Genomic DNA, 60948 nt, shown 5'->3' with positions numbered 1-60948 from the left:
TGACAGATATGTCAAAATCCACCAATAACGCAGCATTTGGACCTCGCGTCTACTTATTGCCATCTGGCGGATTTTTCAATCGCGAAAACCCTCATTGTCAACTGTGTTTGTCATAGAGCAAAATATAGTGGTTGCCCATTTTTGCCACTTGACGTAGCAGAATCGTGGGACTTCACGGTATTTAAATAAAAATTAAAGTGGTTGCGTTTAGAAACGCCACAAATATTTGAGCCTTTGGAAACAAGTTCGTTACTTGTATATTAAAATATAATTTTGTTTTACCTAGCTTTTTCTTATTAATAAAATATAGGTTATTAGGTACTCAATACACAAATCAGCCGGCTCCTAGTCTAAAATTCTTATAATCGAAATTAAATGATTTAAACTACAAATAAAAATGATTCAAACGCTACTAGTTTTTAGGTTCAAATTCGACTGCTCTAGTGGACGCACGGAACGGCAACGTCGCAGTCGACCCACATTATTTGAATTATTTGGCGGGAAAATAGTTTTTGGCTTTTAATTCTGAAACTAAGAGGCCTAGAGATTTGAAATTATGTCTCGTGTGTACTTTAATTATAACGAATTATTTGATCTTTAAAACGCAACTCTAACTTATACGGTTTTAATAATCCACCGTGTGTTACGTGTCACCAGCTTACACATACATATCGGTTCGTAGTTCGAAAACGGTTCGAGATAAAGCTTTGAAAGATTTGAAGTCGGGTTTTTTTATTCGACTTTAATTTATGAGATATAAAACATTGATGTAGCTTAAATATTTACGAAGATACAGATGTGTAAGCTGGAGACACGGTACTCCAGCTCGCACATAGTTTTTTGATCGTGGTTTTAACAGTATTTGAGCTAAAGTCTTGAAAATTGGAAAGCCTACTATTTGGATTCGACTGTAATTTTTGAGGTATAATACATTATCGTAGCATAAATATTTACGAAGATACAGATGTGTCAGCTGGGGACACGTGTCCTCAGCTTACACACAGAAAACAACTCATAGTTATGAAGTTCTAATGGCTCTAATTGAATGACTGAGAGGTTTGATGACTCTAATTAGGCTTTTATTGATGGTATACTTGGAATTGCTCTAGCGCCAATGAGGAAGTTGGAGACATTCAGGTCAAAAAATTGCCTATATTGCGGCAATGTTCCTTTCCTAAATCGTGTATTTACCGAACACGTTTATCTTAAAGTTAAACCCGGTCCATAGTTTAAGCGTCAATGCTCGTTCCGTTCACTCAAACTCTATGCGTTCACTCATCGGTTCATTCTGTGTCAACTGTCAAAACATACACTTGTTTGTTTTTGTGACTATCATCATTCATCACTAATAAATTCTCATATCTTTATTAAATAGGCACCAAAAATGTCGGATTCTGATGATTCAGATATTTATCAACACCGTGCATTTCGCGAAATCCATAGGGCTATCAGGAATTATAAAAAAGATCCGAAAACAGCGGGGATGTTTGTGTCAGGCTGGGACGATGCTGACGAGGGTGTAGATGAAGTGGAAAACCCTGAAGGCAAGTTACTTTTTTGTAATACCTCCTAATTACACCCATCGTCATTTTGGTCTTCACTGCAGGAGCGCCGTTTCTATTTGCTATGCAAGATTTCTAGCAGAGCAGTATAATTTTGTATGGAAGTCATCATAAATAATAATAAATAAATCTTTGGACACTTTTCACACAACGCCAGCTAGCCCCAAAGTAAGCAACCTAATGCTTGTGTTATGGGTGCTAGCTTAACGGATATACTACTTATATACTTTTTTTTTTAAATACATACTTATACATAGTAACACGTAGATCCGTCACAGAAATTAAAATTCATCATTTCAATTTCTGCCCGGCCGGGAATCGAACCTGGGACCTCTCGGCATAGTAGTCCGTTCTGAACTACTACACCAAACGGCCGCTCATTCATCTCATGATAATTTGCTATTTAATACTTTGCTACTGTAATTTTTATAATAAGTATCACTTGTTTTTGTAGCCAAGTTCACCAAGTAGTGTTATTAATAAACTGGTATATTTCAGACAATCCAACTGATCATATACTATGGGCTGCTGAAAAAGGCGATGTGAATACTATCAAAGAGTTACTGACAAAACAACCAGACTTAGTACATGTGCAAGATCCAGATGGATATACACCATTGCATCGTGCTGCATATGGAAATCATGCAGTTGCTATATCATACTTACTCAGTGGTGGAGCAAATATACACGCTGAAACAGAAGTAGGATGGACACCACTCCATTCAGCTTGCAACTGGAATAATTATAATGCAGTAGCAAGGTTACTAGCAGCAGGTGCTGATCCAAATGCTATGTCTGCAGGAGGTAAGACTTGTCTTGGTCTATTTTCGTCTAAAAACATTTTTATTTTGTGGAATGGACAGTATGTTTGTTTCAGATATTTTCCCAAGTTACATGTATTGAAAAGTAATAACCACATTCGCTATAAAAATGTTTTTTCTTTACAGGGCAAACACCAATGCATTTAGCTGCAGCAATTAGCCACAGTAAATCTACATTGGTGTTGTTGTTTCTTAGAGATGATGTGGTTCAGGCGGCCGAAAAAAAAAACATTTCTGGAGAGACACCCAAGCAATTAGCACTTCGTCATGGAATCTATGCTCCTTTGTTTGAAATGGTTATGCCTGCTATGTCTTATATACATTCTGATGCATTTACGTTTAATCCCTTTATTCAGAGGCAGGTCATGATTGATAAATCTTAAATCATAAACTAATCATAATCATAAATAACTTTATTGAATTACCAATATTACAATGATTACAATTTCTCTTATAATATTTACTCTCTAGTTACTAATTTCTGTAATAAAATAAATTAATACTAAAAATGCTTTGCAATCTAATCATTTCTAGATACTCTCTAAACATGATGATGAAAGAAAATGTAGATTGTGTTTTGTGGTTTTATGTTGTAAATAAAGTAATTTAAACTGCTTAGTTTTTTTAGTTACATATTGATTTTTTTTATGTTACAGAGTTACATCTCAAACTAAATTATTAATATTAACTTAAAAAAATGTAATTGCCATTTGCCAAAAATAAGACTTAAAATATTTTACATTTCTTATAAAATAAGTTTATCTTTGTTGACCTTTAAATGACATATTTTCTATTACATACATAGCACTTGAGACAAGATAAGTCTCAGCATGCAAGTTCTTCAAACTAGCAATCAAGTTTCTCTTATCAATTCTTTGTAACTCAGATAGTGACGACCTCGTTTTAGAAGTCATATATGGTAAAACTAAACATCCTATACCAACACATTTACATCTTAAACAATTCTTCCAAATTTCTAATAAATCTTCATCTTTAATTATAGGACAAACAGGTAGTAAATTAATAGCAGTAAGGCAGTGAATTTTTTGGCGTTCCGTTATAGGATAATCAGCACGCTGGAATGGAGATACTATAACTGCGCGCCATGCTGCACAAATAACTTCATTAGGAGGCGAAGAAGCTCTTAGCAGTAGTGGTGTCATGACTTCATATAAACCAGCACGTAGTAGCAAAGGTATGAGTTCTCGAATAATTTGTATGTTGCCATATCTTCGTGCCAATTCAGCAGCAACTTTCAATCCTTCGACATTTGTACCAGCTTGAAGCAACTGTTCAATGGCACGTATTTTGTCTTGCATAAATGTGGAAACCACCCATGGCAAGTCCTCGTTTTCCAAATTTACAACGCATAGTAGCTCCAAAAGGAACTTCCATAAATCTTCACGTCCACGATTTGTAACCTTCACAGCAGTGTCAGCTTCTATAACACTCATCAAACACTGAAGAGCCCGCAATTTCTTACATTTGTTGAAATCGCTTTCATCGTCAAATACGATTCGCGACAGATAAATTGCTCCCATTTTGGGACATGTTGCCTTTAATATGTACTTTGCAGTTAACAGATCTTTTCTGTTTAATCCTGAATTTTTCTTATTTTTGTTTTCTTCGTACGTTTTATCGAGAATATTCTCCAAAATTTGAAACCTAATAGAGCTTATGTTTATTCCGTTTTTATCAGCAATTTCAGTAGCAGCACGATTGATATCATGTCTAGACATTTTCTCAACAAACGAAGGATGAAGATACAATGCGCGAATAAGTTGAGCAGGCTCGGTAGAAAGGCGAACGAACTCTTCACAAACCCATTCAATTTTATGTAAAGCATGTCGCGTAGCAAGTGTTAAATGCAAACGTTCCATTTGTCGGACAGCTCGATTACCAGGCTGAACAGCGGCCCACCGCTGTGCGAACTGATAACACAATTGTGCTGCAGCGACTTGATCAGCACCACGGGCACAACCTTGAAGTACATAGAATAAACATGCACCGGCCCATTCCATATTTGCAATATGTCGCACACATCGATGCGCAGAACGAAGCAAAGGTTCTTCTCGTGTCGTTAATCGCCAGGGTTCATTTTCCGATGCCTCTATATTACAACCATCTGAATTCTTCCGTGAAGTCATTGTTTGTTTCAATGCGTTACTACAAATCATATCTCTGGCAGTTTGTAGATCAGCATCTAAAGAGAGCAAGGCAACGACAGGTATCCACCGTTCATATGTTTCTAGAGTAATTTCTGATTTTAAATTAGACCACATGTCATCACGCATAAATAGAGGAAACGGTAAACGATAATACCCAACTTCAGGAAACATACCCTTAACGGAAAATAGCTCAAATTCGTATTGTTTAGGAGGGCTTTTTCTTCGGTAATCTTTCAAAAAGTTAAGCAAAAAATATTCTTTCATGTCCCTTAAATCCGTAGATTTCCCAAATAATAAATTAAATATGCACAGATATACTTCATAGTAGTAAGGATTTATAGAGATTGTCCGACCATGTAAACAGACTTCACCATTTTTCCAAAAATCATTCAATATGTCCTTTATTAAATCTTTATCATCAATATTCTCCCAGATAATTAAACATTGAGACATTAACTCTTTTTCCGTATTTCCAAAAGATATTTGTCGACAGTTCAAGTTATCATTGAACAATTTATAGTTAAGCTCCCAAGACGATAGTAATGATACCAACTGTAAAGATAATCCATCATTTACTGAAATATTTAATGTGCGGCAAATCTGTACCAGTTTATCAAAAGAAGTATTGGGATATTGTTTTAAAACACAAAATAGGATCACTTTAACGTCCCAAGTCTCTTCAGTGTTTTCAGGAAGAGCTATATCTGCTAAATTGATGTTAAATTTTACCTTGAGTAAATGTTGTGGTTGGTAAGGAACTGTATTTCCAAAACTATCTTCCAGTGCAAATGTACGACGAATTACAGGCGAAGAAAGGAAGCGAACAAAAGCAGGTGATAAAGTTTCCCCTTGACCTTTTAATGTGTCTATTAACCACATCGAGTCGTTTACTTCTTCAAATTTACTCAAAATGAGTAATAGATTTGTTAGTAATACTTCATCAAGGTCTTGGGATAGTACTGCTTTAGTCAATACTTTTCGAGTTATTTTGTCACGCATTGCGTATAACTCTTCCGTGAATATTTGTCCAGTAATAATTAAATCTTGAATAATGTAAGAAACCATTCGAAATGGAATAAAATCATGACCATCCAAAATGTGATAAGCATCAACCATTAAAATATTTTGAGAAATATACTTTTCAATGAAATCAATAAATTCATTCATGCTTTTGATAGACGACATTGGTAAATAAATGTATTGAAATTTCCATGCTACTGACAAATTCTTTAACTTAGTGTCCGCATTCAGTAACGCATTTAATATAGACAAGTATTTTATCAAATAGTGCATATAACTCTCTTCGCATTTGATGAGGAGTTCAACTAGAATCCTGAATGAATTCATTAATAATAACGAATTTTTGCCATTTTTGAAACTATTCAAAGCTGATATTGCATCATCACTTGATTGGCTATACAATATATTCTCCAGTAATTTTCTAACATCATGGTTAGTCGAAGTCCGCCGTAAAAGATTTGATAAAATAGAATCGCGGGACTTTTCTGTGCGTGTGAGTTGTGAAACGCATCCTCCTTGAGCAGAGCTGGCTGTATGTCCATCTTTACGCATCCAGATGGATGTGATTCCAGATATAGCTTCTTCAATGTATAAGTTATTAAGAGTTACTGTAATATCATAAGAGTTTTTCAGATAGTATAGGTTTTCAATAGTAGTTATTTGGATTTCATTCAAAAGTTGTGTACCTTTGAGGAAATCTAAATAATTCTTTTCCAGAGTTAAATTGCAAGTATCTCCACTTACAATTTGCTCATATTTATTCATGACTGTTTTAATCAGAATAGTTTTTTCTTTATTTGTTAAGTTATTGAAGTAATCTAATGCGTTTCTTGTTTCACAGCTATGAAGGCATTTGTCTATAAACAAAATGTTCCCATAATTTTTAAAATTTGTCATGACTCCAGTAATTATTTTTAAGTCATTTAAGTCAACTGGTGTTGTTCTCATTATCTTATTCAACACTAACATGTAATCAGTGCATGTTAGAGGAAAATTATACTTTTTCAATACAACTTTCACATTGGCATAGTTAAGTTCTTTCTGCACTTCCTGTGCTAATGTTCGATCAATATCAGTGACAGTAAAATCTTTAGTTGCAGAGGCAGCAGCAGCAACAGCCAATTCAAGGACGTTCGAGTCCCATGGAACATGTAACACTTTCAATACTTGCAGCAAGCATTCTAGTTTTGAAGTTGTTGAACGAAAGGCACTCAATACTACTTTTAAACGAAAACTATCAACTCCACCACCGCTAAGAGCAGCTTCACTTTCTATAAATGCCCTCAGTGTATCATCTAGTTCAAACAAATGTCGAGCAGCATAAGATGGTAAATAATCACGCAAAAATATTTCTAGATCTTCATTATAACATCTTCGTAACATTATAAGAGCAACTTCATTAGGGCTTTGAGAGCTTAACTCACTTAATAACATGTTAATTTTATATTTCTCCTTTAACTCTAATATATAGTTTATGCGATCTTTCAGTATATCCAAGTCATCCATAGACACAGGACGAACAGCGATCATTTTTAATGACAACTCCAAAACATTGATGATGTCTTCAATAAATTTTAAGCCTATTTTGGGCCAATACCCAGATTGCTCCAATTTAAGAATTCTTTCCATAGTCCATTTAACAAAAAGATCTATGAAAAATGGATTCTCATCTAAAAGCAAAGGCACGAAATTTTTAAGCCAAATTAAAAGAGAACCCATTTTTATATTGTGTGGTATTGAATATAATATTTCGAGGACATCTTCCGAATTTATAGTTAACTTGACTTCATTGTATTTCAACCAACATATAGAAGCTAAATCTAAATCATGATTTGAAATAAACATTATACAAAGTTCTGTCACATCCTTATCAAATAAATTGCTATTCTGATAATTCTTGTTATCTTTAAAACAAATATATTCCAATAAATCAACTTTTATAACAAGATCAGCCAGTTTAGTAACTAAATCAGTATTTCCTGCAGCATACACTTTATTCTGAAGTGAGTATAAAATGGATTTATATGTAAGATTATGCTGACAAAGCTTATAAGCTACATCAATGAGGAAATTATAATCTTCTATATTATCAAAATATGACTGTAGTTGTGTTACCTGTATAGGGTTCTTTTCAGTGATGATATCTTCAGTAATTGCCGTAAGCTGTATTTTGAGTTTTTCTTGAGAAGAAATTTTGGCTATACTTCTGTCCAATACTTCATCAGCTAAATTCCTCAATGGTGACATAGATGTATTCCTTGCACAGCATATTTGGATCTGGAATAATAAATTGAAAATATCAAATAAAGGAAATTTTATTTTTCATTTGATTCTTAGTAAAAAATAAGTAAATAAAAATATTAAATATTTTTACTGTTCAATTTAATTATTTACTAAAATTTCAGGTGTAATTAAATTAATTAGGGTGTAAATTAAGAATTGAACATTATATTACCTCTGTAGCCTTGTAAGTGATATAGTAGAGAGTGTAATCATGAATTGACACTGGATAACATTTAAAGCCATTGTTTGGGAAAGTAAATAAAGATTCCCCATTTTTCAAATCAGCGACCCACATATTTTGATCATGGGCTAAAACAATTGCCTCATCCCATGGCACCAAGTGATGTATTGGCATGTTAACAGAAATAGTTGCAGATAATTTGGTAATTGGACATTTCACAACAATATTGTTTTCATTTGTGAATTCTAGACCTAGTTGTGGATTTATTAAGATTGTATTGTATTGATTGTATTTGATTGCATTATGTTGTACTGGTGCTTTTTCTAAGACAGCTATTTCTTCTGTTGAACCAGCCTTCAATTTTAAACTCAGTTCTTGATCCTTGTAGGGCAAATTCAGACATTCACCACTTTCACTAATTAAAAATACTGTCTCGGATGTTTTTAGAAAGTGGCTTAATTTATGACTATCAACATAAACAGTAGATATAAATCCATTATCAACATCCATAACCACAATTTTATTGGTCCTCAATAATAGCCATACGTGATTGTTATGAAAAACTTTGTCGATTATCTCGTCACCAACAAAGGAATATTCGGATTTGTCAGGATCTTTCACATTTTTGGTCAGTAAATCCAATACATGCACAACATTTTTGTTTTCGAATAGGATTAGTTTGGGGTAAAACAGCACAGCTTCCAAGTTCACCAGATTTCGGGATAACGTAATTTCTTGTAATGGTGATGTTATTATAGACATGTTGAAGCAGCTAAAACAAAATTTTCTCACAACACAATAATTTGATCTAAGCAGCTAGCCACACAGCTAGCATCACTGCGGCAAAATGCGAATCATCAGTTTCAAGTTTCAAATCCTTCCAACGAACTTTAACTTTTTGTCCGCCATCGTCCTAAACGTCAATTGAAATTTTTAAATAAACCGACGGCACGACGAATCCACCAATCGTCCAATTCTAACCCAAAGAGTTTATAAGCGTTAATAGAGAGAGTAATTTTTAAAGCCTACATCCATTCGGGTTATACCGTCAAGAGCTACACAACTTTTTATTTGGCATAACCATGGGCACCAATGGGCACTGACTAGACTGAAGTGGACAGCCTTTCCATTTACGTCAGTTTTCATACTCTAATTTGGTAGAACGTGAGTAATTAACAATTACGAAAATAATAAATAAGGCAAACTGGCAAACACAATGACAACCTAATGGAAGGCATTATTTAGCATCGCATGAAAAAGAGCGTTCATTTTTTTTACTTCTGGCTACACTGCAACTCGGCCATGTTTGGAATTTAGAAATAATTTCAACATGGCGCCCGGTGGTTCGCAGTGTGTGTGTGTGTGAAAGTGCAGTGAAATTATGTTATTATCTAATGTTTTTAGTGATAATTTTAGTGTTTAGGTGAAAATAGTGTGCATTAATGCAGCGGTTTTTCTATCATGGCATTGGATTTACGCCTGCATTCTCCGGCAGGCGCGGAACCTATTGTTTATACATGGCCCCTCACTTCAGGTCATGGTTCGGTAAGGAAATCGTATTTATCGTTTTAGGTTGTTAAATCTCACGTTGACAGTGGCGTATTTTGTATCTATTTCGTTATGTGGTCTTGGTGAAATGATAGATAAAAATAGTTCCTTACGATTTATCTGTACTTTAGCTCTAAAAGTCATTATCGTGCCTACACAGTAAGTTTAGAAGGAATCTAATTATTTTTACAAAATTGATAAAATGCGTTGTTTATCCTACACCTATCTATCATTTCTGATTATGAAAGTAGTCTCAATAAAATTGGTGTCAATGAATTATGCTATTCTTCATATCACATGGATCTTGTAGCAGAGTGTATTGACCTCGTGTTTTGTCAAGGTGTCGTCGGCTTTTTTTAGATATGTACACACTGTTGCGTAGTTTTCACTAATCTAAACAATCTTCGGTCCTAATAATAATAATAATATCAGCGCCTACAAAACAACTTGGTTGTTTGTTTACACAACTTTAAACAATTTTAATGTATATTCTGCTTATAAAAAAGATGCACACAAGCAGTACTTTTAAATTAAGTACAACACAATGAAATTTTAATTTATTTAATGTATACTTTTGTTCAAGTTTTATCAAGCTGGAGTAGAATGAAAATAAAAATCACTTAATAATCTTATGACTCTTGATCATAGTGTTATTGACCTTAATAATTAGTAATGCATAATAAGAAGGGATCAAAATAATCTTGCCAACAGTCGACCTTGTAGTAGCAGATCAAGGATAGTAAATTATAGCCGAAGCCAGTCAAATAAATGGTCAACATACTTTATAATAAACATAATTAATATTTTCACTCGTATCAAAACAAGCCCTTGCCCTACCTGTCATTGATTTTATATTATCATACACAGTCATCCCTCTTACCATCATATTTGTATAGGTCAGTTGGGTATTCATGGAGATTTCGGACATGACCCATATTTATAAAACACAATACCAATTTTATTACTACGTTGGTTATTAAACCAAGTAAATTAAAGACATGGTAACAGTGACATAATCCTACTTCCTACTAATAATATTATAAATGTGAAAGTTTGGATGTCTGGATGTTTGTTACTCTTTCACGCAAAAACTACTGAACGGATTTTGGTGAAACTTTACAGTATTATTGTTTATAACCCAGAATAACATATAGGCTATAATTTATGACGATTTGTGACAAACGAAATTTCACCACTAGCTTTGCACATGGTTCACTGGTGATATAATGCTAGTTTTGCTTATGCAAAATTTTCATATTTATTTTTTATTTGAATTACCTAATTGTAAATGAGGATCAGTACTGTTGTAGAAAATTCAATAAAACTAGTATCTACGTTAATCTTTAAGACATAAGAAAGATATATCTTTTTGAATTATCCAAATCGGACCATTACTTACGAAGATATTAAGTAATAAACATAGGCCGTTTTTGCCGCTAAAAGTCAACGTACGCAGGGCCGCGTGACGTCATTATATCCGAATCGAGCGCAGCCGGCGTACTATTGCGATGGAAAATATTTTTTTCCTGCTAAACTATCAGTTTTAGAAAAAAACTTTTAATAACATTTATTCATCAAAATAAAGTAACCTATCGACCAGTAATTTTTAAAAATAAAAATTGTGAAAAATAAGTATCGCTATGTCCAAAAACCACATTTTCATAGGATTCGATGCAATGCGGAGACGCGGTTGGGGGTGAGTGTAACTTAATGATTGTTTGTATTGAACATAATAATACATAATATGATGCTAATACCCAGTTTCTGGCCTGGGGGGGGGGGGGGATAACTCATACCCAGCTTATAGCCTGGGGGGAGGGGCAAGCCTTACCCAGCTTCTGGCCTTGGTGGGAGGGGGGAGAGGCAAGTCATACCCAGTTTCTGGCCTAGGGGGGAGGGGGGGGGGTCAAGTCATACCCAGTTTCTGGCCTGGGGGGGGGTCAAGTCATACACAGTTTCTGGCATTTCTGGCATGGGGGGGGGTCATACCCAGTTTCTGGCATGGGGGGGGGGGGGTCATCTTCCTTCACCTTCTGGCCGAAGGGGAGTCATATCCAGCTTATGCTTATGGCCTGGGGGGAGGTGCAAGCCTTACCCAGCTTCTGGCCTGGGGGGAGGGGGAGGGGTCAAGTCATACCCAGTTTCGGGCCTGGAGAGGGGTAAATCATACCCAACTTCTGGCCGAGGGGGAAGTCATGCCCAGCTTATAGGCTAAGATTAAATAGATTTCCAGGAGGGAGCAGCTGTCCTTTCCTGCAGCAGCTGGCCCGCCCATGGGAACGGCGAATAGATAGGTAGGTACGTAGGTTTAACTCAGAAAAACTAAATAACAGGTAGGTATTGCGTGTACCTACATCGAAATGATCTTCATAGCAATGTCTTGTAGCCAGAGTGTATCTGCCTCAGCTATACCTTATTGTTAGAAGTAAATAAATTAATACTTATACATTTTTATATTTTACTTGGAAGAAGATATTATGACTCTAACAACACTTATGAACACTTTATTTGAATAAATCGCCAAATATACCACCGCGCGGAGACCCCAATCGCGTCTCTGCGTTCCATTGAATCGTATGAGCGTATGGATTTTTTGCGGTATTTTTCACAATTTCTATTTCTTAAAATTACCTATCGATAGCTTACTTTATTCTGATGAATAAATGTCATTACAAGTTTTTCTCTAAAACTGATAGTTTGGCTAGAAAAAAATATTTTCTATCCACGCAGTACGCCGGCAGCGTTCGGATCGGATATAATGACGTCATCGTCCCCGCGCCGGGCGGTCAGTGAACTTTTTTAGTAATTTGGCCATAACTTCGTCAATTTTTGTCGTAGAACAAAAATTTTTGGACTGTGTATTAAGGATTTCTTAGCCCTATAAATCTGCATTCACAGCTAAAAATCGAAATGATCCTCATTAATAAAGTTTTTAATTGGCTATTGTGTTGTTTGGAATGTTAAAAATGTTCATAGTAGTGCTAGACGAAAGGCCTTTAAAAAATTGTTAGCCATTATTACTTTTGAAGACTAGAAGAAAGAAGAAAATTTAGGCTTTTAGAAAAAGTATGAGCTAAGGTTTCCCCACAGTGATTCAGTTAGGGGAAAAAATACACAATTTTTTTTTTAATCTTTTACAAATTTCACCTTGCCTACAGCCTTGATGGACTCAAATAGTCTTGGTGGGCTGGGTAATGATTTTCGCAGTTACATAGGTACATGATACCTGGGTCTAAGGTATCAATAATAATTATTATGAATAATATTAAAATTGAAAATCACACAACACTACAATAAAACAAAAAATATTTAAAAGCTATCCCTAAGGACACATAAATAACATTATCTGGAGATTTAAATAGGTATTTAGATGTATTGTTTCTAAATAAATGTACCTACTTTAACCTAATTAGTTAAGCCTCTAGTACCAAAAAAATGTTGAGTTGATGTAAAAAAAATATAAACTTAGTTATCAGTTGTGTGTGTAATTCCCCATAAATATTTTGATGATGATGATGATGATGATTTCTAGAGGTGAATTTTATTATGCATCACTGAAATGGAATTTCAGTAAAACCACTTGACATAATTAGAAGTTTAAATAGGCATGTATCATAGTAGCATTTACAACACGTTGCATTTAGTGTTAACACAAACCTGATATTTTTTCATAATTTAATTTATATGTCATCCTTTAATGACATACAAAAGGCCACAGTTACAGATACAGACTGTAGTGTATTGTTGAGCATTAGAGTATTAAACAAGCATTTCCATGAAATAATAAATTAATTAAAAATTCTCTCTAGCATTTTTAGAACCTTGGCAGTTGAAAAATTCATTCAGTTGTTATGAAAATAATATTTTACTCTTAACTTTATCTTATTCACTTGAATGTGTCATCCCTGAAAAAATGTTGAATGACCTAGCGCCCTAATAGTTGCGCGGAAGTAGGTTAACAGAGTCAGTAAAAGAAGGGTCATAATAGTTTCTTAAATTGTGAGCATAATCAGAAATTTCACTTATGAAACACGATTTGATTTCATTTTCTGGAGAAAGCCGCCTGAACTCTCAGCTATATGCTCAGTTTTATGTTTAATGGACCTTAAAATGGTGAATGAATTGTGACGTGTTTGGCCCACTAATGTCCTGCGTCACATCACATTATGCCGCCCTTTTTATGTCCCCATATAAGTACAGCTAGGGCTTCAACCTCGTCGTTTGGGTATTCCGAGTTCGGTGCGTGGTGAACATGACATGACCTTGAGCGAATGTTCCGAGTACAAGTTACGACAGTTCGAATCACTGTCGATGGTCACCAGATTGTTTGTTACTGAGAAATTGCAGACTATGATAAACCTAACACCTTCCTTGTGGGATGGGGCTATGGGGCTTGTTATTCTCGCCATGCTTGGCAGATCAATCCTTGATTCCATTTCGACCACGCGTCGAGGCTATCTTCACGATGCACGTGTAGCGACTAAAATAATGTCTGAAATAAGTACCGAACACCGTAGCAGCGGCGGTTGCACCTGCAACGACTGCGTGCACCCAATCGTATTGGAACTACTGGTTGTAAGTTACGTATTTGTACGAAACAGTGGACAGCAGCTGCACACGCAACCTGTAGTTGCGGTCTGCCACGTGGTTCGGAACGGCACCTCATCACGAGTTAGGGACTTAGTGTGACTGTGATGAGATCTCTCAATATGATATCAATTTGGTTTGGAAGCAGACGTAGAATTGAAATCGAGATAAGTGAAGTTCAAGGTGTAAAATTTTGGTACAAACTTTTTCAGATTTATAAAATATCATTTTTCCTTTGTGTAACTGTAAAATAACACCAAATCACGCTAAAATTAATGGGTTGTAACTCGCACGCAAGATAATCATCGCAGGACAGTTTCAATACCTACAAGTGGTCAGTGACGCGTTTCAGCAACACTAATGTGTTTAATAAAAACACTGTCTACTTACTTATTTAAAAAAATACCAACTGAATTGAGAACCTCCTTCTTGTTAAAGTCTGCTAAAAACCTTGTGACTCTTTCAATTTAATTGATGAATGAATGAATTTATGGGTTTAAATGTGACTTGTAAGTAAATAACTACAGTTTGTCAATATTTTTATTTGTTTTATTTGCTTGTTACAGGAAAAACACGATGGGGCCTTGGAGATAGTAGAAACAATAAAGTATGTAAATTTTATTTGAAACATCTTTTTATTGCATAAGTTTAACACCGTGTTTTCAATCGTAAGGTTACTTTGGACGTAAGAATTAAATATTTTCACTTAGAACTTCAAAACTGGTGTCAAACCTAATACTGATGATAACTAAACTAAGTAACAAAGTGTTTTAAATTACCTGTCGATTGAAAATGCGGCCTTTTTTGCAATTTCTGATAACTAATGCACATAAAAATTAACTAAGTAAATTTTTATTTTTTTAAGAAATTACTAGATCTAGATTCTAGATATAACAAAACCATAATATACATGAACACCTTACCAACCTATTGTACAAAGCCTGCATGAGAAATTTTAATTAGCTACTATTTGGTGTGGTAATACTGGTAATAATAGATGACTATACCTACATACAGTAGGTAGGTACAGTAGAAACATCTGAAATTGTGCTAAATAATAATACTTGTAATCATGAACACTTGCAATAGTCGGTACATCTAGAAATCATGTGATATAATCTTATATAATATAAAAATTAATCGCAAAATGTGTTGGTAAGCGCATAACTCAACAATGCATGGACCAATTTTACCAATTCTTTTTTTTTAGTAAAGAAGAAAAAAAAAATTCGAATAATTTCCAGGAAAACCCTAAAAACAGCCCTTTTTTCACGCAGGCGAAGCCGCGGGCGGAAAGCAAGTTACGCTATAAAAATAAACGGAACCCTCGGAATAGGACGCGGGTATTGTGACCAAGTTCGTCACAAATGACCGCGGGAATATCCGGCTCATCAATTTTAACATAATGCTAATGAAACTGTTGGTTTTGTAGTAAATATCGCGGGATCTAATTTTGATTAAAAAACGAATTATCGATACATTCTACATGTTTGTTGAGTGAAGGACGCGAGAGCAACGACCGGAACAATTTCGCGCGCACTGTCGAGTAATCACAACGTCGCCCTACTGCCCGACCTGCGCAAATTAAGTTCCTCCTACCCGGTTGATGACTTGAAGTGCAATAATAACACAACTTTTACGGCTTATCTGACGTCAAAAAGAAGGACAAGACAACTTTTTACACTCGGATGAATCGAGTTTTTAACTTTTTATACTATTTCATAGGTATTTATTAGCTGTGTACCAACCATTTCCTTGTTGCGATTTTGGTGACGTATAGCTATATAAGTAAGATATATATCTTGGGTCCTAACTTAGGCATAAATCATCAAAGAAAATGATACGACGGGCGAGTGTACTATTAGAACCATATTTTAATTTAATCTAAACACAGCATGCCACTTATCGATACATGTGGCAGGGCGTGACATTACATTTTATGTGAAACAAGTAGATTAGTAGACTAATTAATGGCGTTGTATTTATTAACGCATGCAAGTTTTGATATTATTCTACTATGTAGAGACGACATTACAACTGCGAACGTGTTGTTCATTAATTTGTTACCACTCAAAAGTACATAATTTTATTTAAATAAAGTTAATAGGATGTGTAAATAATCCTGTTTAAAGAAATAATAGAATACAATACACCTCCTGCGGTCTCACCTGTTCCCACAAGTCGGAAATAAATCCGGAACCGGTTTGACGAGTACAGGGGATTCTTGATTCGGCCGTCCCCGAACGGTTGGGATTGGGGTCGCAGGAGAACTAAACGTCTCCAGTCGACCTTACGCCGTCCGGACGTTTGTTCACGCTACCTTGATGACCTTGATAAATCGTCCTTGATGGTAATTAGGGTGTCTAAAACAAGTTCTTGAGAAAATGATAAAGACAACATCAACTAAAAGATTTTTCGTATTGCTAGAATAATTTTTTGAAGAAAATTTTATTTATTTTCTATGCAAAAAACTGACTATGTCCAAAACTAGGAGAATGTCTGATGATTGAAAGCTTTACCATTTGAGAGGTTATTGTCTATTTCCTTCATTCCATGACATTATTATATTACAGTAATAAATTATGTAAATCTAGAGTAGGTTCAGTCAATCATGTTCTGTAATGATAAAAGTAACAAGAACCGAATACTTTTTCGATTTTTTTTATTATTATTATTCCCATTAACGCCTCGAGCTAAGCTTAACATAATTATGCTTTTGTTACAAGTTGGTTTACATTGATGATCAACTTTCTCGATTGTCCAGATGGGTGTGCGACGATCTGCCGGAGATGAAGGCGGCGCTGGAGAACAACATCCTGTGCGACTTCGACACCCACTCGTACGAGAGCATGAGAGCTCTCTGCGACCGATTCAACCGCGCCATAGATTCCGTTGTCGCTTTGGTGAGTAGTTACAAACTTATTACCAGGTTTAAGATGAGATTACAGTACAAAGCTCAAAATTCCATTCAGTTTCAAGCTTTTATTTACCAATCACAAGACAAAACCTTGATTTAATTGAGTTTTGAACGTCGTTCTGTAATACGAATCAAAATGTTTATTTTGGACTACTTTCCAAAAATCGTGCTTCATGTAGGATGAATTCCTTACATTTCCATAAGACATCCCTAAAACGGTAAAAAACCCATCTAACTAGGTGTTCACAACATTATTTACCATTGACATTGCTAGCTAGAGAGCCAAAGTTCCTAGAATGTCAAAAACAGTTTATTTTTTTGTAAAACTAGCCCTGAATTTAAGTGGTGAGTTACATACCTAGTTATCAAATATTTATAAACTTTATCCAAAGCATGGTATTAAAGGCGCATTGATAACACGGAGCAAAACGTGACACAATTAGGTAGACGACCGTGAATAGCGTGCGTCATTCGCGCCCTGACCTCCACGCGCAGTAGTTTACACACACTGGTCTGGTGACTAGCACTGCACTGGATCACTTCCCGCTTCATCAAAGCCGCTTTAAGTAGCAAACTCGGCATTCATTTAATTAACAAAATAGTAATTTTGTTAATTAAATGAATGCCGAGTTTGCTACTAATATCTCTTTCAGGCTAATAATTATGATGTTGATGAGTACATCAACATCATAATTATTAGCCTGAAAGAGATATTCATTTAGGTCACTTCACAGGCAGGCATTATACGATTTACGTCTGTAACTGGCACTCATCAGTCTGTAGTTAAAAAACTGCTATTTTAGTAGGTACATTGGAAATAAATATTACTAATGTATGACTTCCGTAAAGTATTGAATGAAGGAAGATTATTATATTGCTACGTTGTGTGTCATTAATGCAAGCAACATTGAATCGAACTTCATATTCGTAAAGCACAAATCATTATGAAATTACACGAATATAACTTGTAACACATTGTTTAGTTTTTGTAGATATCCATTCGAAAGTATTATTGCAGTTATGCATTTGAGTCTAGTTGTAAATTCTGCTGAAGCTGTTATTCAAGTGCAGACCGCGAGGGGGTAGCATAGCAACCAACGAAAGTGAAAAAGCATCAAATAGGGCGGGAGTTAAAACGGGGCGCAACGCAGGGCTTGACCTGAATCTGTCGCCGCTCGTGTTGATCTGTTTCCCTAACCTACATAATTTCACGTTCACTACCTACCACGTTTTTAATGTTTTATTTTTAAATTATTTAAATTATTAATTGTAAATAAATGGATAAATTGAAGATGTTTAAACAGAAAATTTCTAAAAGAGAATTTTGTATATTTATTATGCAATTAAATTAAGTCTACGATCGGCAAAATCTTGCAATTTATTATTGTATTATCGTCACTCGTCACGATCATCATCATAAGGTACCGGTTCTCATTAGTAAACGCTAACTAACTTGAACTAATTAACCAAGACCGAGTGGCAGGTATGATTTACAATTAAGTTAAAATAAGTGAGTGTAATGGGTAGATGAGAGTCATACGTCACAACGTCACAGCAGGGGCAACGTCGAGGGCTACGCCCCCGTTGCGCGATCAATATTGTGTGTACTATTAAAAGCCGAGGTGGCGGGCGGTCGGCCGGTGCACCGCGCCGCAACGGGCGCGGGCGGCTCGGGTGCGTCGACCAACAATACCACCCAGCCGACCCTAGCCACCCTTTCTTGTGTAGTGTTTACCTTATTATAAAACAGGTTCATCGATCGTCGCTTTAGCCTTCATTCACAATTTAATTCGGATTCAATTACAAATTAATTGAAATCAGTCGTAGTTACTAGGTTGTCTTGTTAAGCTACTTAGACTTGGACGGATTAACGGGACACTACAGTCTGTAGTTTTCGTCTAATCTTTTGTCACGCATCAAGACCTTTGGCACAGTTAATCATTTCGCATTATCATTATAAATTGAGTTGTCAGAATTAATTACCGCCTAATATTGACGATCCATTGCACCTTTTTGTCGTGTTAAAACTAGATATTTATCTTTTTCCATTTATGGTTTTGACTTTTAGGAGTTATGAATGGACTCAATTAAAAAATACTAGTACGCCTACAATGCGATGAAGAATATTTTATGTATTTAGTCGAATTGTTCATCACATAATTGTCATTAATGAGAGATTGCCATTATCGATGCAATGATATCGATACGCATGAATGAAAGAGGTAATTAATTATGGACTTACTGATTTCACAAAATATATTATTCTCTACTTATTACTTTATTTTATTTACCACATCAATCTATAAATGAAAACAAGATAATCCGTCTGTTTCAAAAATCAAAACCTTTAATTTCTATGAATACCTGCCTAAATAGAAATCATCTGTTTGATAAGGGATGGGACCAGTCCATCTTTCTTTATTTACCTATTAACTAATTTATTATTGTTATAAAACTACAATATTTCCATAACGTTAATATTTACATTTGATTATTGCCATTTGCATTTGAGTTTCATAATTATTATGTACTTAGCCTTTGCCCACGGCTTCACCCGCGTGAAATTTCGTTTGTCACAGATTGTCATAAATTATAGCCTATATGTTAATCTGGGTTATAAACAATAATACTGCAAAGTTTCAACAAAATCCGTTCAGTAGTTTTTGCGTGAAAGAGTAACAAACATCCAGACATCCAAACTTTCGCATTTATAATAATAATTATTAGTAAGATATCTAAAATTTCTTTTTCCTGTAATCTATAAAAGTATTTTCATTTTAATGTACTGATAACATCTTCGTCGTTCATTCAGTCAACGTTCATCGATCCATTTATGTATTTACGAATTCAGCAATTAAGTCTATCAATCAACATGAACTGCCTCTGTCACTTGAAATTACTTAAATCGGGATTCATTGAACTATTCTAGCGTTTTTTCGTCACTTTCGAATTAGTCAATTACATGTATAATTAATAAAAATAAATCATGTGTTATCTACGAGTATATTTTTTATGCATTTGAACGTGTAAGAAAATGTTTCAATGAAATTAAATATGACGTGAGTTTTTTATTTTTATACAATTAAATGTCATGATGATGTCTTTTATCTGGATAAACTTTTGTATGTTCTGTTTAGAGAAACAAGTTATTGTACTTCTTAATCGCCCAAGTAAAATATAACAACCAAGAAAGTAAAATTATTACTTGAAAGTAGATAACAATAACCGGCCGTCGGAAATGAGCAGTGAACGAGATGTCGGCAATATAAAATAATATTTTTTAATTTTCCAATTTTCACATTCCGAATATTAAAAAAAAAACTGCTAAAACAAAATAGCTCCAGCTTTATTTTAAATAGAGTCCAGAAAACTAATTACATATTTTATAAATACTTTAAGGCGGAAAAGTCAGTTGTGCAATTAACTGAAAAAATACTGTAAAATCTATCATTAGCTAATAAAACTTTCCAATATTTTTTTATCGAGGAAAACGTCGCGATCACTCTTACCTGTGGCGCTGTGATGGGAATGACTTATAAAACGTAATGAAACTCTTAAAAATGTTCTCTTCTATTAATCTACAAAAATAATAGTTTCATTATTATACGTGTGTTCGATATCCAAATATGAAGAGGGCAGAAGTCAAGCGAAAAATAACAAAACATACAATTATTCATTGTTGCTACATAGCAATCACACTTGGCATACTTTCCACTTTGCGGAAACATCGTCAATGTCACCTTCATCACTAGTCTCTGCCTATTTTCTATTTATAAACTTCCTACAAGATTCTTGGGCTGCATGTGTATGTTTTGTGATATCTGCCGATGCTACACGTTTTACGTTTATCTTTATGAAAATATGTATCATGTTTAGTATCTGGGGGCACGGCAGTGCCCCCACCAAGTCGAGCAAAAAAGCGGCACGGCCGTACCATCCTTTTCTCGAAGCAATTCAGGCCATTTTCGACCGCCTGTAACTTCGTTGTGGATAAAACTAGAAGGCTGAATTTTCATTAGCTATGCAGGCATTGTAAAGACACGGTATATTTAAAATTTCATTCAATTTGAACCAGTAGTTTAAGAATTATAACGGGTCAAAGTTACTTAATTTTGTCACTCACTGACTGACTCACTGACTCACCGATCATCAAAACTCTAAGGCACTTCTAGCAGACCTAGAAGCTTCAAATTTGGAATATAAGTAGTGTTTGGTGTATGAATCAAGGAAAAACTAAAATATTTGGGGGCACGGGAGTGCAACCGCCAAGTCGAGTAAAATTTTTCAATTTCGGTCCAGTTTTCTAGATACATAACTGCTGTCTACAAAATACAAAAAGAAATGATATTTGGGGGCACGGTAGTGCAACCGCCAAGTCGAGTAAAATTTTTCAATTTCGGTCCAGTTTTCTAGATACATAACTGCTGTCTACAAAATACAAAAAGAAATGAGATCCCATCAAAAACAATACTTGTCAAAAAAACCAAGACTCGCAACTCAGTTGTTCTACGGTAAAAAGTTGTGAGATCCATGTAATACCAAGTCCAGGCCAGGAAATCTTTAACGTTTTACATAAATATATTGACTTGGCCATCGCATGAAAACACGTGTAAATTAAATTATTTAGTGCGATGGCCAAGTCAATAATTTATGTAAAACGTTAAAGATTTCCTGGCCTGGACTTGGTATTACATGGATCTCACAACTTTTTACCGTAGAACAACTGAGTTGCGAGACTTGGTTTTTTTGACAAGTATTGTTTTTGATGGGATTTTTATTTACTGGGCACCTAATTCTCTAAGTTCCTATTTATTTTAATGATGACAGTCACTATTTTTTCTGTGACGAGTGTTAACAAATTATTACAAAACTTGATTAAAAAAAAACAATCAATTCCTACTTTTATAATTATTTATTCATAATAATAATTGATTAATTGCGTAAATTATAAATTAATAAAAAAGTAAAAACTGATAATTTTTAGTGCTTTTTTTTTTATAATTAGCAATTTTGGCTCGCACGAGCTTCTGCTCCATGATTGTTGACGTCATTTTACACAAACCATAGTCGCATTGTACAACATAATTTATCGGCCAAACGTGGTGATTTGAATTCATACATAATTCACGAAGAGCATACAATATTGAAAAGAAAATCGTGGTTTTTCTTGAATACTTGACTTTTAAGCAGGCACAATAAATTTTCTCGATCGTCTAGCAGTTTGCGCGTTAGTAAAGACATTAAAAGGAAGTTAAAATCCTTACTTTGGAGCTATGATGTTATACTAGCCGTCGGTAATGCGAAGCAACTAGCTGGCTAGCAGTGCAAATGCGAAACGATGCGGTGAATGTGGGGCAATTGCGGGGAGTGGGGCGTGAGCTGCAGGAGGGAGACATGAGGGCCAAGATGGCGGCGAGGACGCAGCGATCGATGTCCACAGACGCCGCGCGTGGCTAACTCTATTTATACACATTGCATGCTACTTCACACACTAAACGTGCGTAAATTAAAACAAGCCGTTAAGCGGGAGTCTTCGACAGATTTAATAAAGCTGAAATATGATACAATGTACCTTGCTTTAAAATATGCTTGTTATTGTTACGTTGCGTGATGAATCAGAAATGAGATCTGTAGAGAAAAGAAGTTGGCTAGTCTTACTTGGTTAGATTTGTGGTTAGTTAGGATTAGGACGTTATAGTAAATTAAAGTATTGAAAGTTGATGATAGTATGGAAGAAAAAGGTTCTAGTGTGGGTGGGTGATCGAATTATTAGTGGTAAAAGTGACCTAGTGAGCCTACATCTGACATAACTTTTAAAAAAAATAAAACCGACTTCAAATGCGTGAACACAAAAAAAAAATTAAAAATATTGCGTATAAAAAAGTTCATCCCCAATTTTCCACCCTTGGGGGTGAAATATTTTCTTCAAATTCGCACGAAACCACCCTTTTGATAATACCTATTCAACAAAAAAATAATCGTTCAAATTGATTTATAATCGGCGGAGATATTGCGTATAAAAATGTTCATCCCCAATTTTCCACCCTTGGGGGTTGTTTTTTCTATTATTAAATTTAAATGGGACCACCCTTGAGGTATTACCTATACGCCGAAAAAAGATTTGTTCAAATCGGTTCATAATTGGCGGAGTTATCGCGTAACAAACATAGAAAAAAAAAACATACGGGTCGAATTGAGAACCTCCTCCTTTTTTGAAGTCGGTTGAAAATGGATAACCTATGACATGTGGTTTCAGAATCAGATTTGGTATTCTATAGTTCTATACCAACACTCTTTAGCAGTGAACATCCACAGCTATTGATTTTCATGAATTAAGTAACTTAGTTTCCTGGTTTGTCTTTGTTTGGTTTCCTCGTTAAATTCAAATTGATTTTTAAATTGATAATTTATAATTATAGTCTCTTAGATTCTACCATGTTGGTGATGGTGAAAACGTAGCGAAATCCATCCAATTCATCATTTAAAGGAGATACTTCTCTATTATAAAGAAAATATTTAAATATCATCAACCTTTGTTCAACTTTTTATATTACCCCAAGAGATATAAAGTAACCTTTTGTATTTATATATCAAATAAACGCCCGCACCAGCAGCTAAATAGCCCCAGCAGGCCTTATTTCAAACACCTGCAGGTTCGCCTAGTGAAGAATAACACGTACATTGCATAAATTAACGCATGCATGCACCTGCTCAGTTAACTTTCTAACCTTTCAGTTAGAAGTTAATGTGTAACAACGGACCGATTAGTTACATTTTAATCGGATATTTTGAACAACACACTGAAGTTTACATGAAAAGACTTAATTTGCTAACATGCAACTAACAATAGCAAGGTATGTCGTACACTATAATAGATCCATATATTATTCTGTAGGCTAGCTAGGTGATAATCAGTTTATTTTGTATGTACGTATATTGCTGTTGGTGAATGATGTCACGAGGTGATTGATGACTGGCATACTAAAGCGCCGTATAACCTTGTACCTATCTAATTTGTATGTAGGAACTTATTAACATTAGCAATAAGACATGTACTTTTTACAAGCTTTATATTGACTTCACTTGTTAGTATGTGTGGGACAAATCTTGCAACTAAATTTTAGACCAGTTCTCCTCAACCGATTGAGCTGAAATTTGGTATACTTATGTAAGTACGATGACAATGCAATATTATGGTACCATTGACCTGGTCTGATGATGGAGTCAGGAGGTGGCCATAGGAACTCCTAAACGAATCGACGGAATCGCATCGAATTTGGGTTCGTTGGATTTGTCTTTTTGAGCACTTTAGTGCTAGATGATGTTCAGGATCCTGAGATTGATAAACAACTAAAAAGTGTAAAATAAAATTATAATAAAAAAAAAACTTTTTTAAAAACAAGCTTTATTCTGAAATGCAGTTGTACTAAAACGAAAAAAATAATTGTATGCAAGATTCAAATAATTTCGAAAGCTTGTAGCGCAAACAGAAGAAAAGCGGAATAAATTCCATGCGCGATACAAGCTTTCGAAATTATTTGAATCTTGCATACAATTATTTTTTTCGTTTTAGTACAACTGCATTTCAGAATAAAGCTTGTTTTTAAAAAAGTTTTTTTTTTTAAACTTTGTAATTGATTTCTGGGGGCACGGCAGTGCCCCCACCAAGTCGAGCAAAAAAGCGGCACGGCCGTACCATCCTTTTCTCGAAGCAATTCAGGCCATTTTCGACCGCCTGTAACTTCGTTGTGGATAAAACTAGAAGGCTGAATTTTCATTAGCTATGCAGGCATTGTAAAGACACGGTATATTTAAAATTTCATTCAATTTGAACCAGTAGTTTAAGAATTATAACGGGTCAAAGTTACTTAATTTTGTCACTCACTGACTGACTCACTGACTCACCGATCATCAAAACTCTAAGGCACTTCTAGCAGACCTAGAAGCTTCAAATTTGGAATATAAGTAGTGTTTGGTGTATGAATCAAGGAAAAACTAAAATATTTGGAGGCACGGGAGTGCAACCGCCAAGTCGAGTAAAATTTTTCAATTTCGGTCCAGTTTTCTAGATACATAACTGCTGTCTACAAAATACAAAAAGAAATGATATTTGGGGGCACGGTAGTGCAACCGCCAAGTCGAGTAAAATTTTTCAATTTCGGTCCAGTTTTCTAGATACATAACTGCTGTCTACAAAATACAAAAAGAAATGAGATCCCATCAAAAACAATACTTGTCAAAAAAACCAAGTCTCGCAACTCAGTTGTTCTACGGTAAAAAGTTGTGAGATCCATGTAATACCAAGTCCAGGCCAGGAAATCTTTAACGTTTTACATAAATATATTGACTTGGCCATCGCATGAAAACACGTGTAAATTAAATTATTTAGTGCGATGGCCAAGTCAATAATTTATGTAAAACGTTAAAGATTTCCTGGCCTGGACTTGGTATTACATGGATCTCACAACTTTTTACCGTAGAACAACTGAGTTGCGAGACTTGGTTTTTTTGACAAGTATTGTTTTTGATGGGTTACATTATCCCTTGGTGCATTTAACTTTTTGCATTATGAAACAGGGAAGGGAATACAGGCCATTTAACACGTATTTAATAACGTTTTGTGTCAGCAAGAACATTGTTTTTGTCAGTATGGACAAGAGTGATTTATTTAGTTTGAGTTTAGCACATACCTGAGTATGTGCTCCACTATGTTAACCCCTGGATCCACAGGGGTTAATCAATCAGATATTTTCTATAGACATTGATAACACCCACAGTCTTACACAATCAATGTGTTTGGTTGGTGCACATGGTTCACGCGATTTCCATATAAGGTACTCATTAACGTAGTTTTGAATAGTTTGTCTATTTTATATTTCGATGATCTTACGTTTCAAGTAATGATTTCATACCGAACGCCGCTCATGAGGGCGATGACCGCAATATTGAGCGAACGCGAATGTCTCACGTAGTGTTAATGACCTTTTTTTTGGCTGCGCCATCGTCGATCCGTCCGTTCACAAGCATGAATTGGTTAATTTTGGATCTCAAAGCTTTGAATTTAGGGAAGAATCTATCAGGCAAACGTTCTTGCTGGATGAAATAGCATACCCACTGCAGTAATAGAACATTGTAAAAAGTCATTTGCCTTGGTTGTACTCGTTTCTGCGTATTTTATTAAGAAAACTAGCTTTTATTCCTACAAAATAACAACTTATTTTCTTTTTCTACGTCCATCGTAAGTATTGAATCATCAACAAAAACTTCAAGTCAAATAAACAAGTAACTTGTAACAACAATCGAATAATTTTCGTAAGAATTACGTAAAGACTTTCCCAGTTTTCTTCAATGAAATTTTTCGGGAAAGGTGGGTCGTATTCGTATCGTTACGTAACTTTACAGCTTCCATGGCATCATCCCCCGTATTTTGTGTTGTTAAGTCTTGGATCAATATCCAACATCTTGCTGATTACGAAGTATGTAATTAGACCGTAATTTGTTCTTCATTCAGTAGGTACGATGAAGTGGCCTTTATCTTTTTCAATGCACTTGAGAAAAATTACTTCCGCGTCATTCCGTACATGCATGTTTTGGATATAATGTTATGGTATGGAGTATGGACGCTTTCTAATTTTCACCGAATAGGTACTAAATGACGCAATGCCAAGCGCAGCGTGTACATGTGCTATTTAGACAACGCGGCCCTACGAAAGCCGATTGCGTCACCGTTCTACGGTTCTCGGCTTCAATACCACAGCTAGCTGCAATAGATGTACCTACCGATCTATTCTGTATTCTTTATGTATTTCCATTTTCTTCATATTGTAGGAAGTCCTACAATTTACTTTTAATTGAACTTAGTCTTTATCATAATAACGATGATGCATGATGGTCATTGGTCATGGTCAACTAGCATGAAATTCAATTGTGTAATCTGCGGGGAATACTTTCAACATAAGAGAACCATGTGTTTTTGAAAATCAGGTCGACAAGACGATGCGTGTTGTTGAATGTAGGTACATTTGAATAATTACAAAGTGAGGCGGGGGAAACAGTTTGAATGCAATAGTAAATAACAAGTGTTAATATTATTGGAACTTGGGTGAATGAAATGCTCGCCAAACGTAAACAAACAAACAATGAATATAGATACCACGCGGCCGCGCCATAACCCGCCACCCCCTGGCCACCCGCCTTGGGATGGGAAGGTGGTCGGCCCGCGACTAAGCGCGTGCCGCAATCGTCCGCCTGCTTATAGAGGTCGTTATTGATTTTCCAGTCTCGGCTAAATATAGCCGCCATATAACTCTAACCTTGTATAGTTCATTCAAACTTGTTCGAGATGATAATAGCAGTACCATTAGGTAATGTTAAATTCTTTCTTCTAGGTACTCTACTTGATTGTTTACGAATGAAGTTAGGCAATTGAACTTTGATTAATAAATAAGCAATATCTCCCGTTTTAGCGCGGTTGTGTAATGAAAATGATGAAACGAACAGGAACAAGTGAAAAATCGATCAATTTTTTTGATTTTGCAAAATAGATGAACTTGTAGGAACATTTTGAAGGAAATTGGGAAAGCCTCAATTATTTACTCATTATTGTAGATATAATAATATTATTATGTCCTTTTTTGGATTTTCCCTGATAACTAGTATTTGAAATTGCTGATGGACTTTCGATCACTTTTATAGGTCAATACATTTCCTGACTCTATGCAATTGAAATGTGACAAAATATAAATGCATATTTTCTATGAATTTGAATAATGAATATATTTTGACACAATCATAGGAATAATCATTAATAAATTAAATAATAACTCAATAGTCGTCAAAATAATGCAAAACTAACAATACAACTGCACCGTTACTTCCTGCTGACTCGAATAGTCGCTGTGCGCAAACCATAGTATGCTCGCGTCACACGTCTTCCTCGCACTTCTATGTATAGCAAAGCTAATGACCGCTTGTCTTCATTATAGAGCGGTCCATATTATAATCGTAACTTACTGCATGGAAACGAATAAAACCTTGAATCTTGTTTTGATTCAAGGCCGACGACATTGCTCTTAAATGACGCAGTGCCGGTATCGATCGTTCATATTATATGGCCACCGCCAATGTCAAGGTCGCACAATACACATACATAATATTAATGTTCCGAAATATAATTTTGACCGTTATTATTCATGAGTAACAGCAGCATCTTTGTTTTGATGTTACGATATTGCGAAAAAAACGAATTTTTATCTGATATTTTGTCTAGGTAGAGTAGGGATTATGAAAAGTGTCTCTGACCTGTAGTCTGGGTCTGGGTTGATGTCTGGAAATGATCCCACAAAAGTTCACGGGCAAGGTGTCGTTGCCTTTTGCGGACACGTGGTCCCAGTCCTTTAGTAGATAAAATGCAAGAGCAGGTCACATTACGAGAATAATATTGATAATATGAAATGTTGAAAAGTCGGATAGATATTACTTCTAATTGTTGTGAATGTAGTTGCCTAAATTAAAATGTGTTTTTTTTATTATTTTACAGGAAAAGGGAACTTCACTGCCAGCTCAACGTTTAAACAAGTACCCATCAAGAGGCTTATTGAGACATATTTTACAGCAGACATACAATCAAGCAGTCTCAGACCCAGATAAATTAAATCAATATGAGCCATTTTCACCTGAGGTTTGTATATTTTGGATATTTTTTTCTTAATCCTGTTCTAACTGTTATAAATAACATAGTGTTCAATTAATATGCTATCGACATAACTACTTTACATGCTAGAAATGTGTAAAAAAATATTCACATAAACCTAATTACATATTTTACATACCTTCAGTTCAGCTAATGAACTTTACCATTATTTTTGTTTCATCTATGTGGCCTCATTATCATTCTACCAAAAAAATAGAGTCGTTCAACTGAAGCAAAACCTGGTAAACAAGTATTATTTTTGATACAACAATCATTACGAAACAAGAATCGGTAACCATTTTCATTTTGTTTTAGGTTAAATACATTACTAGAAACTATTTACGATGTGATGTTGACTTAAAACAAATTATCAAGTACCTACATTTTATTGACTTCGAGCAAAAGAAGAATACCGAACAAAATCGAAATAACAAGATCACAAAATAGTTACCACCGTCAAATCGATCGACATCTAAGATCACAAAAAATAGGTCACAGATCTAAAATGTATTTTTTTAACTTTTAGTAGTGGGGTGATTGATGTCTGCTGCTGTAATTAATAAAAATGAAATTTTCAAGAATTGCATTTTACTGATATAAAATATCTAGGTATGAAGTAAATTAAATGAAAAAAATTGATTTCAAAATCAATTTCTCAAATGCGGTAATAAAAATAGGTATCATGCTTTTTAAATAAATACACATATAAATATTTCAACATAATCTTTGATGTTAGTATGTTTTGATGTTGGCCATCTACAGATATCTCTATAAAAAGTTCTATAAACTTTTCTTTATTGTATAGTAGTAAACCATGTTGGTTTTAAAAATTATCTAAGGTGCAATTCGTTTTAACTTACAGGTATATGGTGAAACTTCATACGAGTTAGTATGCCAAATGATAGATCAGATCGAAATCACTGCCGAAGATGTGTTCGTGGACCTTGGCTCGGGTGTGGGGCAAGTGGTCCTGCAGATGGCGGCGGCGACACCCTGCCGCATCTGTTTTGGCGTGGAGAAAGCAGAAGTTCCTAGCAAATATGCTGAAGTATGTTTACTTTTAAATACATAGAATTTAAGTTACGTAATACCTCCTGCACTGCACATAGTCTCCGCACTAAATTCTAAATTAAACAATTTGAACATTAACACTGTTGTATCTTTATTTTCAGAGCATGGATTTAAATTTTAGAACTTTAATGCGGTGGTACGGTAAAAAGTTCGGTGAATACAAATTAATAAAAGGCGACTTTTTGATGGATGAACACAGAGAAAAAATAAATGCAGCGACGATCGTCTTCGTAAACAACTTTGCGTTTGGCCCAAATGTTGATCATCAGTTGAAAGAAAGATTTGCTGATTTGAAAGACGGAGCAAAAATTGTATCATCGAAAAGCTTTTGTCCATTAAACTTCAGAATAACAGATAGAAACTTGAGCGATATCGGCACTATCATGCACGTCAGTGAGATGTCGCCTCTGAAGGGATCAGTGTCATGGACGGGGAAGCCAGTCTCTTACTATTTACATATTATAGATAGGACTAAATTGGAGAGATACTTTCAAAGACTGAAAAATCCGAAACTCAAGGTCAGCAAAAGGGTCTGTTTCCAATCACATAATATCTCTATTAATTATGTTTATGTTTATTATATTTTTTATAATATTAGTTTATTTATTACAATAATGAACTTGATCATTCATTCTCAAGTACATAAATAAATAATACATACATATCATAAAATGCAATAGATATTCCTATGTAAAACATTATGAATATTTATTTATAAAACCGAAATAATTTATAAATATTTTATGTGTATTGTATATTTATCAATGTAAGCCAATCGTAATTTTAATTTTTGTACGACTATGTAAATAATATAAAACATGCAATTTCATACATGTATCAAAATGATTTTTATACTTTATCTGTGACAGTGTAAGTAAACAGGTGAAGCACGCTTCGAATTCTTTGCTAAAGCTTCAACTACACCGCCATCGCAGATCGTCATCGCCGGCGCGATAATAGGCCAATGACAGGTCGCGCGACTCATGACAGTCCGTGCATTCATTGGCCTGTGATCGCGCCGGGATGGCGATCTGCACGCGTTTGTGTGGTTGAAGCATTATTCGCTGAAAGACCCTTAAACAGTATGAACAATGAAATGTTTATATAGGGTGTTCAAGACGAGGGCGAGACGAGTGGCAAGAGGAACCTGAGCGCGCCGCCCACGCGCCAGCCCACGCCGGACCTGCTCAACGGGAACAGCAACCACAGCACCGGCTCGCTGCCGGAGCGCCGCCGCAAGGTCGCCAGGCAGCGGCCCGTCAGGTAATTTAATTACGTCAAAAGTTTTTAAAGTAACCTGGTACACTACGAGCCGAAAGACGAGTCGAAGGCCTCCCACTAGATGGACCGACGATCTGGTGAACGGGCGACACAGTACCGGTCTTTGTGGAAATCCTTGGGGGAGGTCTTTGTCCAGCAGTGGACGTCTTTCGGCTGAAACGACGACGGCGACGAATGGTGCTCTACTACGGTCTAAGCTAAGATGTAGGTAAGAAGCTAAGAAGTCACTATCGTTATGTGATTCAATTTTGCAAAAACTCGTCGTTTCAGCCAAATGACGTCCACTGCTGGACAAAGGCCTCCCCCAAGGTTTTCCATAATAAACGATGCTGCACTGTCCGCATCCAGGTTCTTCCCGCGCGCTTGCAAAAACTTACGAATTACAAAAAAAGTAAGGCGCAAGATTGGCGCCACTGGCAAGTGACAGCTCATCAGTGGCGCCAACTGATGATCAAAAACGATAGCTCTGATTTTGGTCTGTTTAATGTTATTTTTGTGCATATTCTCACTGGGAGCCTGTATAAACCGTACTTTTTCTAAGATATCGTTTGTAATCCCACAGGGGAGAGAACGGTCGGACGCGAGCGCGCGCGGCCGTGGCCAAAAGACGCGTGGCGCGGCGCTCGACGGACGAAAGCGACGAGGAGTCCAGCGGCACCGACGACGCGCCCCCGGGGCCCGAGCCCGCGCCGCGCGAGTGGGGCGCGCCATGGGCTTCCTCTTCAGATTCAAGTGAGTGAATGAAGTATCTTTTGACTAATGTTAGGCACTTAGGAAGGTCATAAAGATTATTAAGGTGGTTCTTAAGGGGGCGCTAACATCTCTCATTATCTTTTGTAATTTGGATCCTCCCACCGTTTAGAGACAAACAATGGTATCTAGAGAAGGCATCGAAGCAGGATCAGTCCACTGCTGGTTGTCGCCAACTTGGTTATCATCTCGCGTCATTCTCTCAACCTCTTCTCTTGTCTTTTCGGTCCTTCAGGAACATCAGAGGCTACGCGGTCTGAAGGTGGATTTGGTCACTGAATCTGGATTCATCATTTTTATTGATGTCCTATTCTCTTAAATTGCTACACGATTTTATTTGTCCCCGATTATTTTTAGGGAACCTTGTAAACTAAGGGTGGATTCGATCAAACAAGAGTAAAATATTAATCTCAGAATAAATCGTCGGTTTTGACATTATTTCCCATACTGAAACTGTCAATGTGCCAGTTGTATCAGGAGTTATTCTCGGATAAAAGTTTGGTCGAATCGGGATCAACCTTACGCCCTAGCTGTTTATGAGAAATAAACGCAGTCTGAGTAACATCATTTGTTTACGTCCCCAGATCGGAGTCGGCGGTCGGCGAGCAAACGCAGCGCGAGCGCTGGGGGCGCGCGGCGCAGGGCCGCCGCCCGCGCCAAGCGCCGGCGCGCCGCGCCTGCCGCCATCGCCGGCCTCGACTTGCTACACTCCACCACGCTCGCTTCCACTGCCCATAATGGCACCGTGAGTATTATTTATTTTGTCGTTATAAAGCCAAAAACTATGTTTCTTTTAACTACAATACCCGGCGATAAATATTGCACATCGACCCTTAGAAAGAGACAATCGGCTAATTTCGGTTTCGTAGAGCGTTATCACTGTCTCACTTGAACAATGACTGACAATGACGTTTTGTCAAAGTGTAAACAAACTTTATTTTAAATGTGTGCAATTGATTTTGTGAATTAAATTGCCAAAAACTTTTTATAGTCGTGAAAGAAAAGTGGTTCACAATGTGTTAAAGTATTTGTCGAAGAGAAATACTAAGAGTTCGGACAATATTTTCATTGAATAATGTTATGTCAATGACGTTTTGTCAATCGTATAGGTAGTGTGCGACAGAGATAACGCTCTACGAGTCGAAATTAACCGATTCTCTTTCCAAAGGTCGATGTGCAATATTTATTGCCGGGCATTGTAATGTAATATCGATAGGAGTATTGGTTGGGGTCAATATGCCCATCGATACGAAAGAAGAGGAAGGACTAACACTGACATAAGATTAAAAAAAAAAAGACAATTGAAAAAACAAAATTGTAGAATAACTCTTCAGATGTATTAACTAACTTTAAGATCAATGTTTATTTTACCGTCATACTATGATGCGTGGTTGTGATAGTGTTCGAAGACGACGATTTTCGGCTAAAATTAGCTATCCGAAGGATCAATACTCCCGAGCTGTACTGTAGTTTATACATTTTGCCCCTGTCAGGTAACGGCGCCGCCGCCAGGTTGCGTAGAACAGCGGCTATCAGCTTTGGGCGTGGCTTTACAACCGGCGGAGCGCTTGCACTCAGAGCTGGACATCCCGCGCTCGCCGACCGCGCCCTACAGCCTGCAGTTACTATTGGATATGTTCCGCGACCAGTACCTAGCGCTCGTCCGCCGCATGGCCACGCCCGAGTATGCCGATGAGATCCGCCACCAGATCGACAAGGAGAAGGTAGGACTGACTGCATGCGTGACTAAATTAACGCGCGGTTCACAAAACAGTGGGTAGCTGACAAAATAAACCAATAATTAGGCACTTTTCTAAAAGAACACTTTATTCTAACCATAAAAGCTCAATTTGGTTTGAAATACCTGTAACTCTAAACTTAGCTTGTGTTATTGCTTGGTAATTTAAAGTTTGTAAGTTGAGTTAGCAAAATAGTGAAATTGTAGGATAATCTAAAGCTTATAAAAAGCACATCAATTGGTGGTGTCAACACTGTCAACTACCCTACTGTATGTGACTGCCGCTTAACAAACATAGGCTGCATTTATTGTGAATGTTCCGTTCTTCCTTCTTGACCTTTCATTAGTGCTATTGAATTGCAACTTTTCTTTTAATTTCGAGTCATATACGGAGAGATTATTGTGAGTTGACGTATAAAATTGTATATTACTTTTTACATTGTTTGTTTTAGACGAGTTAGCATAAATATTTTTACTTTGGTCTCTAATTTTGTTTATAAATTCAATTAAAATTTCTGCTACCTTGTCTGAATCAGTATCTGTGTGTAGCGAATCATTGTTTTGTCTATTTTTATTAATATGTTTTAATTAATTTCCTGCCACACTACCAAACTAATAAATAACCCAAAAATATATGGTGATGTCCATTTTCAGGAAAGAAATCAGAAATTGAAGTCACGTGCGTCACAATTAGATAAACAGATTAATGTGCTTATAAGTGACAGTGTCGCACTACTAAAAGCACGTATGAGTGAATTGGGTATACACGCCAATAATACGGTGGATTTACTCGCCAAAGCTAAGGAAATCGTGGGCAGGCACAAAGAACTGCAAAGTAAAGCTAGCAAACTGCAAGCTCAGGTACCTAGTCCTAAAATTTTACTCGTGTTGTTTTTTATAAATTTATTGAAAAATCCTCATATTTATTGGAATGCATGCACATTTGCTTTAAAGTGAATATTTCCTTGTATAACGGACGTATTTCACAATCATTACTATACATAACAGTATCATATTTTCTCATCATTGTTTTCTATTCAGGCATGTTTTACGTAATTAATTTTAATTAAATATTGTGAAATGGGTCTTAAATTATAAAAAGAAATTAAAAAAATATAAGTATCTAGTGAATTGAGTGAATAAATCTTGTAAGTATTGAAAACATTTTACTTTAATTTCAGGTAAACAGTATAGAAGCTGAACAAGCTATTCTTGTTAAGCAGAGAACGTTTGAAATAACAGAAAAATATAGACAGTTAGGTCACATACCGCCCGATGTAGAGATCACTCAGAGCATGGCCCATGATTGTATATTGAAGGAGATATCGGCTACTTTGGCTCATAGAAAACGGTTACATGCGCAGGTTGGACACCTGCAGAATGAAATAATGCAAATGGAGAGGGCTAGCGAGCAGCAGAAGGTGGTTCCGACCGCCGTGCCCGTGGCCACGGTCAAGCCGCACACGGTCAACTCCAAGCCCAGGAAGCTCCGCGAGCAGCGCTCGCGCTCGCAGGAGTGGCCCGACGTGCCCGCCGTCGTCAAGATCGAGGAGCAGAACCCCGAGCTGCTCGCGCAGAAGATCCTCGAAACCGGCCGCCAGCTCGAGGCCGGCAAGGGCGCCAAGCCCAACGTCATCGTCAACGGCTACGCGCGCGAGCTCGACAGGCATATAGACCTTCACAGGCAACAGAAAGGGTGAGTTCAATGGTCTTATTTTTTTTTAGGACTTCCCATTAGCTAAAGCCTGGTCCGTGAGCACGTAGAATCCCGTCCGATGACCCCAAGCTGCACATCCTTGTCGCTCGCACGTAATTATGTTGCTGTCGCGCTCGCACACTCACTGCGGGCGCGCGTCGCACAGTCGCGACAGCAATATAATTATGCGCGAGCGATAAGGATGGGTAGCTTAGGGTCATTGGACGGGATTCTACGTGCTCACGGACCAGGCTTTAGTAAAAGGACTTCGAGACGGTTCCTATTAGAATTTATTCCCGAATGAAGCCCTGTTGGTTTCTGACTCCCATGGTTTGTCATTATAATATGTATTTATTACTAGTTGTCCCGGCGAACTTTGTACCGCTGTATTTTTCTTTTATAAGAACTGTGTTTTTTCACTGTTTAAACCTTCCCTGAACTTTCACAAATATTTCGAGACAAAAATTAGCCAAATCGGTCCTGCCGTTCTCGAGTTTTAGCCAGACTAACGAACAACAATCCATTTTTATTTATAAGAAGAAGAAGAAGATTAACGTGCGTTCCTTAAAATTACGCCAAGATATAATACACCGTATCCACTCTGCTGTAGGGCACATGACTCGCCCCATCCCCATCTGTGGGGTAATCGAATACAATTATTTTGACTCGTGGACACCTTATGGACAGAGGACTCGCTTGCAGGAGCATGCAGCCGAAGGTGTCGCCGCTGCAGCGCGCGCCGGTGGCGGGCGTGGCGCGCGGGCCGCAGCCGCCGCCGCTGGCGCCGCGCCACTCGCCCGCCAAGCCGCAGAAGCCGCTCAACGTCGTCGCCAAGGTGCAGGAGTCGCCCAAGGTCATCAACTTCGAGGACCGCCTCAAGAGCATCATCACCTCCGTGCTCAACGAGGACCAGGAGCAGCGCAAGGTCAGTCCGCTGACTAACTATTGCATCGTGCTCACGTTGAACATGATGCCCCGTTCAGGTTGTTTTCATGGCTATTGGCTCGGAACTGGTCAATTATTATCAGTGATCGGATAATCGGATGGATATTTAAGTATGGTTGGTGGGTGATGAGGATTGCGATTTGGTGTTTAAAATCCTTTTTTAAATACGTATAGGTAGTCTTTTGAGAAAAAATCCAAAAGATATTTACCCACCCCCACTTATAAATTGTTCTAATTTACCGCTGCTCTAATGGACAAGCTCCTGGAATGGCGAAAACGCGACATCAGGTATTTACGCGAGTATTTTACCCCAATTTTCGAAATGCCCACGGCATTGTGTCATGGCTGTGATATTGTGTGAAAAAAACAAACAAACCATGTCCTGTTTCTACGCTCATGTTGTATCCCTCTGTGTAATGGTTGGGAAGATCAATTAGAAACCAAAGAGAAGGAAGATGAGTGTGTCTATGTGCCTGCAAAATTTTGAGCATTTTAAGTGTTTCTGTTGGCTATTATTTGTGGACATCGCTGGGGAATCTATGTTTTGTGGTGGACGTCTTTGAAAATGAACTTCGCATTTGATTATCCGATCACTAGTCATACTTTTCCATAGTAAAGGTCACTTTGAGTTTGCTTTTAAGTTTTGTTCAGTATTTTCTTAGAAAAACCCCGGTTTTTATTATTTACGTCTTACTAGATTTTCAGAAATTTTAATAGCATTAACAAAAACATTTTATCGATTTATTTATTTATCTTGTTTTTTTTTATTATTACTTGTCTGAGATTATAAATGGACTTAAATGAAGAATTGAGGAGTAATTTTTATGATGTGGTATTTCTCAAAACTAAAATAAATAATGCTTATAAAATCTTTAGTTAAAGAAGAAATATTTTATTTTTTACAATAAAAATAATCCTCAAATGAAATAACCTGCTCAGATGTATTTGGAGGAAGGTCCTTTACATTTTTTATTTTACTTCTGATATTTAACAATTGTGCGTGTGTTTGTGTCACAACCAAAACCATCAGATCGAAGACGTCCACGGCAGATCGTAGAGACTCCTTCATAGAACGTCCACCTTGAATGTTATCTACTCAATGCAAAGATGACCAAATGTATGTATTAAAATTGCCTTGTAGCAGTAGCCGCAATAAAAAAAAAAACGCATAAGTGTGCTGTCGTAATCTAGCAACTAAGTGAAGTACTACATCATTGATAGCGCCCGGACTGGAGGTTCAAATTCGAAAATACTGTGGGCTGAGTGTGAGTTTACATCAAACGTCGTCACTAGTGAGCGTGTTAAAAAAATGTATGAAAATTTTAGTTCTTGAACGTTTCCGCTAGGGCGGCTGTACAATCCGTCATACATTTAATGTAATTTTTTACGCGCCAGTGAGGACGTTTGATGTAAACTCACACTCAGCCCTCTGAATCGGTAACCTACAATCTCGACGCTGCCGAGACGGGTCGTTGAACGGGCGTGTGAATCTGTGCAGGCGGCGCGACAGCCGACGCCGAACCACGCGTACGCCAACGGGTACGTGCGGCCGACGAGCGGCGGCGGGGCGCTCGCGGGACACGGGGCGGGCGCGTTCGGGGCGCGAGCGGGGCCGGCCGCCGCGGCGCCCGCGCAGCCGGGCCCGGGCTTCGCGCGCGCGGCGCGGGACTTCCGGCGCGAGCGCTACCCGTTCGAGCGCGCGCGCCTGCCCGCGCACTTGGACGCGCGCCCGCCCGACCTCCGACACATATCGCAACCCGACTACACGCAGGTACGGACTACTAATGAATGACTGGGCTAATAAACTTTTTTCCTGCTAGTCGTTGAAGTTAGCAGGAGTACCAAAACCGCCCAATAAATGGACGTAGATTTGCATGGCTAGTATAATGAATAACAACATTCTTATTCTTACTATAACAAAATTAATAACAATCAAGACGTATTGTGTTTCTCGTGTTTGAAGCTGATCGTCCACAAAATTGTGTCCTGATTTAATCCTAAAATGATTCTCATTTCAATGCACACGATCGTATAAATGAACATGATTGAGAAAAGGGCAGAATTTTGTAGACAATCTACTAACATTATTTTGTGACTGTCATGCGATCGCTCTGTGTACCGAGCATTCGCGCCGCGATCTCGCGACGTCTCGGGCGAGACTTCGCGAGGCGCAAGCTATACGTCATTGAACAAGAAGAGCGACCGCTCGGCAGGTCTCCCCGGCTAAACTGGCGCTGCGTCGGCATCTATCGCAGGAGCGGCTGGCGGCGCCCGGCGCGCGCACCATCGGCGACCTCGTCAACGGCGAGATCGAGCGCACGCTCGAGATCTCCAACCAGAGCATCATCAACGCGACCGTCAACCTCAGCGCGCGCTACCACGAGCCGGCCTCCGCGCACCAGCCGCTGGAAGGTCAGTGCTCAACGTACACGACTAGTCATGAAAATCACTAAAGTGGCTGAAGTTGACTGACCGTCATTTACGGTCAAATTGCTCAAATTTTTTTTGTGCTTTTGGCCAAATCGGAGTTTATTAATTAATTGTTCCAAGCTTAGCACTTTTCTGAACGTGTGCCATGGATCAAATTATCTTAGTATCAAATGACGTAGGGTTTCTTACGGTCCCCTCGTACTATAAATATAATCTATTTAAGCTATCGAATTTCCTACAGGCTTAGCTGCATGTTTACAAGCGCGCGTGCTGGCATCGGAATACTGGCGCGGGCGCAACGGAGCGACGGCGGGCCCGGGCAGCGGGAGCGGCAGCGGCAGCGGGGGCGGGGGCGGCGCCGGCGCGGGCGACGACGAGGCCGCGCGGCGCCGCTCGCCGCCGCTCGACCCGCACTCCAACACGTCCACGCCGCTCGTCGACGAGCTGCCCGACAGCGCGCGACCTGCAGGTACGATGATACATACTACTTTTTGGGATTTCTAATAGACATTAAAGCATAATATGCGTGTTCAGATAAACGGTAGCGACTTTTGATGAAATCGCATAACCTGTCAAAATTTATCTCTCCCGGACGCCTCGTATCCTGATATGATCTTTTCGAACTCAGATGGCGAAGGAACCGAAGAGGTCGACGAAAGCAAATGGCAGGACCGGATAGCGTTTCGCTTCGACCAGATAATTTCGTTCGCTTCCACCGCGATGGAGGATAAACGGCGGCGGTCGGACGAGGCGTGCAATACGTCTCCGGATTCGGGGATCGGACACGGCGAAGCGGCTCGCGGGGTGGCGCGGGCGGCGGAGGCGGCGGGCGGGGCGGGCGCGGCGGCGGCGGCGGGCGCGCCGGGCGGCTCGGACGCGCGCTCGCCGTCGCCGCTGCCGGCGCACCACTTCAAGAAGCGCTTCTTCCGCCGCGAGCAGTGGGGCGCGTGGAGCGGCGCGCCCCCGCCGGCGGCAGTGGACTGGGAGCGGCCGGCGATGTGACGCCCGAGCATCTAGCGCTGCGACGTCTGCCGCTTCGCGCACTGACGACGCAGCCGCGCGGTCGCGACCCGCTCGGTGGGCCGCGGTCCGCGCCGTGACCCCCGGTGCCAAAGTGGCTCCCGCGCGGCCGAACGCCCGTGCGCCGAAACGCGACATAGGTTTGTGGACCGAGCGACGTCTGGCCGCCCCGGCGTTCCGAGGAACCCGTTTCTATGCAGACCTCGGGCTCCTCGGTTGCGCCCGTGCCGCCGGAGCCACGCGCGCCTTAGCGTAATTATCGGAACACTGCCGACGCGAGAGAATGTTTGATGTAAATAAGAGTCCCGATCGCCCGCCGCCGGCCGCCTGACGGCCGTGAGTGCGCTCGACCCCTTCTCGGATGTTGACTGTGTCGTTTTTTGTTATATTTTCGAATATATAATGTAATTATGTATATTATTGAGTTTATTTTACGTTTAAGATTTGTAATTATTTAACACTAGGTTTATGTCGCCGCTCCGTCTGGGCGCAGTGAAGAACTGTAGCGCCGCGACGGTTTGTATTTCATGTGTTCATTTAGGTCTTAGAGTTTGAAATACATGATTCGGTGACGATACAGCGGATCGTTCTTACGCCGGTCGTTTGATGAATGTTTGTTGTTTTATGTGTTTCGTTCTCGATGTTGCGGAAAGCTCACTCTCTGAATAATGTTCATCATTTCTTTGGGAAAACCTTACATTTTATAGCTTTTACTGCTAACGAATGAATAGATTACGTATATATTGTTACACAATACATTGTATTATACCAAACTATGACATTTTTATATTAATAGGTCTGAAAAGGCTAGTGCTACCATATACATTTTACTGTGTAAAAGAATAATATGCATGTTGGATCCGTTTCCAAGACTTTCTACTATTTCTGGAACTAAAAAGACTGCAAATCTTAAGAACCCATCAACAATCAAGAAAGAATTAAGTATACATTATGTATTATTATGTACATCATATTATGTACTTCCAAATGCTGATAACTCATAAAAGATTGAGTTATAAATGGTGAGAGTCTGTGAATCGATCCTGTCGATTTTTAATGAAGTAATTATACGATACATTTAAAATAGTTTTATTAAAAAGTCTGTAATAAACACTCGAAAACAATTATTGTCCACTCTTTAATCAATTATTAAGAAAATAATTGTTATTATGCCTACCTTATTCATATGAATAGAGTTTAAATAGGGCGGCACTTATTCCGCTACCACCAGGTAAAGGAAAAGATAACTGCTTCATTAAAAATCAAGTGGTACATACCTTGTACACATACTTGTATGTATGTACCACGTATCCCAGAATAAGAAAGGGTCCAAAGTTCAGTGGCTCAAAAACTTGGTTAAAATTCCTTTCATGAAAAAGTTACCCGAGTTTTTGCGGAATTAATTTTGCATGCAGATTTTATCTATTTATAATAGTACTACGGTACTTCTTTCATGAAAAGTACTATGATTTTCATCAGATAAACGCGGCATTATTATGTTATGATTGGTACAGCTACAAAAGTTAGCCAATATAAGCACGCTATTTTAAACCTAATTGACTGGTATAAAGAAAAATATTTTATGCTACAGAACATTGCAAAATAATTAATTGCAGACTAGTCATTATGCACTTTACTAGTTGTGTCATTAAGGCTTGGGCAGACCAAACGCGGGGCAGTAGCAGCGCAGTTTGAATACGGGCCTGTGCAAGTTGTAATACAAAAAACTCTTTTAAGTGTGTAACACCAAATTTGAACGCGGGCGCGCGCTCCAACCGCGCCGTTACTGCAACTGCCGAACGACAAACGAGGCGGCGCGGGTGCGGGACAGAAGCGGTGCGAACGCGGGCCCGCGCTGTTGTATTACTATGGCGGCCATAATAATATTAGCATGACACACCGGACGCAGGGCGGTATCAGCGCGTTAAAAGCGGTTTTCGAATATTTAAATTTTTGACAACCGCCCGCGTTGCAACTGCTTTTAAACTGCGCTGCTTTCAGTGCCTAAGCCGCGCTGCAACTGACCCGCACTGCTTCTGACTCGCGTGTGGTCTGTGGAAGCCTTTAGCGTGTTAAATTTGGCACCTGAAATATCCCGTTTGATCAGTGCAAATAAGATCATTTTATAGTCATTGAAACATGACTCATTTTGACATCCAAAAGAAAGAAGTTTTTGAGGTAATAACAAAAGTAAAATTCGTCACTGGCCGTATTTTTTTTTACGCAGAATGCTATCCAGTCGCTAATTGGACTCGCCCCATCAGTAGTTCGCATATATTACAAAAATATTGTAACTTGTTCTTCTCTTGGGTTGTAAAATGCCTATCGCGCTACACTTTTCATCGATCTATTTAATTTAGTGAAAATGTATAGTGTCAACACGCACTTTGGGGGAAGATTTATTTAATAAAAGCAATATTTTTATTTGAATATTGGCCACTTTTGTGGTCAATAAGGTTGATTAAATAAATAATTATGACGAAACTATTAGCATGAGAAGTATAATTCTTGTTTTGCTCTAATACCAAACGATAGTACATTTTGATGGTATTATGGCTAATGTATCTATTTTTTACAGACTTCAAAAAGAAGTATTTATTTTTATTTTGTTGATTTTTTTTAATTAATGTAACGAGTAGAATAAGGTGAAGGATAAGCTAAATATAAGCGTAACACAACGGTGCAAATAAGCGGTTAGATGTTAATTGTCTTAATATTCAAGATTTTTGTTATTGAAACTGGCGTCTTCCCATAACTAGACTCACGTGATTAATTTTATTACAATGAGACGAACAGGACTTTGTAACTACGTTATCTGTGACAAAACCTGGGATTTTATTAGTAGTAATTAATGAGCATAGGTTTAGCAGAAATCATTTTGAAAAATGATAGTTTCGAATTGGCTTGAGGTAAATTTGTTCAAGGATAATTGATAGCTTTAGGGTCCGGTCATTATAGTCACACAAAATATTCCTATTAATTTGGTTTAGTTATTTATGGATTTTCATATTCCATGCTACAATTGTAAAAATCTGATTTGGTATTGCATCAGTGAAATTAATATTCCTGATTTTTAACGTGTAATAAATTGTTTATTTATTAGTTTTCAAATTATATTATATAAATTGGCATTTTAATACATATGTTATAGATTATATCGTGGCTTTCACTAACAGCACTTTTAGTTGGTGGAACACGAGGTCGTTTCTGAATTTATTAACTTGTAAAAGCTTGGTTGTGATTCAATTGTAGTATAAAGCAGTACCAACATCTCATTACTTACCACCAGTTGCAAAATATTGATTATAATTGGCTCATAATTAATTAGCATGTCAACTAAGTAAGAAGGACCAAGTTTAAACCGCTAGATATTTTAAAGGTCTTCGTCGTCGCAATAAAACATATTAAAATAGCTTAGTTGCTATTTTTATAGGTTAATCATTAATTGTCACACGCACATTGGTAGTCATAAATAATACTTTTCGCTCACGAAGATTATCCGCCTTCTAGGTTTAAGACCGAAGTTTAAGAGAATCTGAGTTTTCTTAGACGTGTAGTTATAAAAATTGTGGTACTTACTTAATCTATCCCAATCCCAACTAATATTATAAATGCGAAAGTAACTCTGTCTGTCTGTCTGTTACGCTTTCCCGCTTAAACCTCGCAACCGATTTTGATGAAATTTGGCATAGAGATAGTTTGAGTCCCGGGAAAGAACATAGGATAGTTTTTATCCCGGTTTTTGAAACAGGGACGCGCGCGATAAAGTTTTTCTGTGACAGAAAAAATTCCACGCGGGCGAAGCCGCGGGCGGAAAGCTAGTTTCTTACATAAAGCAATATTTGGTCTACCAATTTTATTAATTAATCTTTGTTAAATAATACTTAACCGCCTTTAGGCTTGTAGCCTATTTTCATTAAGATGTCACTAGTACCATTTCACACGTGAATTTTAGATCTCTGCAGCATTTGATTTGGGACTTCATAAATGTGGTTCTTAATTCGATCAGGGGCCTTATTACGAGAGTACTTTTGTAATCGTTGTTCCGAATGCAGTTTGTAATTATGGATAGTACATATATTTCGATAACATAAGAATAATAATTGTTTTTACTGTATTGAACAACGATCAGCAAAATAATTCAAACTTTACAATAGGAAACGTATGAATAATGTACTATCGGCAACAGTGTTAACTACCCATTGCTGGTTATGTTGTCTCGTTCTATCGCAAAGAATCACCATTTGATGAGAGCGAAAGCATAAACGGAAATGGATAGTTAACACTGCGCCCAGAGCCCCGATTACGGTAATTTTTAACGTCAACAATCCAGACACGCTTCTCGATTCTGCGATACGATTGGTCGTTCAACAGCGTACGTCAGCTGTTTTGACCAATCGTATCGCAGAATCAGAAACGCGTCTGGATTGTAGACGTTATAAAAGTTACCGTAATCGGGGCTCTGTGCTGCGGCCGTGTGTACGTAGTTTTTGTCATTAAGTGAACAAAGTAACAATCGGATAATCAAATTGAATTACTAAATTAGGTAACCGTTATATTAAACATAACTTGTATGTTAATTTAGGGAGCTTAAATTTTATTTGGATGGATTGTACCACTAAGATTGTACTGTACCAAATCGTTAACAACTTTTGTTTTTAGAGTTTGAGCTAGAAGTCGATTTAAGCATTAAATGTAGATAAAATATTTTTGAGAGAAAAATAGACATAGTAGAGTAAAATAGAATTGGTTTGAAATACCCGAAAAAAGTAAAAATATTGTTACAGTTCAGTGATACAAGTATTTTGAATACACTTCGTCAATTGCAATTTTAAATATCAGCATTGAAAACATAAGGTTTTTGAGACTTGAATACTTATACAACATAATATTATTTATTTACTTTTGTTTAGTTTGATGTACACTGTACTTGTATATAGAAACTGTTAATATAATTGTGTATTAGGTAATAGATACTGAATTTGAGCAATGGTAATAATTTGAGACCGACTATTATAGTGTCGAAAGAAGGAAAATATAAGATACATGTTCATAATACAAAATATGCGGCATTTTAAAATATGTTTTACAGAGATGTTAAATTCTTATCAATAAAATTGTGTTGTTATGTCAATGTCGTTATTATGTATTGTGAACATAGGAGTGCACCGGTTTGATTGTGCCTGATAAAACTCATCAATGCCGCTCCAAACCTCAAAATTGTGTATGTATTCGTATATAATTAAGGAATATAAAATCGATTTCGCGTACAGTAGTTATATTGTATTTATGGACTACGGCGTATTTTGAATGAATTGCAAGATGGTTGCCTTGAGGAGTGATAACATTATTCAGTTAAGATTTTTTTTGGAAATGAGCTATACTGTGTGACGTTAGTGTCTAAAATAGTACAAATGAGAAGACTTATTGTCATAAGCCTCGGACTATTCAACATTGCAAATGCTAGGTTTGAGATGTATCCCTGTGTACTAGTTTTATTTTGTACTAAAAGTTAAAAATAAATGAGTAATTATATATTTTGTTGCCTTTGATTCACTCCGTTCTCTATTGAATAAGGCAACTTGGAAATTTTATGCTTCCATCCTTAGATTAGGTTTTATTAATCTAAGCTTCCATCATAATAGTCCCAAAGCATTGGTATGTTTGCTTGCGAAAGTATACAAAAATGGGTCGAACAAAACAAAAGCAAACCACAGAAGAAAACTTAGAGAAAAAGTATTTATAGCCTGACCAGGAACATAAAAACCCTCGCCATGTTGCGGAAAACTAATGGTACTAATTTCTTTTAATGGCAACAGTATAGATGACCCACGCTGAACTGTCCCACCAAACTCAATGACAGGGGGGCGCTACCATCGTTCAACTATATGGTTTCCAAGCATGGCAAAAATCGAAACCAGCGATTCGGTATTGACGGCAGGGTTGCCAGATATCAGCTAACTCAATTCGCCTAATTTTTCCTACCGAGTAGCCTAAATCGCCTAACATATTTTTTTTCCTGAAGTAGCCTAATTCGCCTAACATTTTGAGGTAAGTATAGCCTGACCAGGAACATAAAAACCCTCGCCATGTTGCGGAAAACTAATGGTACTAATTTCTTTTAATGGCAACAGTAACTGAAAACTTCATTGACATGTCACCTTGCACGTCAGTCTATTGCTGTCAAAGTGTAAACAAACTTTATTTTAAATGTGCGCAATTGATTTTGTGAATGAAATTCCTAAAATATTTTTATAGTCGTGAAAGAAAAGTGGTTCACAATGTGTTAAAGTATTTGTCGAAGAGAAATACCAAGGGTTCGGACAATATTTTCATTGAATAATGTTTCCAACAAAGGTTGTCAAATTGACTGACATGTTTATCGTATAGTACAGTCCACTATGAAAATTAGCTGTAGTTTGTTTCAACTACCTATTTTAAAGTTTTTGTCACTTTCTAAGTGTTGAATTTTATGGAATTGGGAAAGAAGTACCGAGTTTGAAGCGTTCATGAGCAGACATTGCAGTTGAATATTCAAGTTCTGAATTTGATTATTGATGAATAATAAAGTAAATCCGTCTAGCTCGATTGATGGTTTCATTTAATTTATTTAAACCAGGTTACCTATAATAACAGTTTTTCGTTAATTTATGAAAATATCAAATTAGCCCGTAATCCTGAATCCTGATACATAAAGTTAGCCTATTAATTTAACACAGGTACGACTGTACTCAGTGTTGCACTATCAAATGCAATTGACGCGCCACTATACCAGGGTTTTTATGTTCCTGGTCAGGCTATATACAAAAATACATATCAAATCGACACATTAATGACAAACACTGTTTATCTCTTTCTAACTTACCCATGGTGACGTATGAAAAAAGAGATAGATAATAATGTTTGGTCAGCCTACTCATTCTGGCAACATTTTTATGTGACGTCAATAACTACCTGACTTGTGCCGAGTACATACAAGATTTAAGAAATCAACATGGCTGCAATATACGCAATCAGCTGACAACTACACACACACACACACAAAACCTGTCATTTCCTATATTGCGGCCATGTTGTTTTCTTAATTGTGTATTTATATTGCGTGTAAATGTGTGCGTAATGTATGTGTTAGCGGCAATTTGTATAACTTAGGAATTCTATACAATCCCTAGTCAATGTGTAAAATCAATGCCTGGGGCGCGTAGGCAATGTTTAAAATATTATTGTTCAATAAATACTTTACCTAGGCGTGTATGTAATTCCTAGGCATTGTATAGAATACCAGCTGGCCCACCGGTAATGTGTAAAGTAAACAGATTTTGATAATTATTATTTATGTACGGTTAGGGTGTAGCAAAGAGGGTGCAGGACTTAGCCGAATAACCGAGTTTTCGAACGTAATTTGTATGGAACTGACACTTAGAAAAAAATTGACGGATTTAGTATGGAGTTTGGACTTTTTAGAGTAGTAAAAGGGGGTAGGGGTCATTTTAAAAAACTAACTGAATTACAGAATACTAGGTTAGGATTTATTTTTCCAAGGTAATCCTGAATTAGCCTAAATAGCCTGATCTTATTTTTTAGGTAGCCTAAATGGCTACCGGTAGCCGTTTGCATTTTTTGGTCGCCATTTGACCCCCAGAGGTAGCCTAAATGGCGATAATTCGCCTAATCTGGCACCACTGATTGACGGTGGCGCCCCACTGTCAATGTCATGCATAGGACAGTTCAGTATTTTGGAACTATAACTGAAAACTTCATTGACATGTCACCTTGCATGTCAGTCTATTGCTGTCAAAGTGTAAACAAACTTTATTTTAAATGTGCGCAATTGGTTTTGTGAATTAAATTGCTAAAATCTTTTTATAGTCGTGAAAGAAAAGTGGTTCACAATGTGTTAAAGTATTTGTCGAAGAGAAATACTAAGGGTTCGGACAATATTTTCATTGAATAATGTTTCCGACAAAGGTTGTCAATTGACTGACATGTTTATCGTATAGTACAGTCCATTATGAAAATTAGCTGTGGTTTGTTTCAACTACTTATTTTAAAGATTTTTGTCACTTTCTAAGTGTTGAATTTTATGGATTTGGGAAAGAAGTACCGAGTTTGAAGCGTTCATGAGCAGACATTTCAGTTGAATATTCAAGTTCTGAATTTGATTATTGATGAATAATACAATAAATCCTACTAGCTCGATTGATGGTTTCATTTAATTTATTTAAACCAGTTTACCTATATAATCTTTATTCGTTAATTTATGAAAATATCAAATTAGGACGTAATCCTGAATCCTGATACATAAAGTAAGCCTATTAATTTAACACATGTACGACCGTACGACTGTACTCAGTGTTGCCTTATCAAATGCAATTGACGCGCCTCTATGCCAGGGTTTTTATGTTCCTGGTCAGGCTATACCTATAATAATTTTTGGTAGCCATGCTACCAAAAATTCATGACCTCATAACTTTGTTTCCAAAACGAATTATGACACCCCTTTTTATTTAGATATTATTAGCTTATTTATTCTGTCTAATGGCTTCAATGGTGCGAATTTGAAGCACACTGGTTTTGCCAATGTCGAGTGTTTAGAGTAGGCGCACACCGTTGATTTTTCGTCGGCCGATAGTTTAGTCGGGCAGTTGATGAGCGCGCACACTACGCTGCCTGATTCGGCCGATTCTTCATACAATTTAAAATCGGGCACACAACTATCGGCCAACTAAAAATCAACGGTGTGCGCCTACTCTTAAAGAGACATGCATAAAGTTCCAAAATACCCATGACATTGACAGTGGGGCGCCACCGTCAATACCGGATCGCTGGATCCGATTTTTGCCATGTTGGAAACCTACAGTAGGTATTATGTATGTATTCTGTGCCTACAGTAAAAGGCGGATCGTGCAATGATCGATTTCCGAATATCAACGAAGGCATTTTTTCATGTTCATCATAAATCAGATTAATTTATTGTTTATCAGATAATTATTGTTCATTTGATATTATTAATTATGTTCACTTTATATTATTCATTTTGAACGACGTCTGCGTGACGTCTGTGATGTTGCTATTGTACGACAAAGACAACGCTCTACGAAACCCGAAATCAGCCGATTGTCTCTTTTCAAAGTATGTACGATGTGCATTCTTTATTTTTAACTGTAGTTGAACGATGATAGCACGGTAATACCGTATAGTATTATAGACTTAGATTAATAAAACCTAGATGGATAGTCTTCATACAAACGCTTCGTCAAGAGTGAGGCAAAAATCTAATGTCATTAGTGTCAATTTTGTTGGGGAGTGTAGACAGTGAAGGCGATTTTCCCGAAAGTAGGGAAATTTTTAATACGTTTTTAATTATTTTATAATTAACAAAAACAAAACGCATCATGTACTTACTTATTTATTGAATTCAAAGTACCTACCTAATAACAATAAGATAAATCGACTTAAAAGTCTCGATTTCATAAAAAAAGGAAGTGTATTTGTACGGCGAACAATTGGGAAATAAATTTTCTTGTTACTGGTATCATTCCCGTATTTAATTTTTGAAAGACTTTTTGGCGGGCTTTTGAACGCACTAGGCGCGATTTTTGAAGCCAATTTTGTATTTTTCTCTTTTTGTATTATAAATAGTTATCTATCTATTGGAAGTCGTTAAGTCAACTTAAAACTCGACTATGCCGGACGGGGACGGTAAGGACCCGCCCAGGGGCAAGGAAAAAAGGAAGGCACCAAATAGAGATCACACCTATACGAGTGCAGATGAAGATTTCTACAAACCGTACGTAAAACCAGGGTATAGAAGGCTTTTCGCGGAGAACACGGTGAGTGGCGAGTTTTCTGTATTTGTGGAAAGCACGAAAGAGAATGAGAAGATCGGGAACAACAATCCCATCCTGACTACCAACCTTTTCAAAAATGAAATCAAGGGCATTACCAATCTCAAAAGAATTAACGCCAATAAAATATGTGTCACATTTTCCCAGTCTAGTAATGCCAATAACTTCCTGAAAAACGATCCCTTCCTAACCAAACACCAACTCAAGGCATACATCCCAGCCACAGCAGTAGAAACAGTCGGCGTGCTTCGCTTTGTACCCACTAGTATCAGCAATGAGGAACTTTTTAAGAAACTCTCGTCATCTTACGAGATCATAGGTGTGCGTAGGTTCACCAAAAAAGACAACGGCGACATAAAGCCCTTTCAATCTGTGTCTATTACATTTTTATCAACCGTGTTACCCGAACATGTGTATCTAGACCTTTTCAGGTTCAGAGTATTCCCATACAACGCTCCATTGTTGCAATGCTTTAAGTGTTTCAAATTCAACCATGGTGCTAAAATTTGTAAATCTGTGCAAAAATGCTCAATATGTTCTGAAGAACATCATTTTTCTGAATGTACTTCGAATAAAATAGCCAAATGCATAAACTGTCAAGGAGCTCATCTTGCGATTTCACGGGACTGTCCTGTCAAAAAACAAAAAATGGAAGATAAAAAAAAAAAATTAACTTACGCTAATATGGTCTCCAGCAGTGCTGCGGCTACTAAGAGTAGCCCAGTTATCAAAAATTACATAAGCGAGTTTCCTCTATTGGCTGCTCCTAAAACTAACTTAAAATCTATTGCATCAAGGAAGCCACAAGCTAGCTCTGTTTCAACAGCGACCTCTTCCACTTCAACTAACTCGATGGAAGTTAAAGAAAAAGAACCACTTACCAATGAACAATTAATAGATGAAATATTAAACAATGATTTTATTCGCAAGGGCCTTGTAGGCGCCCTTGTCGCTATTGGCAATGAAACGAGGGCAGTTAATAGTTCTATTATACAGGAAATTCTTATAAAAAGTTTCAAAGGGCTTTAAATGGATAAAAGTTTCATAAGAATCTCTCAATTTAACGTCGAAGGTGTTATTAACAAAAAGCCATTACTTATAAAATTTTTGATTGATAATGATATTGATATATGTTTGTTAAACGAAACATGGTTGAAAGAAAACAGTTCTTTTCGTATTCATAATTACAATCTAGTTAGTAAAATAGGTAAAGAAAAAGAAGGCCGGGGTGGAGTCGCCGTCCTAGTCAAAGACACTTTGAAATATTCAGTAATAGAGCTTCCCTTTTATGATTTTCTACAACCTGTAGCTATTAATCTGCGAACTGGCATAGGTAATTTAAGTATTCTATGTATATATTGTCCACCACCTAAAGAAAATAGATCAAGATTCAATGGTAGCAAACTGAAACACATTATTAACTTACTACCTAAGCCACTTTTGCTATCAGGTGATATTAATGCTCACCACATCGCATTCGGCTGTGCTACTAGTAACGGTCGAGGTAATGAAGTTTACAATATATTTGACGAGAGCGACCTCTGTATCCTCAACTCAGGGGCGCCAACCACTGTTGGTAGATCTGTTCATAATCCTTCGGCTATTGATGTAACATGTGTCAGCCCTTCAGTAGCTCCATTATGTGATTGGAAAGTCTATGATGATCCAATGGGAAGTTATCACTATCCCACTGTAACAGATATTCAGACTTCTGTTGATAAATATCAGATAGGTGAACCAGTACACAAATTTATTTACAATAAAGCTGATTGGTTTAAATTTCATACTGAAACAGAAAACATGGTAGTTAATATTAATTTAGATAATACAGATCCATTAATAATTTATGACGATTTTTATAATAATTTAATTAGTATTAGAGACAAATGCGTACCTAAAGTAGTCAAAACCTCTCCCAATATAATGAAAAAGCCTGTACCTTGGTGGGATGATGAGTGTAATAGTGCAGTTAAAAAGAGTAAAGATGCTTTAAATTTTTATAGACGTAATCCAAGCATTGACAACTACATTGCATATAAAAAATTGGATGCTGCTAAAAAACTAACTATTAAGGAAAAAAAGAAAACTGGATGGAAATCTTTATGTGAATCTTTTAATAGATATACTCCTGTTAGTACAGTATGGAACTATATGAAGAGGTTTAAGCGTGTTTCAATTCCCAAACTGCCGAAGAATGATGAATGGATTCCCTCTTTTTTTGAGAAATATTCTCCTCTATCTCCTCCTGAAAAACAAGTAAATAATTCATTATTGCAAACATATTTCTCTCAAATTGGTGATGAAAAAGCAGCTTTTTTGTCTCAACATTTTTCTTGGGAAGAGTTTATGACTGCTCTGCAGTCTCGTAGGAACACTACTCCTGGTTTAGACAATATTCCTTATGAAGTTATTCGTCGCCTACATATTAATGCCAAAAAACTTTTACTCTACATTTTTAATTTACTATGGCAAACACAGGTCATACCAGACTCATGGAAGACTCAATGTGTCATTCCTATACTTAAACCAGATAAGCCTCCTGATGACTGTAACTCTTATCGACCAATTTCTCTGTCCTCATGTATAGGTAAAGTATTTGAGTGCATGTTAAAGACAAGATTAGATTATTATGTCGAATCAAATAATATCTTACCAAATGAACAATTCGGATTTAGGAAAGGCCGAAGTGCAGCAGAAAGTTTTACAGCATTGGTCTCAGATGTTAGGAATTCTCTTGACGGTCACTCTGCAACAGCTTGTGTCTTCCTTGATGTACAGGGCGCGTTCGATAACGTGGTCCCCTCAATTTTAATAGCCATCTTATGTGATATTGGAGTACCCGGGGTAGTCTGCAAATGGATTTTCAATTTTTTGTACAAAAGAATAATGTATATAAAATTTAATAATATTACTCATGGACCCGGATATGTATATAAAGGCACAATGCAGGGTGCTACGATTTCGCCATTATTGTACAATTTATACACCAGTCAAATTAATAAGTATTTACCACAAAGGGATATAAAATTTTTACAATTTGCTGATGATTTATTAATTTATACTGTAAATAAGAATGTAAACACTGCTGTGCATAATCTAAACCTAGCTTTAGTTGAAATTCATAATTTTTACTCTGGTAAATTAAAACTTGACATTAGTCCCAATAAGAGCGGCGCTATGCTATTCTCGAAAAAGTATAATGACTGTAATTCTACTATTTATTACAATAATAATCCTCTTCCATGGATTCAGGAAAAAAAGTTTTTAGGAGTGTGTCTAGATAAAAAACTCACATTTGAAAGTCATATCAAGCTTCTAATTCGCAACTCTTCTAAGGCTTTAAACATATTGCGTTCACTAGCTGGTGTAAGTTGGGGCTCTGATCCCAAGATTTTATCAATGTTATACAAGAGTTTAGTACGTAGTCATTTCGACTATAGTACTTTGGCATATATGAACTGTAGCCCAACCCTACTAAAAAAATTAGATGTTATTCAGAATAAAGCACTTAGAATAATAACAGGAGCTATGTGTTCAACTCCTATCATTGCTATGCAATGTGAAACATGCATTCCACCTTTAGTACTGAGACGTATTCAACTAGCAGCAAATTTTTGCCTTAAACTAATAACTTCAACCAACAAACCAGTACTAGATAGAATCATGCCTGCCTTATCATCCCAAATGTGCTCTACTCCTCCTCCTCCAATTACAGGTAATGAGTTAATATCTGGACGCACTCCAGCCTTACTAAGAATTGCATTGTATATTGAGTCTCTCACTGTAAATATGTATAAAGATAAGCCATGGCCCATGTATAAAGTTAATTATGAAGATCTTGTTGTAAAAAATTTCACTATCTTAAGAGAAAAGATCTCCAATCAAATTGATCTTAATAAATTTCTAAATAAGTCTTATTATAAAGTGTACACAGATGGTTCAAAGAAAGAGAATAGTGTAACCTCTGCATTTTATGATCCACAACTTAAACTTACTCAAAGTCATAAAATTGAAAGCCACTGTAGTATCTTTACTGCAGAAAGTTATGCTATCCTCTTAGCACTTAAACATATCTGTACATGTAATCCACCATCTGACAATATTATTATTCTAACTGACTCTAAAAGTGTATTACTAGCTCTGGAAAATAACTCTTGTAAATATAATTTGAATTATATAATTTATGATATTAAGAAATTAATTAATAACATATATAGACTTACTGGTAAGACACTGCTCTTCCTTTGGGTACCATCGCACCGTGGCATCAGGGGGAATGAAATTGTTGATCTGGCTGCAAGGAATGGCTTTGATGTTGATCATTCTACGTTGTTGAAGTTACCTCACACTGACTATCAAGCCGCAATCAGTCAAGACCTGAAAAAGATATGGCATGAGTACTGGACAATTACTAGTATGGAAAAGGGAAAATGGTATGCTAAGATCCAAGGAAGCCCGCCCGCCAAACCTTGGTACCATCGGAGGAATGAGAATATAGATAACAGGAAGTTTATAACCATCATAAATAGGCTGAGATTTGGCCATTGCCACGCTCCCACTCACCTGAAGAGGCTCAACTTGATTCCGAGCCCTGAATGTACATATTGCAATGAAGAGCTTGCTGATTTGGAACACATAATCTTGAAATGTAGAAGTTTTGGAGTTCAGAGACTGGTCATGATCGATGACCTTCAATCTATTTGTGAACGTGTACCAGAGTCGTTGGACGAGCTCCTGAAGGATCCGAAACTTTTCAAACCCTTATATACTTTCGTGGTTTCAACTCTGGGAACTATTTGAGAAGAGAAAATCAGTGAAACAGTTGGAATCATCATCAGTGCAGTGAACTCAGTGAAGTGAAGTGTCAAACACAGATGTGATGTCTCAAATTCAAACAAAAGTTCAACGGACTTCCAAGACTGGCTTAAAAGGGCTTGCACCCAGAGCCGTGAAAAACTATATTAAAAAAAAAAAAAAATAATTTTTGAAAGCCAAATTGAAGCAAAATACGCGTCGAATTGTAGTACTTACTTATGAAATGTAACACTGTTTACTTTCTTTCGTTTTTCTTATGTATTTTAGACACCCTTTCACAGCACAAACCGTTTTAATTATAGTCTATCCAATATAGCTTGATTAGAATGACAGCTGCCATCAAAAGTAACGACATAACTTTGTAGTAGCGATCAATGAGAGCTAAATATTGGCGGACAAGAAATAATTCACGTCTGACCTACAAACAATATTTTCGACGACAGTGCTCCCAATAAAAATGTTAATTTCGTGTAAATGCAGCGTTAAATTACACCAATAGTAGTAATTCGAAATTATAAAAATCAAGCTAGAGTATTAACGACGTCTCTACAAGGTTATCTCGAGTTACAAAAATGTTAGTGTTGGGACATATCGACAAATGTCATATTAAATTAAAACTATTTTTTTAACATATTTAACAAAAAAAAATTCTAACTAATTTTTTAACATATTTAAGTCAAGTTATACGTTTTTCTAAATGTTCACTATTAAAAACCAAAAAACATTTCATTCTTAAATAATCAAACATCGGAAATCAATCACCGGTAATTTTTTGGGTATTCATAGCACCGTTGCTCTAGAAGAGATGCCCACCGCCCTCTAGCGAGAGGAAAAAACCACTGAAGAACACTGATGATAATGACTACGACTTAGGTTGTACACCCTTGAAATGAATTTTAAATTTTACTGTCTTTCAATTTAAATCATAATTGTCATTTTTATGAATAAAGATATGAAGAAAAATTGGGTGCATTTTTTTATATCATTTTTTCGAAAACTTATCGATACATCTATGTGAACCGTACGAAACATACCCAGCACTAGTCAAATTCGTTTGACAGCCGTCATTCTAATCAAGCTATATTGGATAGACTCAATTCAATCAATTCGTCGGACGAAAAAAGCGCGGGAAACGTCGTACTTGGTGGACGTCATTTTTCTTGCTTAAAATTTTTAAATTAGAAAAAGGATCAGATTGGTGGTTTAGTGCATAAATAAGTAGCCTTTTAAGTTATATTTATCATTTTATTGTAGTGTAGCATTCACCTCTGCAGTTCTGGGTGAGTTTTAATTATTTTTTCTCGTGATGAACGAGCCGGACGATCCTGGCGGGACAACCCCCCAGGCGTCAAATTTTGTTACTATTTCAACATTTTCAACATGTAGTCAGTCAGGTATGGATACGGAAGGTTCTGTAATGGACACGGACGGATCTGAAAGTACTTCTAACCCTTCTAAAAGAAAGAGAGTTGTTGTTCGTAAAGTTTGCAAGCATTGTAATAAAAAGCGCAAAAATCGTCATAGCAAATCTTCTACATTGAGCCAGGTACCTAATGATTCTGATTGTTGTTGTGCAAACACTGAAAACTTAAATAGTGCTAAAAAAGTTGTTGAAAATGTGATTCCTTTTGTTACTCCATCGACTCCTGTTGCTACTCAGTCCCACACATCTGATTCGACCCCTACTCCACCCAATTTGGTAAGTAGATGCTTTTATGAGGCTACTGATGTTGCGCCCTTTGTTGTTCATATACAGAAAGAACAAACTGTGCCAAATGAAAACTGTACTCTGCACCCCGTGACTGTGGGACATTTTCTAAAACGAAAATCTATAAGAGGTATTGTTGATGGTAGTCTGAAAAAAATAGGTAGAAATCGGATTTCTGTTGCTTTCTCTCGTTTTGAAGATGCCAATGCATTCCTTAATAATGACTTGCTTAAAACAAACAATTACAAAACTTTTATCCCAATTTTCAATATCACACGGATGGGAGTGGTCAGAGGAGTTCCTACAGAGTGGAGTGATGAGGACATCTTAAATAATATAACTGTGCCAATGGGATGTGGTAAAATTTTAAAAATAAGAAGACTGAAAAAAAAGAATATTGTTAATGGAAAGTCAGAATTTGTCCCCATTGAGACGGTTGTATTAACTTTTGATGGCCAGGTTCTCCCTAAAAGAGTTTTTGTCTGTTACAACTCCTTACCTGTTGATCTTTACATCTATCCAACAATCCAATGTTACCAATGCTGCCGTTATGGTCACGTAAAGAGTCAATGTAGGTCCCTTCCAAGATGTTATAAATGTGGTCTTGGCCACTCCGGTGAAACCTGTAATGTTGAGGAAGAAAATGTAATATGTTTCTTGTGCTCAGGTCCCCATCAGGCTACTAATAGAAAATGCCCTGAATACTCACGACAAAAAAATATTAAGGAGACAATGGCCAAAAGTTGCATTACCTATGCTGAAGCATTAAAACTTCATCCTCCAATTGGCAAATCTTTTGCAGATGTTTTAAGATCTGGCAGCACAACTCAATCACAATCTTCTAGTAATCATCCTCAAAACTCCAAATTAAATTATGTCCCCAATAATAACCCAGGCTGGAATTCATACAAAAAAACTGTATTAATGAAACCTAAATCACCTTTTAAACCAGGTAAAAGTTATGACCAAGTACAACATCAAAATATGACCAATGATTACAATACTCCGTTTGGTCCAAGTCAAAGTGTTTTAGGTAAAAATGACAATGCTAGCACCTTAACAAATATGTCTATTAAAGAACTAATTATTACACTAATTACCTCTTTGAATCAATCTAATTTAGTACCGTCCAACGTTGCCTTTCAAAATAATGATCTCGTAGCTGACCTTAGCTCTATTGCTGATGGTAAAGTTCTCCCTAGCAGTTCAGTGGAACTGTCGAAGCATTAACAGTAAGAAAAGTGATTTACTACATTTGATTAATGAATTTGATCCTTTTTTAATTGCCTTACAAGAAACCTGGCTCCGTCCAGATTCTAACTTTAAAATTTCTGGTTTCTCATGTGCCAGAGAAGATAGATATGATAATTATGGTGGGGTAGCTTTGCTAGTCCATCATTCTATTCCATTTTCACATATTCCCCTGCCATCACACAATAATGATTTTTCTATAATAGCTGTGTCTATAAATAACATCAGTTTTGTTTCTGTTTATATTCCTCACCCATCAACTATTGTTTATGATGAAGTAGAACTAATTCTTAGCAACATCCCTAAACCTATCATAATCATGGGTGATTTCAACGCACAACACCAGTCATGGGGCAGTAGTAATTCCAACTACTATGGTAGTAGAATCGTAGATTTTCTGGACAATAATAACTTGTGTATTCTCAATACTGGAATTGCTACTCGTCGTACTCAACCGCATGAAGGTGTAAGTGTTCCCGATTTAACTATATGTAGCCCGAGGTTCGCTTCCACTTTGGCCTGGTCCACTCTCCCTTCCACCTATGGGAGTGATCATTTTCCTATAGTTTTTTCATTTCCGGATGTAAATAAAGTTAGTACTAGTCGCTCTCCACGGTTTAAATATAAAATTCAACATGCCGACTGGAATCTTTACAAAGAAAAAGTAGAACAGAAAATTCAAACACTACCTGTAGTTCAAAATAACAATTACACCTTTTGTGCAGATTCAGTGCAGAAACGTTAGCATCTGTTTTATTAGAAGTAGCAGATGAAATTTTTCCCGCCAAAAGTAGTAATAGAAATAAATTACCCCCTCCCCCTTGGTGGGATAGAGAGTGTACGGAGGCTATAAAAAAAAGAAAGGAAGCTGAAAGATTATATTCATCCCATTCTACAGCTGAGAATTTTAATAATTTATCAAACTTAGTCAATAGTACCAGAAAATTATTTAAACAAAAAAAGTGGGAAAGTTGGAGAGTTTTTTGTCATTCTATTTCCCCTGATACTCCGCCTTCTGCAGTTTGGACTAATATAAGGCGCTTTAGATCAGCATATAAAGTTCCTTCACCCAAGCTCCTTGATGAACCACTAGTTGAAAATTTCTTAGATAGTCTTGCCCCTTCTTTTGTCCCACAAGATCTGTTAATTCCAAATGAACAATTCTCTTCATATTCAGACCATTCTGGATTAGCTAATCCTTTCAGTCTCTCTGAACTGAAAGGTATTCTCTCATATGTAAAGGATTCTGCACCTGGCATGGATGGAATTCCCTATTCTTTTCTAGTTAATTTAAATGATGCAGCTTTAACTTATTATCTTTCTCTCATAAATTATATAATGTATTCCGGAAATATTCCTCCTCATTGGAAAGTTCAGGAAATAATTCCAATCTTAAAACCAAATAAATGTCCATCCAATGCTGAATCTTACCGCCCAATAGCACTATCTTCTGTCCTTATAAAATTAGCCGAGCATCTTATTAAAAATAGACTTGAATGGTTTGTAGAAAGTAAAGGTCTACTAAGTAATTTCCAGTTTGGTTTCAGAAAAGGCAGGAGCACTGCAGACAGTATTGCCATTTTTATTACTGACATTAGATTAGCCTTCTCTAAGAATGAGCACCTTCTTGCAGCATTTCTAGACATATCAGCTGCTTATGACAATGTCGTTTTATCAATCCTTAGAGACAAGCTAGTAAATTTAAAGGTTCCTAGTATTTTAATAAATTTTATCATAAATATTTTGGTAGGACGTAGTATTAATGTTGTGTGTGGAGATACGACTAAATCTAGATTATTGTGGAATGGGTTACCTCAAGGATCAGTATTAAGCCCACTGCTTTTTAATATATACTCATTGGACCTAGAATGCTCTATTACTAATAATGTTAGTATTTTGCAATACGCAGATGACCTTCTCCTTTATTTTTCTGATAAAAGCGTTGCAAAGCTCTGTGCTTCACTTAACCTTTCTTTACAAATGCTTAAATCGTGGCTAGATATAAATGGTTTAAGTCTTTCTGTCGCAAAAAGCTCAGTTGTTCTTTTTTCCCGAATGCGTCGCCCTCCTCCAATATTAGTGGAATATCACAATTTAATTATTCCGGTTAATAATGAAGCCAAGTTCTTAGGTATAACCTTAGATTCGAAACTTACGGGAATGTCTCATTTATATAACATTAGTGCTAAATGCGAGCGTACGCTTAATATATTAAGATGTTTAGCTGGAGTATGGTGGGGCGCTCACCCATTTAATTTAAAACTTGTATATAATGCATTAATAAGAAGCTCCCTTGATTATGGCACACAATTTTTAGAACCCTGTAGCTTGGTAGGAATGAAAAAGCTTGATGTTATTCAAACAAAAGCACTCAGAATAGTAGTCGGGGCCATGAAGTCTAGCCCGAATAACGCTCTGCAAGTTGAATGTTCTGACCCGCCTTTAAGACTTCGCCGTCAGTTCCTCTGTGATAAATTCTTATTTCGAGCTTTTCAGCTATCAAATCACCCTTTGTTTTCAAAATTAGAAGCGTTGTCTGAACAAGTACAAAATTCGTCATATTGGTCTCATAAAACACCACCATGTCTAGTCATTAGTTTCCGAAAACTCCTTTCTTTACAAGCTCCTACTCACAAATCTATGTATTTACCTGTATTCTGTGCAAATTATGATGCTCTAATCCTTTCGCCTAATGTAAAATTTGATATAGATATTTGTAAGTCTGATATTCATGCAAATATAAAATTTAATATGATTTTAGACAATGATTGGGACGGTTGGCATCATTTATACTGTGATGCCTCAAAACATTCAAACAATGGACATGTTGGTGTAGGTGTGTACCATACCCAATATAAAATTAACCAGATGATTAAACTGCCACCTGAATCATCTGTTTTCACAGGAGAGTGTTTTGGCATTTTCAAGTCATTAGAGTATATCTTACTTATGAAACTCCAAAAAGCTGTTGTATTTAGTGATTCTAAAAGTGCATTACAAGCATTAGTTAAATTCCCGTTCAAATCAAATTCTTGTTACCCTATTATTATTGACTGTAGAAAACTGTTACTAACTTGTTCATTATTAGACATAGTAGTAAATTTTGCTTGGATTCCCGGGCATTGTAAAATTTTTGGTAATGAAAAAGCTGATTCCTTAGCTAATGATGCTGTGACTGTTGGTGACATTTTTCCTTACAAAAATTACGCACATGATTTAATTGCATTACCAAAAGTGTATATGCGTGAAAAATGGCATGAGGAGTGGGACATCAGTAGTCAAAGTAAAGGTAAAGCTTTTAAACTAATCCAACCATGTATTCCGACAAAACCTTGGTTTTTCAGAACAAATCTTGATAAATTTTCTGTTTCAAGCATTATCCGTATGAGACTGGGACATGTATGTTCCCCAGCTCATTTAGCAAGGCTTAATATAGTCGAGAATGATGTGTGTGACTGTGGTGTGGAATCAGGTGATTTAAATCACATTTTCTTTGCTTGCCAAATTCACGATCGTTCCTCCTTTATGTCATCTCTCCTAGCCCTCCGTGTCCCTCTACCCACTTCTATATCTTGCCTCCTCAGTTTAAATGATTTTGACATTTATAAATCTATTT

At 36.9% G+C, this 60948-nt stretch overlaps 3 protein-coding genes and 1 long non-coding RNA gene across 4 annotated transcripts; 2 read left to right on the top strand and 2 right to left on the bottom strand.

Moving 5' to 3' along the window:
- Positions 1-1283: 1283 nt before the first annotated feature.
- Positions 1284-2999, top strand: LOC135088476 (ankyrin repeat domain-containing protein 49-like). Its single transcript, XM_063983304.1, has 3 exons — positions 1284-1544; positions 2061-2366; positions 2510-2999. Exons 1-3 carry the CDS (start codon positions 1385-1387, stop codon positions 2764-2766), a joined length of 723 nt encoding a protein of 240 aa, XP_063839374.1. The 5' UTR covers positions 1284-1384; the 3' UTR covers positions 2767-2999.
- Positions 2782-8939, bottom strand: LOC135088466 (uncharacterized). The gene is made up of 2 exons (XM_063983294.1): positions 8027-8939; positions 2782-7848 (listed from the first exon to the last, which is right to left on the bottom strand). Exons 1-2 carry the CDS (start codon positions 8795-8797, stop codon positions 3142-3144), a joined length of 5478 nt encoding a protein of 1825 aa, XP_063839364.1. The 5' UTR covers positions 8798-8939; the 3' UTR covers positions 2782-3141.
- A 439-nt stretch (positions 8940-9378) lies between these two features.
- On the top strand, positions 9379-43292 carry LOC135071060 (histone-lysine N-methyltransferase, H3 lysine-79 specific). Its single transcript, XM_063968281.1, has 17 exons — positions 9379-9580; positions 14737-14777; positions 16935-17073; positions 28627-28767; positions 29642-29827; positions 29952-30380; positions 30959-31113; positions 31694-31863; positions 32466-32626; positions 33375-33605; positions 34274-34480; positions 34801-35315; positions 36018-36240; positions 37759-38031; positions 38474-38672; positions 38932-39159; positions 39319-43292. The coding sequence occupies exons 1-17, from the start codon at positions 9497-9499 to the stop codon at positions 39690-39692; spliced, it is 3756 nt and encodes a 1251-aa protein (XP_063824351.1). The 5' UTR covers positions 9379-9496; the 3' UTR covers positions 39693-43292.
- Positions 43293-51651: 8359 nt separating this feature from the next.
- On the bottom strand, positions 51652-54398 carry LOC135088453 (uncharacterized). Its single transcript, XR_010261041.1, has 4 exons — positions 54122-54398; positions 53782-53935; positions 52212-52407; positions 51652-51803 (listed from the first exon to the last, which is right to left on the bottom strand). It is a non-coding gene; the product is annotated as an uncharacterized LOC135088453 (long non-coding RNA).
- Positions 54399-60948: the final 6550 nt, after the last annotated feature.

The sequence above is a fragment of the Ostrinia nubilalis genome, chromosome 1, assembly GCF_963855985.1.
Source record: "Ostrinia nubilalis chromosome 1, ilOstNubi1.1, whole genome shotgun sequence".
In the NCBI taxonomy this organism is placed as follows: Eukaryota; Metazoa; Arthropoda; class Insecta; order Lepidoptera; family Crambidae; genus Ostrinia; species Ostrinia nubilalis.
The sequence above is the reverse complement of the archived record's forward strand: the minus strand, read 5'-3'. Positions and strand labels throughout refer to the sequence as shown.

Excerpts from the sequence above, each read along its gene's own strand:
- LOC135071060 (XM_063968281.1), top strand. The coding sequence starts at position 9,497 with ATGGCATTGGATTTACGCCTGCATTCTCCGGCAGGCGCGGAACCTATT. Across the intron at positions 30,381-30,958 it reads AACTCAAGGTCAGCAAAAGG|GGTGTTCAAGACGAGGGCGA; the intron begins GTCTGTTTCCAA and ends ATGTTTATATAG. Across the intron at positions 34,481-34,800 it reads CTAGCAAACTGCAAGCTCAG|GTAAACAGTATAGAAGCTGA; the intron begins GTACCTAGTCCT and ends CTTTAATTTCAG.
- LOC135088466 (XM_063983294.1), bottom strand. The coding sequence starts at position 8,797 with ATGTCTATAATAACATCACCATTACAAGAAATTACGTTATCCCGAAAT. Across the intron at positions 7,849-8,026 it reads TCACTTACAAGGCTACAGAG|ATCCAAATATGCTGTGCAAG; the intron begins GTAATATAATGT and ends TTATTATTCCAG.
- LOC135088476 (XM_063983304.1), top strand. The coding sequence starts at position 1,385 with ATGTCGGATTCTGATGATTCAGATATTTATCAACACCGTGCATTTCGC. Across the intron at positions 1,545-2,060 it reads TGAAGTGGAAAACCCTGAAG|ACAATCCAACTGATCATATA; the intron begins GCAAGTTACTTT and ends GGTATATTTCAG. Across the intron at positions 2,367-2,509 it reads AAATGCTATGTCTGCAGGAG|GGCAAACACCAATGCATTTA; the intron begins GTAAGACTTGTC and ends TTTTCTTTACAG.